Source organism: Cervus canadensis, chromosome 2 (genome assembly GCF_019320065.1).
Source record: "Cervus canadensis isolate Bull #8, Minnesota chromosome 2, ASM1932006v1, whole genome shotgun sequence".
In the NCBI taxonomy this organism is placed as follows: domain Eukaryota; kingdom Metazoa; phylum Chordata; class Mammalia; order Artiodactyla; family Cervidae; genus Cervus; species Cervus canadensis.
The window spans coordinates 1,669,489-1,730,436 of NC_057387.1; the positions used below are offsets into that span (position 1 = coordinate 1,669,489).

Sequence of the window (60,948 nt, forward strand, 5' to 3'; positions counted from 1 at the left end):
TGTGCAACGGGTGCGCCTTCTCAGGTGTGCTGTGTGTCTCTTCTGGGGAGCTGATCTCTGGCTGCGACCCTCCCGGCGGATGTCAACCATCCAGAATCCCAAGAACTCTTGATTAGCAATGGAGCCTGCTTGCAGTTTGGTGGATGATGCCTCTCTGGGGCCATGATTGCCCCCTTCCGGCTCTGTCTGCCCTCCTCTGCCTGTCTCCAGCAGGGGATGGGCCAGTCCGCAGCAGCCGGCTAGCTCTGCTCAGTCCTTTGTTCTGTGAGCGGGCCTGGCAGTGCCTGAGGTTAGGGCTTTTCACAGGTTATTTCTCTTTTTTTCTTTCTTTCTCTGGCTATCCCACAGTTTGGCTTGCTATCTCATGTTAATTCCCTCAGATTGCCCTCAAGGCATTCAGGCCAGGTCCTTACCCTAAGCAATGCAGCCGGCGCCTCCCTGTTCAGCCCCCGCTTGCTGGTGATGGCTGCAAGTGCTGGGAGTTACCCTTAGGCACGTAATCTGTGGGTTTTAATTATTTATTTATTTACTTTTCCTCCCGGTTATGTTGCCCTCTGAGATTCCAAGATTCCCCACAGACCTGCCAGTGAGAGGGTTTCCTGGTGTTTGGAAACTTCTCTTTTAAGCTCCCTTCCCAGGATGGATCTCTGTCCCTCCCTCTTTTGTCTTTTTATCTTTTATGTTTTTTCCTACCTCCTTTCGAAGACAATGGGCTGCCGTTCTGGGTGCCTGATGTCCTCTACCAGCATTCAGAAGTTGTTTTGTGGAACTTTCTCAGTGTTCAAATGTTCTTTCAATGAATTTGTGGGGGAGAAAGTGATCTCCCTCCACCATCTTATTCCTATTCCTCTGCCATTTTAGGGCCGCCCCCCCCCTTTTCATATTTTAAATCTTAGACCAAATGGAATTGCTTTTTATGAATAAAGTGGGGAAGGGGTCTAAATTCAACTTTTTCCCTTTATGCATTTATCAATGAATTATTCATGGACAATTTTCTAAATAGTCCCATTGGTCTGAAATATTACCTTGGTCAGTTTCATAAATGAATGGAAAAAATAATGAGTGGGTCTTCTGATTTTGTGCCATTTGTTAATTTGGCTATACTTACTTTAATATCTCACAATCTTAATTATCATTATAATATTTTTTATAATCAATTAAAGATCTGACAGGGCAAGTCCCATCCCTCTTATGACGTTATTCTGCTATAGGTGTGTCCAGGCTTTCTTCATCTCTGTCTTCCTAGAATTAGCTTGTGAAGTCCCACAAAAACAGGGTTGGAACTTTAATCGAAACTGCACTTATCTACGGACTGGTCCAGGAAGAATGAAAATCTGTACAGTTTTGAGTCTTTCTATAGACAGAAAAACTAGGTCTAAGTTTCTGGTCAGATTTATTCTTAGGTACCTCACAGTTTGGGGGTTCTGTTTTATTTTGTTGTTGTTTTGCTGTTGTAAATGTTGTCTTTTCCCCCTTCTTTTAAAAAATGTTTTTCAAACTATTTGTTGCTGTTGCATAGAAATGTATTTGATTATTTGATTTTTTTAATTGAACTTTTAGCCAGCTAAACTCTTCTATTTTTTTCTACTTTGTTTTTGGCTTGTTAGTTTCGGGTTTTTTTGGCTCTGCCACATGGTTTACGGGATTTTAGTTCCCTGATCAAGGATTGATCCCAGGCCCATGGCAGTGAAAACACAGTGGAAGTGCAGAGTCCTAACCATTGGACTGCCAGGGAATTCCTTATTTTTTCTACTTTTTGTCTGTAGATTCTTTTAAGCTATACGGACAGCCATATCTGTGAATAACGACAATTTTATTTATTCCTTTCCAAAACTTGTGCTTTTCTTTCTTATATTGTGTTTGCTAGAAACTCCAGTACAACGTTAAATAGAAGTAACATCAGACATTTTTTTTTCTTCTTGCTCCTGATTTTAAAGGAAAAGCTCTTAAATTTCTATTGAGAATAATACTTGTTATAAAATTTTTGTAGATGCTTTTCATCACGCTAAGGAAGTTCTAATTCTAGTTCGCTTGCAGTTTTTATTTTTTGAATCATAAGTGGATGTTCAATTCTGTCAAATGTTTCTCTTTCCATCCATTCTAATAACATGCTTTTTCTCCCTTGAACCTATAATGTGATGAACGACATTTATAGATTTTTCTAATGCTAAATCACTCTTGCTCTCCTGAATAAACCCAACTTGAACACAGATGATATATTTTTGTATATATTTGGAATGATATATTTCTTGAAAATTTAGTAGAATTTGCTGGTTAAACTATGTGACCCTGGCATTTTATTCTTAAGAATCTTTTAGCATTTCAATTTCTCCATTACAGGAAGTATAGACTTTCTATGTCTTCTAAACGCATTTCTAGTGAATTACATTTTTCTAGGAATTTGTTTCCAGTTCATGTAGGTTTTCAAATTTATTGGTATGAAATATTTCAGTATTTTTTCATGTCTTTAGCCTCTGCTGGTCTGGATTTATGCCTCCTTTTATATTCCTAATTATAGTATATGCCTTCTTTTTTGCTTGGTTCATCTCAGAGTTTTCATCTACTTTAATAATCTTTTCAAAGAGTCAGCTTGGGCTTTGTTGAAGTTCATTATCTTTGTTTTTTATTTCTCTTTATTTTCTCTTTTCTTCTACTTTTCATGGGTAAATTGTTATTTTTCTAATTTAAGTTGGTTATTTAGTTGCTAATTTTCAGTCCTTTTCTTCCAATATAAATATTTAAAGCTATATGTTTTCCTCTCTCTTCATGTAGTATGTAGTATTTAATAAAACTATTTTGCAGACTTTTACTATCAACTTAGTCATAAGTTTATGGATTTCATCATGATTTCCAAATGTATGAGATTAAAAAAAATTTTTTTTATATATACACATAATTGAGAAAAAATATGACTTGTCAATTCCTTGAAATTTATTGAGACATTTCTTCTTACAGTTTGGCCCATTACTATTGAAAAAAATTCCATGTGTATTTGAAATGAATGTAGTTAAATTGTCTATTTAAGCTTAACTAAAGTTTTCAACTATTCTATATTATTTACTGATTTTTAGTATGCTTATCAAAGACATGTTTAAATCTTACAGCCTGATGGTAGACTTGTCAGTTTCTCCTTATTCTCTATTACCTTTAACTTTACATTTTTGGAAACTAGTGAAAAAGGAAAAATTACTGAATTAATCAGGAAATATTTTTAAAATCTAACAATGATTTTTGCTAAACACTCTTTCATTTGATATTAATACCACAGATTTTTGAGGGGTTGGTATTTCCCTGGTACATGTGTATTTTTTTTTAACTTTTTTCATTTTTCCTGCCAAGTTGCTTCTAGTGCATATCTTGTACACAGCATATAACTGGATTTTATTTATTTATTTATTTTTATAATTAAAAAAAAATTCAATTTGGTAAACTTTTGACCAGTGAGTTTACATTTATTGTACTTATTGATATATTGCACTTGATTCTACCATTTTATTTTTACTATTTTTCTTTTCCCCAACTCTATGCATTTTCTTTCTTTTCTTCTCTCCTGCTTCCCCAGGGGGGTGAGTTTATTTTTGTTATTATATTTTTCTGTATTCTAATTGTTTTCTCTTTATAAATTTATAAATTATTCACTCTATTTCTGTTCTCTCAGTGGTTACCCTGGACATTTTACCGAACTTATTTGATAAGATCTAGTGGGATCAAAAATCCCATGGACGGAGGAGCCTGGTAGGCTGCAGTCCACTGGGTCGCTACCAGTCGGACATGGCTGAGCGACTTCACTTTCACTTTTCACTTTCACACATTGGAGAAAGAAATGGCAACCCACTCCAGTGTTCTTGCCTTGAGAATCCCAGGGACGGGGGAGCCTGGTGGGCTGCCGTCTCTGGGGTCGCACAGGGTCGGACACGACTGAGGTGACTTAGCAGCAGCAGCAGCAGTGTCACATAGGGCTTCCCTGGGGGCTCAGATGGTAAAGAATCCACCTGCAATGTGGCAGACCTGTGTTCGATCCCTGGATTGGGAAGAACCCCTGGAGGAGGGCATGGTAACCCACACCAGTATTCTTGCCTAGAGAATCCCCATGGACAGAGGAGCCTGGCAGGTCTCAAAGAGTCGGACATGACTGAGCAACAAAGAACAAACAGCACAGCACAGTATCAAATAATATATTAAGCTTTTAATGAACAATTCTATGATTTTAGAACACTAATTTCAGCAAACACCCTGTCTGCTTATGTTATTGCAGATCCAGCATTTTAGTGCTGTCCTTTTATAACCCCCTTGAATTAAACAATATAATACTCAGCTTTTTACATGAACAATATTGGCTTAGGTTTGGTGGCTCAGTCAGTAAAGAATCCACCTGCAATGCAGGAGACCAGGGTTTGATCTCTGGTTTGGGAAGATCCTCTGGAGAAGGAAATGGCAACCTACTCCAGTATTCTTGCCTGAGAAATTTAACCTAAGGATTCATGTTTTTCATCATTTTTGAAAATTTTCAGCCACCTCTTGTTTAGTCTTTCTTGCATGGAAATTCCAATTAGACAAATATTAGACTCACTTTTTCCTCCGAATCTATCATCTTTTTCTCATTTTAATTCTATTGTATCTCTATGATACATTCTACTCATTTCTTCAGTACTATCTTCCAGCTCGCTAATTTTCTTTTCAGCTGTGGTTAGTCTTCCAGTGAGTTTGTTTTTTTCACTTCAACAATTACATTTTTTTCATTTCTAGAACTTCTCTTTGTTTTTTTGTCCTTCAAATATGCCTCCTCATTGAAATAATTATTGCTTACTTTTCTGTGAGTCTTAAAACATTTCATGCATAGATATTCTGTATTCCATATTTAACAGTTCCAGTATCTGCAGTACCTGGATGAATAATTCCATTATTTGCTGTTTCTACTGTTAAAATGTTTTACCTTTCCCTAGGCTTCATGTGCTTAATGAGCTACTTCTTGATCTTGCTGCTGCTGTTGCTAAGTCACATCAGTTGTGTCCGACTCTGTGCAACCCCATAGACGGCAGCCCACCAGGCTCCGCCGTCCCTGGGATTCTCCAGGCAAGAACAGTGGAGTGGGTTGCCATTTCCTTTCCCAGTGCATGAAAGTGAAAAGTGAAAATGAAGTCGCTCAGTCGTATCCGACTCTGAGTGACCCCATGGACTGAAGCCTACCAGGCTCCTTCGTCCATGGGATTTTCCAGGCAAGAGTACTAGAGTGGGTTGCCAGTGCCTTCTCCACTTCTTGATCTTAATCTGAGGGAATTTTGGAGGACTAAATTGGACAAACATTTCTTACAAGGATCACCATCTGTTTCTGACAATGTCCAGGGGGTTTCACCAACACGGTACTATTTCAGACCTCTAAGAGGTAAAAGGCCAGGCTCAGATTCTCCATCGTGCTCCTGGTCCCAGCAAGTCAAATGACAGCAGTCATGCCACCTGCATTATGCTTTACGTCCATCTCCCATCCCCAGGCCTTCCACAACTTCAAATTCCTGCTGTGCATCATCAATAAGATAAGGTAGACATGTTTAGAGTGATTGCCCTTCCCTCAACAGAGGTCTAGCACGAGTCAGTGTCTGGGTCCAGAAATACACCTCCCATAGGTGCATGCTCACCCATCATGAGTGAAAAGTCACAGAAATTCACTCATCCTGATCTGCCAATAACGAGTCTCAGCATCAATATCTGCTTTGAATCTACCAGTTTTCTCATGCCCTTTCTAGCCCTGTTTATGTCAGTTATCACAAGAACCACGAGATTCCTAGGTCAACTCCCACACTCAGATCAAAGGGTCTATACATCCCTAATCCTGCCCCTTTTAGCACCTTTCTCCAATTCCTGAACCTATAATGCCCTCTAAAATTCATGGCTCATCAAAATTGCCTTTCAACCTTTTTTTCTCCTGGATGCCCTCATCAACTTCTTGCAACAACAGAAATGTGGATTGCCCCTGAAAGCAGTTTTTCCTGCAGTCTTCCCAAATGCTGTTTTTCCTCTCTCACAGCCTGTTGCCACTGGGCCTAAAGGTTTGGGTAGCATCTGCTTGTTCTTCAGTGCTTCTTTCAGATCTATCTCCCTTCTCTCCAAAATCTCTAGCTTTGATACTCATGTCATCAGAATAAGACCATTTATTTGGATGTCAATAAGATATGAAAAAGAAATGGAAGGTACAGACACCAGAAAGAGAAGAAACAAAATTATTTTTTTTCACAGATGACATAATAACCTATGCAGAAAACTCAAAAGAATTGACCAAAAAACTGCGAGTTTAATTATAAACTCATGATTATAACAAGGTTGCAGGAGACAAGATTAATATACAAAAAATCACTTTCCTATATTGCAGTAATGAAGAAGTAGAATTTGAAATTAAAAACACATTACCATTATAGCACAGAGAACTTTCAGGGTAGTGAAAATACTCTGTATCATAATGATGGGTATATATATGTCATTTTACACTTGTCCAAACTCGGGTTATACACTACTAAGACTGAAGCCTCAGGTAGACTATGGACTTTGGATGACTAGTTATATGTCAGTGTATTTTAGGTTCATTAATTGTAACCAGTGGATGTTGCTAATGAGGGGAAAGTTATACATGTATGGGGATACAAGGTATATGGGAAATCTCTGTAGCCTCCTCTAGATTGTGCTGTGAATCTAAAACTCCAGTAAAGATAGAGAAAACAAACTTATGGTTGCCAGGGAAAAGTGGGGTGGTAAACTGGGATTGACATTCGCACATAACTAACAAGGACCACTGTATAGTGCAGGGGACTCTACTCAGTACTCCGTAATGACCTGTATGGGGAAGGAATCAAAATAAAGAGTAGATGTAACTGATTCACTGTTGTACAGCAGAAACAAATACATTGTAAATCAACTATGCTTCAATAAAAATTTAAAATAACAAAATTCCTGTAAGAACTCTGTAACTATCAAAAAATTTATTTCATTAGTACCCCCTAAAATGAAATAGCTTAGATATATGTCTAGAAAAATGTGCATAAGATATGAAGAAAAATATAACATTCTGATGGAACTAAATTAATGTAGAGAGATTCCATGTTCACAGATAGGAACACTCAATATTGTCAAAAGGGCAGTTCTTACCAACATTGATCTACAGATTCTGGCCAATCCCTCTCAAACTCCCAGTAAGTTATTTTGTGAATATCAACAAACTGATTTTAAACTACATATTGAGAAGCAAAAGAACCAGCCAACTCAGTCAATACAGACCCAATACAACTACAAAGTTGGAAGACGCTCTATCCTACTTCAAGGTTTACTATAAAGCTAGAGTAATAAAAAGCATGTGCTATTGAAATAATAGACAATTAGATCAGTGGAATAGAACTACATAAACAGACCCAGATGAATACAGTCCACTGATCTTCAACAAAGATATTTTTTTTCAGCAACCCATTTACTGTCATTACACAATGGAAGTGACAAATAGATATAAGGGGTTCAGTTCAGTCTCAGTCATGTCCGACTCTTTGCGACCCCGTGAATTGCAGCACGCCAGGCCTCCCTGTCCATCACCAACTCCTGGAGTTTACCCAAACCATGTCCATTGAGTCGGTGATGCCATCCAACCATCTCATCCTCTGTAATCCCCTTCTCCTCCTGCCCTCGATCTTTCCCAGCATCAGCGTCTTTTCAAATGAGTCTGCTCTTCGCATCAGGTGGCCAAAGTATTGGAGTTTCAGCTTCAACATCAGTCCTTCCAATGAACACCCAGGACTGATCTCCTCTAGGATGGACTGGTTGGATCTCCTTGCAGTCCAAGGGACTCTCAAGAGTCTTCTCCAACACCACAGTTCAAAACCATCAATTTTTCGGTGCTCAGCTTTCTTCACAGTCCAACTCTCACATCCATACATGGCCACTGGAAAAACCATAGCCTTGACTAGACAGACCTTTGTTGGCAAAGTAATGTCTGTGTTTTTTAACATGCTGTCTAGGTTGGTCATAACTTTCCTTCCAAGAGGTAAGCGTCTTTTAATTTCATGGCTGCAATCACCATCTGCAGTGATTTTGAAGCCCAAAAATATAAAGTCTGACACTGTTTCCACTGTTTCCCCATCTATTTGCCACGAAGTGATGGGACCAGATACCGTGATCTTAGTTTTCTGAATGTTGAGCTTTAAGCCAACTTTTTCACTCTCCTCTTTCACTTTCATCAAGAGACTTTTCAGTTCATCTTCACTTTCTGTCATAAGGGTGGTGTCATCTGCATATATAAGGTTATTGATATTTCTCCCAGCAATCTTGATTCCAGCTTGTGCTTCTTCCAGCCCAGCGTTTCTCATGATGTACTCTGCATGTACGTTAAATAAGCAGGGTGACAATATACAGCCTTGACATACTCCTCTTCCTATTTGGAACCAGTCTGTTGTTCCATGTCCAGTTCTAACTGTGGCTTCCTAACCTGCATACAGGTTTCTCAAGAGGCAGGTCAGGTGGTCTGGTATTCCCATCTCTTTCAGAATTTTCCACAGTTTATTGTGATCCACACAGTGAAAGGCTTTGACATAGTCAATATAGCAGAAATAGATGTTTTTCTGGAATTCTCTTGCTTTTTGGATGATCCAGCAGATGTTGGCAATTTGATCTCTGGTTCCTCTGCCTTTTCTAAAACCAACTTGAACATCTGGAAGTTCATGGTTCACATATTGCTGAAGACTGGCTTCAAAATTTTGAGCATTACTTTACTAGCGTGTGAGATGAGTGCAATTATGCAGTAGTTTGAGCATTCTTTGGCATTGCCTTTCTTTGGGATTGGAATGAAAACTGACCCTTTCCAGTCCTGTGGCCACTGCTGAGTTTTCCAAATTTGCTGGCATAATGAGTGCAGCACTTTCACAGCATCATCTTTCACGATTTGAAATAGCTCAACTGGAATTCCATCACATCCACTAGCTTTGTTTGTAGTGATGCTTCCTAAGGCCCACTTGACTTCACATTCCAGGATGTCTGGCTCTAGGTGAGTGATCACACCATTGTGATTACTCAAGGAGTTAGATATGATAGATTTGAGTGCCTGAAAAACTATGGACAGACATTTGTAATAGTTACAGGAAGCAGTGGTCAAAACCACTCCCAAGAGAAAGAAGTGCAAGAAGCAAAATGCTTGTCTGAGGAGGCCTTACAAATAGCTGAGAAAAGAAGAGAAGTGAAAGGCAAAGGAGAAAAGCAAAGATATACCCATCTGAATGCAGAATTCCAAAGAATAGCAAAGAATGATAAGAAAGCCTTCCTAAAGTGAACAATGCAAAGAAGTAGAGGGAAACAACAGAATGGGAAAGACTAGAAATCTCTTTAAGAAAATTAGAGATACAAAGGGAACATGTCATACAAATATGGGCACAATAAAGGACAGAAATGGTATGGACCTAACAGAAGAGATTAAGAAGAGGTTGCAAGAAAACACAGAAGGCTATACAAAAAAGATCTTAATGACACAGACAAACACAATGGTGTGATCATTCACCTAGAGCAAGACATCCTGTAGTGTGAAGTCAAGTGGGCCTTAGCATCACTATGAACAAAAGCTAGTGGAAGTGATGGAATTCCAGCTGAGCTATTTCAAATCCTAAAAGATGATGCTGTTAAAGTGCTGCACTCAGTATCCCAGCAAATTTGGAAAACTCAGCAGTGGCCACAGGACTGGAAAAAGTCAGTTTTCATTTCAATCCCAAAGAAGGGCAATGCCAAAGTTTGTTCAAACTACAGCAAAATTGTACTCACTTCACATGCTGGCAAAGTAATGCTCAAAATCCTCCAAGCTAGGCTTCAATAGTACATGAACCCAGAACCTCCAGATATACAAGATGGATTTAGAAAAGTCAGAGGAATCAGAGATCAAATTGCCAACATCCTTCAGATTACAGAAAAAGCAAGATAATTCCAGAAAAACATCTACTTCTGCTTCATTGACTACGATAAAGCCTTTAACTGTGTGGATCACAACAAACTGTGGAAAATTCTTAAAGAGATGGGAATACCAGACCACCTTACCTGCCTCCTGAGAAATCTGTATGCAGGTCAAGAATTCAATAGCTAGAACCGGACATGGAACAATAGACCAATTACAAATTGCGAAACAAGTATGTCAAAGCTGTATACTGTCACCCTGCTTATTTAACTTATATGCAGAGTACATCATACGAAATCCCAGGCTGGATGAAGCACGAGCTGGAATCAAGATTGCCAGGAGAATTATCAATAACCTCAGATATGCAGATGACACCACCTTTATGGCAGAAAGCAAAGGAACTAAAGGGCCTCTTGAAGAAGGTGAAAGAAGAGAGAAAAAGCTGATTAAATTTAAAATCTCAACATTCAAAAAACGAAGATCATGGCATCTGGTCCCATCACTTCATGGCAAATGGCTGGGGAAACAATAGAAACTGACAGCTTTTATTTTCTGGGCTCCAAAATCATTGTGGGCTGTGACTGCAGCCATGAAATTAAAAGACGCTTGCTCCTTGAAAGCAAAGCTGTGACCAACTTAGACAAGATATTAAAAAGTAGAGACATTACTTTGCCAACAGAGGTCCACCTAGTCAAAGCTATGGTTTTTCCAGTAGTCATGTATGGATGTGAGAGTTGGACTATGAAGAAGTCTGAGCACTGAAGAACTGACACTTTTGAATTATGGGTTTTTAGAAGACTCGAGAGTCCTTTGAACTGCAAGGAGAGTAAACCAGTCAATCCTAAACGAAGTCAACCCTGAATATTCACTGGAAGCTGATGCTGAGGTTCCAATACTTTGACCACTTGATGAGAAGAGCCTATTCATTGGAAAAGACCCTGATGCTGGGGAGACTGAAGGCAGGAGGAGAAGGGAGGAGAGGACAGGGTGGTTGGATGGCATCACTGACTAATGGACGTGAATCTGGGCAAGCTCTGGGAGACTGAGAAAGACAGGGAGGCCTGGTGCGCTGCAGTCCAAGGGGTCGCAGAGGCAGACATGACTGAATGAACTCAATTACTGTCATGCTGATTTTGAAGAAAGATAAAATGGTCTCATAGCTTATAAAGATTTAAAAACCAATCTGCTAGTAGAAAATGCAATATATAAAGTTCCATTCCATAACTGTTCCTTGTTTAAAGATCTGATATCAGAGATAGATGAAAAGGAGGTAAAAGACAGTGCGGATATGAGTAACATGGTCTTTGGAGTCAGACATGGTTAACATTTCTTCCATAAAGTAGATGTACGACCTGAATCTCTGTGTGTGCGCTCTGTCAGTTGTGTCTGACTCTTTGAGACTCCATGGACTGTAGCCCACCAGGCTCCTTGGTCCATAGAATTTTCCAGGCAAGTATACTAGAGTGGGTTGCCATTTCCTTCTCCAGGGGATCTTCCCAACCCAGGGATCAAACCTGCATCTCTTGTGTTTCCTGCACTGGCAGGCAGATTCTTTACCACTGCGCCACCTGTGTGTGTAAAATGGAATGGAAGTATCACCTTCTTCAGAGTAGTTATTAAGAACTTAACAAGATGTGTGTGTGTATTTGTGTAACTCTGTGTGTGTGTGTGTGTGTATATATCTCCACAATGTAGGTACTCAGTAGTAAAGGAGAATACGGCTATTAAGAAAAACCAGAGTCCAAATGATTCTCCTGGGTTTTGAGTCAAACAGACCTAAATTAGAATGCTGTTTCTGCCACTGCCATCTATGATCTTACTATGGTTCCAAGATAAAAGGTTACTATATCTCTTCTCCTACTCCAAGGCTATATAATAGCCCAAGTAGAGAACATGAGCCAGTTTAAGTCAGTCACAAACAGGCCAAATTCTTGACTCAAAATACATCTGCTTGGAATATGCAGAAAGCTTTGTGGTCAAGTAAACCTGGAATCTGGTCACTGTCCAGCCATATGATTTGGGGAAAATTACATAATCTCCTTCTGGTTTCTCATTCTTCAAATGACTTTTGCTAAAGTCAGCATGTTTAAAAGACTTTAAGTAGAAAAAGTATTTTTGTTAAAGACTAATTTTCTTAGATATTTGCAATGAAAAGAGCTGGTCTCAAGGGTACCATTCCACATTTCATAATGGAAAGAAATACATAAGACTATTTTAAAATCTTTCATAACAGATATTCAATACCTTTATTGTGGAGGAAAAGATACAAAAATATAACATTCCCAAAAGCACAACTCTTAAAATGCTGGTTTTATTACAGGACTCAAAACTTTAATGGCATTCCCATAATACTGTCAGAAAGAACAAGCCCTAAAGAAAAATGCAAAAATGCCGAGATCTTCTCCAACCACAATTATTTTTAATCCATGAAACAGAATTTCCTTACAAATTAGGTAGTTTTGATAGTAATGACATTTATCATTGATGTCATCTGTTTAATATATGACTATAGTCAGAAGGGAAGTTGGGCCTGCTATTTTTCCAGAAATTGAAAAATGTACCATCATTAAGATAAGGAAGAGAAAGATTTGTATCCGTGTTTTGGGGATGTGTAAGGCGAGACTGAAGTCTCACAGTTGGAGAATTTATGGATATTGCTGGAGGAATTGGAGATGCTCTCTAGTAAGCGGGTAATCCCTCTTCCCCGAACACTGCTGTTTTGGCCAGAGATTTTCATCCCAGATGGGTAGTCACCTAGGATATTAAAAATACAAGAAAAGAAAGGCAGCAATTTTACAGTCTCATTATAAACAGCTTCCTCAATTGATTCATCCTACTGCATGCCTTTCACTTAACCATGATTGAACAGATCATCAAAAGGGGAGATAATTCTTAGAGTAAATGCCAAAAGGCTGAACAAGAATATTCTTTTTAAGTCCTGGAAATGTTAATTGAAGTTCTTCAGGGACCATTTGAAATTTCATGTCACTAGCTTTTTTAAACTTTCTCATTTCCCCAAAGACACCCTCACATCAAAACTATGAAACAGCAGCTGCTACAAGGGCTTTACTTTAAATGCCCTGAACAAAATTCTGTAGAGTAGGTTAAATTTTATCAAAGTGGTAAAAAGTCACACATATCCAAAAAAAGTGCATTTGACAAGTAAAACTCCCAATTCAAGATTCTTATGTCCTAAAGCCAATTTGGAACATCTGTTTAAGTACCATAGTCTGGAATCTTGGAAAGACCCTAACTTTTTAAGGTGCCTTATTAAACATAAGATACTTACCAGTGGGTGTGTTTGATCTTTGGTCTTGATTAGAAGAGCTGAAATGAGAGAGTCCTGGGCTCTCAACCCTTAGCTTCTGTAAGTAAAAAGCAACCGACAAACAAACAAACAAAAGTGGGAAACGTTTCTTTCTTATTATTGGATCATCTACTTCAAATTACTCCTTAAATACAAACTAACACCCACTTTCCAATGTCTGATCAACTTTTGAAGAGTACTGTTGTAAAGGAAAGCAGAAGGAAGTCTTCGAGGGGGAAATTACAGCATAAAAAAGGGTTTTTATTTTTAAATATGAGATCATACAATGTTTCCTAATAAGAATGACTCAGAACAGACAGAAACCCTAGTGATGAAGGATAAAGTATAAAGTCATTAGAGCCATGTCCTTAGGTAGGTAAGAGAATGAGATATATAGAAATAAAAGGATTGGCTTTAGATAGAAACATAGATAATTCATACATTGAAGCAGAGTATATGGTGAAGGTAATGGTAGGAATACATGGAAAACCTCTTGATTGCTTCTATTTTCTCAGAGAAGGAGGGGATAAGAGCGTCAGCTAGAACAAGGATGAAGGAAGAGGTGATGGAAGTTTGAAGTGAGAGAAGATGAAAAATAACTGCCTAGGAGAGAGGAAGATTAATCAAACCAGAGAAATGGACAACTGCCACGCACTGCTAAGGGCTCACTTGAAGCTGGAGGTGACAGAGATGAAATAATACCAGTCAGTATGGTAGCTTCTTTTCAAGTGTGTAAGAACAGAGTGGGTAAAAAGCTGATTTAATCAGGATTAGTGCTTATTAACCAAGTATGATGAAGAATGAAAGGCCACTGGAGTTGACAGTGCAAGTGAGTGGAAATAACAGAGCAAGGAGTCTAAAAAGGGAAGGGAGGAGGTGAAGGGCAAGGTGAGGAGAGAGAAAGACGCAAGGTGCAGCACCGCCCATGTGAATGGCGCCCCTAGAGTTGTGCAGTGCAGCGACCCTGTGAAGGAGAGCTTCAGAACAGTGGAGACGTAGAAGGTCTCAGTCAAGATAAAGGAACTGCTGGCACTGAGGTACCAGAGAAAGACAGTGGTAGTCGGAGAGCAAGATGCTTGAAATTGAGACTGCGCGAAGATGCCACTGGGACCTAGAATATGATCATGGGAGTGGATATTTGATGGATGGCAGGAGATAGCACCACTGGAGAAGGGGAAGTCAAGGAAATGAAATATCAGGCAGTTAGAAAGATCTATGGGGAAACTGTAATCAAAAATTCTGATGGCAATACTGTTTTATCTTCTGCCTCAATGTTGCTCTAAGAATGAAGACGTCCAACTCAGGGGCCTAGGGACTCCAAAAAGGGGTTATCAGGTGCTACAGCCTGAATGACATGAGATTCAAAGCCTAGCGATTTTAGAGAGAAGTTAGGAAGTCTGGAGGCCACAAAGTTAAATAAGGACAACTACCTCAAATCTAGGCCCACAATAAATGAGGGGGAAAAAATGTCTCCATTTTAAAGAGCTAACAGGGAAACAGTGTCTTTAGAGGACAGTCACATTTTAGTTAGAATCAAGGAGGAAAACAGGCCTTCCCCAGAGGAGGCTGACGATACAAGATTTTATTGATAACTGAGGTTGAGAAGACACACAGTTGGGGAGGGCTGAACACAGAACTGGCCTAGTAAGATGAGTCTGGGAAATGAGCGAGGATCTAGGTATCCTGAGCTTGCATAGTGATTGATGCTAACAATGAAAGGGGGGATAACGTGACTAAACCTGGTAGTCTCAACACAGACAGCGATGATGGGGCTAAGGCAGGGTTTCTCATCCTGGACACTACTGACATTTTTAGGCTAAGTAATATTTTGTTTAGAAGGTTGTCCTGTCCCTTGTGGCTCAGCCGGCAAAGAATCTTTGCCTGCAACGCAGGAGACCTGGGTTCAATCCCTGGGTTGGGAAGATCCCCTGGAGAAGGGAAAGGCTACCCACTCCAGTATTCTGGCCTGGAGAATCCCATGGACTGTGTAGTCCATGGGTCGCACAGAGTCGGACGTGATGGAGTGACGCTCACTCTCACTTTCTTCCACTGTGCATTATCAGGTGTTTAGCAGGCTTATTGGTACCTACTCACGAGAAGCCAGCGGCGCCCCATTCCCAGCTGTAACAACCAAACACGTCTCCAAGTGTTGCCAAGTGTCTCCTGCACGGCACAAAAACTGGCCCTCCTAAAGAATCACTGGGCTGGGGTTAATAATACAGAGAGAACAGTCCTGCCCAGGTTTTAAAACTGTCACATGAGTAAGACAGACTTTGGGGGGGGGGTTACATTTCTGAGTTTTAACAAAGAGATCTGTGAAACCACCACTGCAGTTAGGAGACAGAACCATCTTATCACCTCAAAAACCTCCCTCACACTATCCCTTCACAGACACACCTCCCCGACTCCCTGGGAACCACTGACATGTCCATCATTATCATTTGTATTTTCAAGAATGTCACATAAATGGAATCATACAGTATATAACTTTTGAGACTGCTGCTTTTGCTATGCATAAGTATTGCCTTTGAGATCGATACTAACAGTTATTTGTGTCAATTATTGATTCCATTTTGGAGTTCCCCTTTCACTATTTTATTATTTTAAAATAATATTTATTATATACTATATTCTATGGCAGAATTCTTAGTACTTTCATATGCTGCTACATTTAACCCTACAACTACTAGCCCTTATTATTATTATTGTTCTACAGATAAGAAATCAGCACAGATAGTTCAAATAACTTGCAGTCACCCAGCCTACATGCAGCAGAACCTGAAGTGAAATTCAGGAATTCAACTAGAGAGCCCATACTCTTAACTGCTATGTTCTCAGTAGTATAGCAAGGTCTACGAGTAAGTAAATAGAGCAAGGAGGAAAGAGAGGTGGTACGGAAATTATATTAGCCTCTAATCAAATCCGGAATCAGGTCTTGTATTTAAAATATCTACTTCAAAAATGTGTATCATATAATTTTTTGAATAAATGTTTGAATGTGTTTTGTATAAAGACTAATGCCAAACGTTCCCCAGAAGGAAAAAATATACCAGGAAAGGAAAGGATCTTATGCAAAATCCAATTGGATTAAAAACTGACATTCCATGAAGGATTAAAAACACGTCTAGGAGAAGAGAGACCCAAGCAGGAACGCTCTTTGTCTGCTGCGGACCAGGACCGCGCTGAGCAGGGCACGAGAAACCCGCAGCAAGAGTCGGCTCCCCACCTGGTAACGCCCTGCATCCAGCACAACCATCTTGGGGGTCACACTGCTGCTGGCCTCGTAGTCCTGAAGCGGAACATGAGCCCCTGTGAGCTGGATTCCAAAGAGAGTGGCCAGAGAATTACTGATGCAGTACCTGTAAAAAGGAATTCAAAACGTTCATTATCAGCATCTTATCTAATTCATTTAAAAAGCAGTCACACTTTAAAAATTTCTAACAAAGTATGTGAGAGATACTGTAAATCTGGGGAAAAAGAAATTTAGAGATTTGAATAAAAATGGGAATTGGTAGCAGCACATATAAAACTGGATATCAGTGGTAAGCAATACTCTGATTAGCAAATATATCAGCCTCGTTATAAGAGAACAGGAATGAGGGTACAGATCACCAGAATTCTTATGTACTTAAGGCAGGGACAGACACCACGAGGAGGAGGGCTAAAACTTAAACACTTCTTCATTCTCAGACCAACGATCAGCAGCTGTATAAAGTGATCAACAGAGCACCTACAGATCTGAGGCTGCAGGAACTTTCCTGACAAAATGAGGAGAAAAGGGTCTATATTTTTTGAGCACCTTCACGAGGAAGTGCTGTTCTTAACGACAGTAGGGGATTTTGCTTTCCTATAGGAACCCTAGAAGGAAAAATTCAGCTTAAGTGCTTCTGAAGGGTCAGTCAAATTGCTCAGGTGGTAACTACATCCAACAAGGAGTGACAGGGGCAGAATAAGAAAAGTAACATGATTTTAAAAAGTGTCTAAAAGGGAACTGTGGAAACAGAGGTGAAGTGATGCATCCTATGTGTCAAAGCAACAAGGAAAGTTGCAAAGAATTCAGTGCAGATTAGAGTATTATGAAGACACTCCTAACTTACGCAATTTTCTTGCAAACAGCTAAAGCACAGAAGAGAGTATCATTTTCTTCATGCCACTTGCACCTGTACAAAAAAAGACTTTAATATCCTGATCTAATGAGTTTTCATGTGCCAAATTTCAAACTTACTTCAGTGTCACTTTTTCTTAAATGATTTCAATTATTACTCAAATACTAAAATTTCTAATTTAACATACAAAATAGATTTTTTTAAAAAACAAGTTTTTTACATTACTTCCTCAGATGTAAATTCATGATATATTGCAAACAACACACAACTATAAGAGAGAAATTTTACCTTGAAATAAAATGAGAGATCAGGAGACATATTAGTGACTATGGTTAGCATCCACTCATAAAACAAGCATTTACTGAATACAGACTACTTACCAGGCTTGTTCTAGGCATTCAGCATTGAATGAAACACACTTATGCACACAAAACCTACTTTCTAATGGGGAAGTCAGATTAAAGATATTTAGGCATAACATACAGTAAGTTAGATGATAAGTTCTAAGAAGGAAAAAAACAAAAAGGTGATATGAAATGCTACAGAAGGGTGACATTTTAGGTAAGTCAGGCAGGGAAGGTATGAATGAAAAACGGATGTTTAAGTGATGACTTCAGGCAGTGATGTTAAAATGACCAACAACAAACATACAAGAACCACTATAAACCTGCATATATATATATCTTTCCCCTGAGTGCCAAAGTCTATTAAGACTCAGAACAGCACTACCTGCATAATACTGGGTTGGCCAAAAAGATTGTTTGGGGCTTTCTGAAAGATGAACAAACTGTTTGGCCAATCCAATAGGAGGCTTGCCTGAACTTAGCAAGAATCTTCATTTAAAAATTATAAACATGGCAAACAGTAAGTACCGCATGTCTGTCTACTAACCACTAAAGATAAGAAGGAGAAGGAAACAATCCCATTTACCATTACATCAAAAAGAATAAAAAAAATACCTAAAAATAAACCTACCTAAGGAGGCAAAAGGACTGAAGTTCAAAAACTAGAAGATAACTGATTAAAAAATCTAAAGATGACATCAACAAACAGAAAGATAAACCATGTTATTGGACTGGAAGACTCAATCAAAATACTACTTCAGTTTGCTGACTCAACACAATCCCTGTCAAATTACCAATGGAAGATCAGGAACAAAAGACTTAAAATTTTATGGAAATCCAAAAGACCCCAAACAGCCAAAGCAATCCCGAAAGAAACACAGGGCTGGGGAAAAGACTTCAGACTATACTATAAAGCTACAGTCATCACGAACAGTATGAAAAGGCAAAAAGATGTCACACTGAAAGATGAACTCCCCAGCTCGGTAGGTGCCCTATAACTACTGCAGAAGGGTGGAGCAATAGCTCCAGAAGGAGTGAAGAGGCCAAGCCAAAGCGAAAACAATGCCCAGCTGTGGATGTGTCTGGTGGCAAAAGTAAAGTCTGATGCTATAAAGAACAATAATGCATAGGAACCTGAAATGTTAGGTCCATGAATCAAGATTAAATGAATGTGGTCAAACAGAAGATGGCAAAACTGAACTCTGACATTTTAGAAAGCAGTAAACTAAAATGGAAGGGAATGCGTGAATTTAATTCAGATGATCACTGTATCTAAAACTGTGGGCAAGAATCCCTTAAAGGAATGGAGTAGCCCTTTTAGTCAACAAAGGACAAAATGCAGTACTTGGGTGTAATTTCAAAAATGACAGAATGATCTCAGCTCATTTCCAAGGCAAACCATTCAATATCACAATAATCCAAGTCAATTACCCAATTAATAATGTTGAAGAAGCTAAAGTTGAACAGTTCAATGGTGACCTACAGAACCTACTGGAACTATCACCAAAGAAAGATGTCCTTTTCATCATAGGGGTCTTAGAATGCAAAAAAAGGAAGTCAAGAGATACCTCGAATTACAAGCAAGTTTGACCTTGGAGTACAAAATGAAGCAGGGTAAAGTCTAACAAAGTTTTACCAAGAGAACACATTGGTTATAGAAAATACTCTTATCCAGCAACACAAGAGGTGATTCCACACATGGACATCACCAGATGGTCAATACTGAAATCAGACTGATTATATTCTTTGTAACCAAAGATGGAGAAGCTCTATACAATCATAAAAACAAGACCTGGAGCTGACTATGGCTCAGCTCATAAGCTCCTTGTAGCAAAATTCAGGGTCAAGTTGCATAAAGTAGGGAAAACCACTAAGACATTCAGGTATGACATAAATCAAATCCCTTATGTTTATACAGTGGAGGTGATTAATAGACTCAGGGGACCAGATCTGGTAGAAGAGTGTCTGAAGAACTACGGATGGAGGTTCATGACATTGTGCAGGAGGTGGTGACCAAAACCATCCCCAAGAAAAAGAAATGCAAAAAAGGCAAAATGGTTGTCTGAGGAGGCCTTACAAATAGCTGAGAAAAGAAGAGAAAGGCAAAGGAGAAAGGGAAAGGTATACTTTTCTCTTTGGTATACCTATTCTCTGGAATTCAGAGTTCCAGAGAATAGTAAGGAGATATAAGAAAGCGTTCTTACGTGAACAATGCAAAGAAATAGAGGAAAATAACAGAATGGGAAAGACTAGAGATCTCTTTAAGCAAAATGGAGACATTTCATGCAAAGGGGAACATTTCATGCAAAGACGGACACAATAAAGGACAAAAACGGCAAGGACCTAACAGAAGCAGAAGAGATTAAGAAGAGGCGGCAAGACTACACAGATCTGTACAAAAAAAGCTCTTAATGACCCAGACAACTATGATGGTGTGATCACTCACCTAGAGCTAGATGTCCTGGACTGTGAAGTCAAGTGGGCCTTAGAAAGCATTACTATGAACAAAGCTAGTGGAGGTGATGCATTTCCAGCTGAGCTATTTCAAATCCTAAAGATGATGCTCTGAAAGTGCTGCACTCATTATGCCAGCAAATTTGGAAAACTCAGCAGTGGCCACGGGACTGGAAAAGGTCAGTTTTCATTCCAATCCCAAAGAAAGGCAATGCCAAAGCAATGTACAATTACTGTATAATTGTACTCATTTTCAAATTACTGTACAATTGTACTCATTTTACATCCCAGCTAGATTATGCTCAAAATCCTTCAAGCTAGACTTCAGGAGTATGTGAACTGAGAACTTCCAGATGTACAAGCTGGATCTGGAAAAGGAAGAGGAACCAGATTTCAAATTGCCAACATGCTCTGGATCATAGAATAAGCAAGGGAATTTCAAAAAAACACCTACTTCTGCTTCACTGACTATGCTAAAGCCTATGACTGTGTGAATCACACAAACTGGAATATTCTTAATGAGATGGGAATCTCAGACCACATTACATGCCTCCTGAGAAGCCTGTACACATGACAAGAAACAAGTTAGACCTGAACATGGAACAACGGACTGGTTCTAAATTAGAAAAGGGCTATGTCAAGACTATTTGTTGTCACCCTGCTGATTTAACTTACAAAGCAGAGTACATCCTGCAAAATGCTGGGCTGGATGAACCGCAACCTGGAATCAAGATTGCTGGGAGAAATATCAACAACCTCAGGTATGCAGATGATATCACTTTAACAGCAGAAAGTGAAGAGGAACTAAAGAGCCTCTTGACGAAGGTGAAAGAGGAGAGTGAAAAAGCTGGCTTAAAACTCAACATGCAAAAACAAAGATCATGGCATCCGGTCCCACCACTTCATGGCAAATAGATGGGGAAACAGTGAAAACAGTGACAGACTTTATTTTCTTGGGCTCCAAATCACTGCAGACAGCGACTGCAGCCACAAAATTAAAAGACGCTTGCTCCCAGGAAGAAGACCTACAACAAACCTAGACAGTGAATTAAAAAGCAGAGATATCACTTTGCTGACAAAGGTCCATATAGTCAAAGCTATGGTTTTTAAAGTGGTCATGTATGGATACGAGAGTTGGACCATAAGGAAGGCTGAGTGCTGAAGAATCGATGCTTTTGAACTGTGGTGCTGGAGAAGACTCTTGAGAGTCCTTTGGACATCAAGGAGATCAAACCAGTCAATCCTAAAGGAAATCAATATGAATATGCTAAAGCTCCAATACTTTGGGCACCTGATGCGAAGAGTCAACTCACTGGAAACACCCCAATGCTGGGGAAGATTGAGGGCAAGAGGAGAAACGGAAACAGAGGATGAGATGGTTGGATGGCATCACTGACTCAATGGACATGAGTCTGAGCAAACTCTGGGAGATGGTGAAGGACAGGGACACCTGGCTAGGATCAATTAATTTACAGCAAAGGAGGCAAAAGAGAACCCCATGAGCAGTATGCCTTGAGAGCCCCATGAACGGTATGAAAAGGCAAAAAGACAGGACACTGAAAGATGAACTCCCAAGCTCAACAGGTACCCAATATGCTACTGGAGATCAGTGGAGAAATAACTCCAGAAAGAATGAAGAGATGGAGCCAAAGCAAAAACACCACCCAGTTGTGGATGCGACTGGTGATGGATGTAAAGTTTGAAGCTGTAAAGAGCAATGTTACATAGGAACCTAGAATGTTAGGTCCATGAATCAAGACAAATTTGAAGTGGTCAAACAGGAGATGGCAAGAGTGAATATCTATATTTTTGGAATTAATGAATAAAAATGGACTGGAATGGATGAATTTAACTTAGATGACCATTGTATCTACTGCAGTGGGCAAGAATCCCTTAGAAGAAATGGAGTAGCCATCACAGTCAACAAAAGAGTCTGAAATGCAGTACTTGGATGCAATCTCAAAAACGACAGAATGATCTCTGTTCGTTTCCAAGGCAAACCACTCAGTATCACAGTAATCCAAGTCTATGCCCCAACCAGTAATGCTGAAGAAGCTGAAGTTGAATGGTTCTATGAAGACCTACAAGACTCTCTAGAACTAACACCCGAAAAAGGTATCCTTTTCATTATAGGGGACTGGAATGCAAAAATAGGAAGTAAAGAAACACCTGGAGTAACAGGCAAATTTGGATTTGGAGTACAGAATGAAGTAGAGCAAAGGCTAATAGAGTTCTGCCAGGAAAACGCACTGGTCATAGCAAACACCCTCTTCCAACAAAACAGGAGAAGACTCCACACATGGACATCACCAGATGGTCAATACCAAAATCAGATTGATCATATTCTTTGCAGCCAAAGATGGAAACACTCTATTTGGTCAGCAAAAACAACAGCGGGAGCTGATGTGGCTCAGATCATGAACTTGTTACTGCCAAATTCAGACTTAAATTAAAGAAAGTAGGGAAACCCACTAGACCATTCAGGTATGACCTACATCAAATCCCTTACAATTATACAGTGGAAGTGACAAACAGATTCAAGGGATTAGATATGATAGAGTACCAGATAAACTATGGATGGAGGTTTGTAACACTGTACAGGAGACAGGGATCAAGACCATCCCCAAGAAATAGAAATGCAAAAAGGCAAAATGGCTGTCTGAGGAGGCCTTACAAATAGCTGTGAAAAGAAGAGAAGCGAAAGGCAAAAGAGAAAAGGAAAGATATTCCCATTTGAATGCAGATTTCCAAAGAACAGCAAGGAGAGATAAGAAGCCTTCCTCAGCCATCAGTGCAAAGAAATATAGGAAAACAAGAGAATGGGAAACACTAGAGATCTCATCAAGAAAATCAGACACACCAAGGGAACATTTCATGCAAAGATGGGCACAATAAAGGAAAGAAATGGTATGGACCTAACAGAAGCAGAAGATATTAAGAAGAGGTGGTAAGTATACACAGAACTATACAAAAAAGATCTTCACAACCCAGATAATCATGATGTTGTGATCACTCACCTAGAGCCAGACATCCTGGAATGTGAAGTCAAGTGGGCTTTAGGAAGCATCACTATGAACAAAGCTAGTGGAGTGATGGAATTTCAGTTGAGCTATTTCAAATCCTGAAAGATGATGCTGTGAAAGTGCTGCACTCAATATGCCAGCAAATTTGGAAAACTCAGCAGTGGCCACAGGACTGGAAGAGGTCAGTTTTCATTCCAATCCCAAAGAAAGGCAATGCCAAAGAATGCTCAAACTACTGCATAATTGCACTCATCTCACATGCCACTAACATAATGCTCAAAATTCTCCAGGCCAGGCTTCAACAGTATGTGAACTATGAAATTCCAGACATTCAAGCTGGATTTAGAAAAGAGGAACCAGAGATCAAATTGCCAACATCCGCTGGACCATTGAAAAAGAAAGGGAGTTCCAGAAAAACATCTATTTCTGCTTTACTGACTAGGCCAAAGCCTTTGACTGTGTGGATCAGGATAAACTGTGGAAAATTCTGAAAGAGATGGGAATACCAGACCACCTGACCTGCCTCCTGAGAAATCTGTATGCAGGTCAAGAAGGAACAGTTAGACCTGGACATGGAGCAGACTGGTTCCAAATTGGGAAAGGAGTACGTCAAGGCTGTATACTGTCACTCTGCTTATTTAACTTATATGCAGAGTACATCATGAGAAATGCTGGGCTGGAAGAAGCACAAGCTGGAATCAAGATTGCTGGGAGAAATATCAATAACCTCAGATATGCAGGTGACACCACCCTCATGGCAGAAAGTGAAGAAGAACTGAAGAGTCTCTTGATGAAAGTGAAAGAGGAGAATGAAAAAGTTGGCTTAAAACTCAACTTTCAGAAAACTAAGATCATGGCATCTGGTCCCATCACTTCACGGCAAATAGAAGGGAAAACAGTGGAAACAGTGAAAAGACTTTATTTTGGGGGGCTCCAAAATCACTGCAGATGGTGACTGCAGCCATGGAATTAAGAGACACTTGCTCCTTGGAAGAAAAGTTATGACCAACTTAGACAGCATATTAAAAAGCAGAGACATTATTTTGTCAGCAAAGATCTGTCTAGTCAACACTATGGTTTTTCCAGTAGTTACGTATGGATGTGAGAGTTGGACTATAAAGAAAGCTAAGCACCGAAGAACTGATGCTTTTGAACTGTGGTGATGGGAGAAGACTCTTGAGAGTCCCTTAGACTGCAAGGAGATCCAACCAGTCCATCCTAGAGGAGATCAGTCCTGGGTGTTCACTGGAGGGACTGATGCTGAAGCTGAAACTCCAATACTTTGACCACCTGATGCAAAGTGCTGACTCATTTGAAAAGACCCTGATGCTGAGAAAGACTGAGGGCAGGAGGAGAAGGGATGACAGAGGATGAGACGGTTGGATGGCATCACCAACTCAGTGTACATAGTTTGAGTAAACTCTGGGAATTGGTGATGGATAGGGAGGCCTAGCCTGCTGCAGTCCATGGGGTCTCAGAGTCGGACACGACTGAGTGACTGAACTGAACTGAATGAGGCAAAACTATATAATGGAGAAAAGATAGTCTCTTCATTGAGAGGTACTGGGAAAACTGGAATGCAGAGGAAATGAAATTAGAACATTCTCTAACATCATACATAAAAATAAACTAAAATGGATTAAAGACCTCAATGTAAGACCAACTATTATAAAACTTAGAGGAAAACACAGGTAGAACAATTCTGACATAAACATCACAGCACTCTGTCTTCTGACCCACCTCATAAAGAAAATAAAAACAAAAATAAACAGCTGGGACCTAATGAAACCTAAAAGTTTTTGTACAGCAAAGAAAGTCATAAACAAGACAAAAAGACAACACCTAGAATGTGAGAAAATATTTGTAAACAAAGCAACCAACAAGGGATTAATCTTCAAAACATACAAACAGCTCTTGCAAGTTCAGTATCAAAACCAAACAATCTAATCAAAAAAATGGGCAGAAGACCTAAACAGAAAGTTCTCCAAAGAAGATATAAAGATGGCCAACAAACACATTAAAAGATGCTCAATATCACTACCTATTGGAGAAATGCAAAGCAAAACTATAAAGAGGTTTCACCTCACACTGGTCAGAACAGCCATCGTCAAAAATTCTACAAACAATAAATGCTGGAGAGGGTGTGGAGAAAAGGGAACCTTCATACACCATTGGTGGGGAATGTAAGTTGGTATAACCACTTTGGAGAAGAGGATGGAGGTTCCTTAAAAACGCTAAAGAGAGACCTATCATATGATCCTACAATCCTGCTCCTGGGCATATTTACAGAGAAAATGATATTTCAGAAAGATACATGCACCCCAATGTCACCGCAGCACTATTTCCAACAGCAAAGATATGGAAGCAACCTAAATGTCCATTAACAGAGGAATGGACAAAGATGTGATACATATATACAATGAAATGTTACTCAGCCATAAAGAATGAAATGATGGCATTTGCAGTAACATGGATGGCCTAGATATTATCACATCAAGTGAAGTAAGCCAGACAAAGACAAATATTATATGACATTTGCCCATAAGCATATGTGGAATCTAAAAAATATATTAAAATATACTTATTTATAAAACAGAGACAGACTCACGGGGCTAGAAAATAAACTTGCAATCACCAAAGGGGAAAGGTGAGGGTGGAGGGATAAATTAGAAGGCTAGGATTAACACTGAAACACTATTATGTATCAGGGAGAGAATCAAGGAGGACCTACTGTATAGCACAGGAAATTCTACTCAATACTCTGTAATAATTTGTATGGGAAGCAGAATCTGAAGAAGGATGGATACATGCATCTGCACCACCATGCCATACGCCTGACACTAGCTCAGCGTTGTGAGTGAACTAGACCCCAGTGAGACGCGAACAAAAGAAAACTGAATCTAGTCCTCACAGGTCCACGCGAAACCAAGAAATTTTGCTCTTGTCCAGATCTTAATTCCCAAGAGCACCTACTTAATATACACATTTTCCATTGGAGATCATATTTTAAATGAAAACAATTAAAATATTACAATGTATCCCAGTATTAAAACAAACTACAGCAAAAACCCCAGAAAAATCTGACTCCAGGGAAAAATGTCTCCAAATCTCATCATACTGTTAAAAAGGACATTATTTTGATCTGGTTTTATTTATACTTACTGATCTTCCTCCAAATTATCCCAAAATGTGAATGTATTTTCTAGTAAAGGAAGATTCATTCTAAAAACTGTCAGTAATCAGAACTTTGTATACTGTTATGTTAAAATGCATTATGCAACCTCAAATCTAGCTTAAACTTTAATAATTTCCAATGTGCTTCCTTTATGAAATTCCACTCTAAAATAATAACATAAGATCATAAGTGAGTATGTCTGTTAAGTCTGCAACTCACTCCCGAAGTTTCAAAACGATCTTATCCATTAAAATAATGTGCAGCATAAAGGACTTTTACACTCTTCTCTTGATACCCAAAGGTCTCAATGAACTCTTTTCCTCTTATTTCAGGGTCAAGTTTCCTCCTTTTCAAGGACAGCCCTGCCTTTCCCTTTTCTCAGGAACCACTGTCATCTGACAGTTTCTGATGCTCTCCACTCTAGTCAAACTGACTCACTGTTTTTTCTCAATCAGACTCTCCATGTTTTCAATCCTGAATCACTGCTCAGGCCATGTTCTTCTTTTGGAAAGGTCCTCCCTTTAACCCAAATCTCTGCTCACAGAAATTCTATCCATCTTTCCAGAAGAAGCAAATAAAACATTTATTCTATAAAGTACTTCATATATTAAATACATGAAGCAATTTCTCCCTCATGTGATTTATCATAATCTTTTGAAACTCTCTAAGAATTTTCAGAAATTATCATATATAACTCATGCATAACGTGCTTTACTGCTCTTATCAGACAGGAGACTCTGACGGCAAGGGCAACCCTGTCACTCTTCCCCTTGCTTCCCATAGAACCTAGTCTCATGCCTTACATACAAAAGTTGTATTTGTTAAATATCAAAACCTCAAGTTGGACTAAGAAAAAGTTATTCTAAAGTGATGTCAAAATAGAAAACTGCACCTCTTAAAACTACAAATGCTCTGGTTCAAGATGCCTAAAATTTATCTCCTCTTGCCCTTAAGACCCTATCAAAATGAAAGTCAAACAATCATAGTAGGAGATGTCCACAACAGAGGAGAAAACAGGAAGAGGCCTCCAAGGAAGAGAACTGAACAAACCTGTGGGATACAGAAAGTAAACGAAGGAGTGAGAACTGATGGGACTAGACAAACGAAGTCTCAGCCTTCAGTGCTCACGGAATAGGCAGCACAGACGCTAACCTACTTATGTACCTCTGGAGAAGCTCTGAACTCATGGACATGTCTCTGGCCAGAAAGCAGAGGCAAGATATGAGACTGGACTTCTTCTGTACAGAGAACAGTTAACTTCCCTGACTCCATGCAAAGAAGTGACCTGTTCTTAGAGAACTAGGCAGCAAGAATGGATGCTGAAAACATAGGGCAAAACCCTCAGAATTCTGGAATTTATGATTCGACCTCCAGCTTTACAATTAGCTCCTTTGTCTGTTTTCCCTTAGCAAAGCTTGATCAGTTGACAGTCCCCACTGGACAACACAGAGCACTTATGCATCTTTACAGCCTCATTCTAAAATGTGAACAGAGCCAAGGACAATCAGACATTCAAGGAAAGCCTGCAACACAAGAAAGGTCCACATAGGAAGATCACAGGGAGACGGAGAAGGAGAGGGAAGCCTGGACTGCTGCAATTCATGGGTTTGCAGAGACAGACACGACTAAGTGACTCAACAACGACAACAGGAGGATCACAACTCACAACCCAAAAGAATGAGATAATCCAGGGAACCAAAGCAAGCTATTTCTGCCTCACCAACAAGTACCCTAATGAGATTTGTGAAATTACTGCATCTATAATCCCAGGTTTTCTCTTCATCTCTTCAACCCTCATCAACACTGATGATTGGCTATGATGATTTATATGGATAGCAACTGTGGGCTGAAAGGTTCTAGAAGATGAAAAACTCAACCTCTCCCAGTGTGAAAACGTCAGAGTTTGTGAGGACCCTGTGCTGGGCCCTCTTCTCTCTGCACCCTCTGCCTAGATGATCTCATCCATACCCTGTAAGATCCATTTAGGCAGAGGATTTGGCTCCCTTCACTGCCATTTTCAGTATCCAGAACAGTGCCTGAAATATAGTGAAACGAACGCTGACATTATCCAAACTTCTGCACTGAGTTCTAGGCCAGAAGGACCAGCTGCTTACACACTATTTCTAGAACGTGCCTCCCCAGGGCCCCAACATATTCTAAACGCGCTGCTCCTTCACTTCCTCTTCTACTCTGAGGCCTGCACTAGAGACCTGGCACGGTCTTTAGGCCTTCCTCTTTTCATTCTCTCTTCCCGCACCCAGCCCACCAGCAAGGTCCACTGATTTTCACCAGCCTGACAGCTACTTATTCAGCTCTAACTTTACGTCATCATCCCTGTTCAAGCCATTTCTTACATGGACCAGAGAAATGACTAATAATTACAGGCTTAATACTTTCTTTCTTGACTGCTCCTAATACATCCATTAAATACTCAAGAAATTTTTAGAAATCTTGGCTAATCCTGTTGATTCCCTATTTGATAAAATCCCTTCCCTTAGCTAACAAGGCCCTATGTTTATGGTCCTTGCTTACTGCTTCAGTCTCATCTTATGAATTCTCCCCTTTGTTCACTAACTCTCCAGTGGGACGCACAGATTGTCTAACAGCTTCCAGTATACACCAAGTTCTCACCTCAAGGTCTTTGCAACCCTCTGCTCAGGATGCTGTTCCTTCTATTTTTAGCAAGGCTGCTTCTTTCCTCTTGCTTAAGATCTCAGCTTTAATGTTAAATTATCAAAAAAGTCTCCTTAACATTCTAGAAAGCAGTCTACCTTTCTGCAGAGTATTTCCTACTATAGTACCCTGCTGATTTCCTTATCACTGATCACAGTTAAAACCACTGTTTTTTTTAATTTACAGGATGCTTCTCTTTCCCACTTAACTGTGAGCTGCATGAAAGCAGAGACCATATTCATCTCATTCACCACTATATGCTTGGTAAGGGCCTAGGACACTTACTGGGACATGCTTAAGAAATATTTGTTGATTAAATAAAAGCTACCTTGTTTCAGTCAGCAGGTCACAGTGAATTAATCAAAGGACAATTATGACAGAAAGCAACAAGGAGAATGGAGGGAATCTATAAAAGTTATAAATACTCTAGCCTTCAAAATAACATGATTAACAGCCTGTTTAAGACTCTTGCTACTCTTTTTTATGTAACTGTATTAAATTTCACCAATATAAAACCCACCCATTTCTCCTGGAGGTAGAGACAATATTTATCAAAAATTTATTACAAATTTTAATAAACTTTAAGAGCAGTGTTTGAAATGAGTCATATCTAGCTTATATGAACTGAGTTCCTATCAGCTTATATTAACTAACAGATTCTAACAACAGTTTCTATTGTCCACTAAAACCAGAACTCCTTTGTAAAATACTAACTATTCGGAATCTTCTGAATATATGTATTCAGAATTATACGACATTATGAAGCTCAGGAAAAGGCAGATCCATCCTTTCCAAAGAAATCTATTATTAAAGTGCTTAGAGTACTATGTAATGGTTTTATCTTTAATAAGATCCCATGGCACAAACCCCCAAAAATGCCTTACACCAAAGTTACTCTATTCCTGTTGCGGCCCATATGTAATCTGAGACTCAACACTGTTTCTTCAATTCTAAAATGATTTTTTCACATTTTAACTGAAGGTGAAATGCAACATACAAAGTATTATACAATTGCTATTGGTCAGTCTAGAAATAGTTGAAATTGCCTAAACAAGTACAAATTTATTATTTTTCAAAGCAGTCATATGTAGTTATTTTCCTTTTCATTGCAGTACAGTTTTGATTTACAATATTGTGTGAGTTTCAGGTACACAGCATAGTGATTTGGTATTTTTGCAGATTATATTCCATTACAGGTTATTGTGAGATAATGGTATAGTAATTCCCTGTGCTATACAGTATATCTTTGTTGTGTGTCTATTATGTATACATTAGTTTTATCATCCCATGCTCCTGAATCTCTCCCTCCTTCACCCTCCTCCCTTTGGTAACCACTCTAGTCTGTCTTCTATATCTGTAATCTGATTCTGGTTTGCACATATATTTGCTTACCATTCTTGATAATCTAACAACTGTGATCTTTCAACAATTTAGTCAATAAACCATTGAGAAAATATTGATTTGTCTCTGAAATCTTCGATTGATATCAACTCACAAGATCAAGAAAGAACCAGCATCAAAATCTGCAGAAAAGGTGTCTATCAGTGGCTTGGTAGAAAATCCTGAGATAATAGTGCAGTTATCTTTTAAGAAATGCTGCATTACCACTCTGGATGGCACAGAGGCAATAAAGTATAAAAACACAGACAGTGAATGATTCTGGATATGAAATTTTAGGAATACTTTAGCGAGTGGCTGAGGCAATGGTACATAAGTCTAAATATCCATAAACTTAAAGCCTAACAAGAATAAACAAACAAAGTTCAGGCCTGCAGCATAACTCAGAGAACACTATAAGACTACAAGCGTCAATTACCTATAAATAGGGGGAAAAAAACACCTCTTAATTTCCAATGGATTCATTTCTCAAGTTCACACCCAAGCCTTTACATAGCTTCATACAGAGAGTGGAGCCCAGAAAACATCAGGGAAGAGAGAAGAGAAATGAAGAGCCCAAGATTAAATCATAATCATTCCCACAATGAGGAAGCCCATAAATATTCAGAATCCTGGTAAGATCAGAGCACTGACTACAGGAAAGGACTTCAAAGTGCCTGAAGCTCTAGAAGGCAGCCTGGAAGGCAATGTCTCTGGTCAGCAGAAGGCAAGAGGCAAAAGTCCTTCAGAGGCTGTGTGAGGGATAAAAAAGCAAAGAGGGGCAAATTTAATATTTTCCAGAACAAGGAAAGCAGAAGGAAAAAAAAGAAAAAAGTAAAGACCCATAACCACACCCCCACTGCCCTGAAAGCATTCAAAGAAACCATACTGTTACACTGACAGATGAGGGAGCACTTAAACTATAAATTTTAAACCACAGGAAATAACCACCTCTGTCCAAGAAATGCAAAGGAACAACATAAAGCCAGGCAAGAAAAAAACAGAAAAGGAGAATCACTGTCATTGAGGACTATCCCTACCCTTACTCCTGCCCCCACCAAAAGAAACATGAAGGAGAAGAAAACTGTAACATAACACCATAACACAACAAGGACTTCCCTGGTGGCTCAGCAGTAAAAAACAACAAAAAAAATCCACGGGCCAATGCAGGGGATGCATGTTTGATCCCTGGGTCAGGAAGATCCCCTGTAGAAAGGAATGGCAACCCACTCCAGTATCTTTGCTTGGGAAATCCCATGGACAGAGGAGCCTGGTGGGTTACAGTCCATGGGGCTGCAAAGAGTTGGACACTACTTAGCGACCACACACACATTCTACACTATTATTAATATACGAATTAAATATCCTCAAACAAAAATCCTGATGATATGAAAACATGGCCTAAATAAGAAACTTCAAAACTAAGAATAAAAATAAGACATAAGGGTTGACAAAACTCAGAAAAAAAATAAAAATTGTATGGGAAAATAACTGAATTTCAAATTACCTAAGGAAGAACAGATTCAAATGAGAAGTTAAGTAAAAAACTAAAGAAAACCGAAAACTAACATAAGAATAAGAGATTAATGAAAGATGAAACAGGGGTGAGAAAGAGTGACCATAATGAAAGACAGGTAAAATAGACCGAACATACATACATTGGACATCCTTAAGAAAAATGAAATGGAAAAAAATATTAAACTACAATCTAAGAAAAATATCCAGAAATAAGACCTGATTCTGCACACTAAAAGGGGCTGCCAGAGGCCTGGGAAAGCTGACCTGCAATGATGAGCTCAGAGAACTACCTCAGTGAGACTATTAGACTGGAGGACTTCCCTGGTGGTATGGCGGTAGGGAACCCACCTGCCAAAGAGGGCAACACAGGTTCAATCTCTGTCCAGGAAGAGCCTATATGTGGTGGGCAACTAAGCTCATGGGCCACAACGACTGAAGCCCACTCGCCCTAGAGCCCATGCTCCGCAACAAGAGAAGCCACCACGAGAAGCCTGTGCATCACAACTAGAGAGGAGCACCCCGACTCACCACAACTAGAGAAAACCCACGCACAGCAGTGAAGACCCAGCACATGAAGAAATGAATGAATCAATTTCTTTAAAATCTATTAAAGATGAAAAAAATCATTCTTAGGGTCTCCAGGCAAAAAAGATCAAAATTTTTAAAAAATCAAGAGAATTTAACAACCAAATTTCTAAAAAACAACATAAAGCAATACAATGCAGCTGTTATTTTTTTAAAACTAAAAGAAATAAAATGCAAACCAACAGAAAAAGTTTTAAGCACACAAGAACACAGTTACTGTCATTCCCAAGAGCCCCTGACCAATCAAGATTCAGCAAACTTTTCCTGTAAAGGCATCAAATAACACAGCAACCACTTATAACTATAGGAGATGTCCTAAGATACAGACATAAACAATAGTAATGAGGCCACATTTTCAATATAAAACAGATCAAGCAGACAAAAAACATAAGAAGATAATGCAGCTTAAATGACATAATAATGTAGAGCTTGTGGATACTTGTCAAAAGCTGCACCCTGACAAAATACATATTGTTCTCATATATCCACAAAACAGTCCAAATATTGATTATTTTAATTTGCAAAACACTGGTAACTTTCATAAGGTAGAAATGTTATAAACAATACTTTGAACAAAATGCAAAGACACTAGAATTTACTAACAAAAAACCAGAAAGACTTTCTTTCCACCTGGACATTTTAAAGCCTCATATTAACTCTTGGGTTAAAGAGAGTTGGAACTACAGAATTTTTTTTAAAAAAAAATGACAAAATGCTATGTCAACAACTTATGGGGTGCTCTGAAAGCCATGTCTGAGAAAATTCACTCTACTAAACACTTATCAATTAAAAAAATAATCAAAAAGTTAACTAAACACTGAGTCCACAAATCTAAACAAAGAGTCACAAAGTACCAAGAATACAAAAACAGAAATGAATGAGGAAGAGAACAAAAAATTAGTAGATCTAATAAACTGAAATCCTGCCGTTTAAAAAAAAAAATAGACAATGCACGAGGTGTGATTTAGGAGGGGAAAGCAGAAGCACAAATATATAAGAAACCAATGAAACAAGGAATTTTAAATTATAAGAGACTTAGTGTGCAGACTTAAATAAGTTTGGTAACCTATATAAAATGAATCATTTCTTAGGGAAGTACAGATTACCAAAACTGATGCAATTAAAGTCAGAAAGTCTAATCAAGTCAACTTTCATAGAATAAACAAAGAAAGTTATCATGGCACCACCCCACAAAAACTCAGCAATCTCAGATAGGCACAATCTATGTGAGAAAAATTTTAAAACAAATTTGAAAGACCCAAACCTAGATCTCAACAATGAAAAGACATCTCCTGTCCTGGCACAGAATTCATATGTAAAGATTTCAGTTCTCAAGTTAGTTTATAAATTTAATGCAATCCAAGGAACTTTACAGAACTTCCCTGGTGGCTCAGAAGGTAAAGAATCTGCCTGCAGTGCAGGAGACCCAGGTTTGATTCCTGGGTCAGGAAGATACCCTGGAGAAGGGAACGGCTACCCTCTCCAGCATTCTTGCCTAAAGAATCCCCAAGACAGAGGAGCCTGGTGGGCTGCAGTCCCCAGAGTCACAAGGAGTCAGACATTACTGAGTGACTAACACTTTCAAGAAATTTTATAGAACTAGACTGAACTGTTTTGTTTGAGCTGTAAATTTTAATACACATTTAATGCACATTTAAAATGTAATAGAACCAATAAATATGGGCAAAAACAAACTGGAATAAAGCAAGCAAATAAACTATTTCATATGAATAATTTAACCACAGTTAAGGAAAAAAAAAAAAAAAACAAATTCCAATAATTTTTGGGGGGGGGACCATATCCTGTAGCATGAGGGATCTTAGCTTCCTGACCAGAAATCAAACCCTGTGCCCCTTGTAGTGGAAGCATAAAGTCTTAACCACTGGACCACCAGTCCCTCACCAATAACTTTTTTACTAACCTCTGACTAACAAAACTGAAAAAAAGATTCTGAACTGTTAATATGCCTTTTTAAAATGGTGGTTTATCACTTAATTTTACAACAACCTAATACATTCTAGGACTGAACCAACAAAATTGTTGAGCACATGCAGAAAGGCAATACAAAAATAGAAAACTAGAAAACTCTATGGTTTTAAATGGCAGTTGCAGGTTTATGTATGAACTCATGATGAGATGAAGACAGAGAGGGAGGAGGAAAGGGAGGAAGGAGTGGGCAGGTGAGTCTAGCCACATAAAAATGTGTATGAAGGGTAGTACACACATACATATTTCCTAGTTCTCTCCACTAAGGGGAACTAGAGCCAAAGATGCTCTAGTAGGAATGAACACCTAGCACCCAGATTCTATCTCCTAAACACCCTCCTTCATTAAACAGAACTAGGGTTCCTTGGATAAATGGCTAATTTAAAGCCAGAGCAGGGAAGTACAAGAGGAACCTGGAACATTTGGAAAAGCAGAGAAACACTCCAAGAACCAGGCAGCACTGTAAGATCTAACAAAACCCAAACTCCAAGCAAACAACACAGAAACCACTGTCCATAAAGAAACAAATCTGAGCAAAAAATAAGTTAGTAAGACATTTCAGTTCACTGAATAAGATACTAGGAATATGTAAGTCCATAGTCATAAATGAAAAAAAAAAAGTCAGCAAAAAGGAAAAGCTCCTTACAGTAGAATGCTAACTAGTAAATGTAGAAACAACAATCAAATTAGACCATCACCATTTCACAAATATAGTCATAATTGACTCAGGCAAAAATCATCAATGGATGTTAAAGCAAGCAGATTAAAGATTGAAGAACAGATAATCTACCAAATTTCAAAGACTCTCCCAACAGAATATTAATTGTATGGTGAAAAAGAGTAACTTTTCAATGGAAAAATTTGGCAGACATTATCTTAAGCAAGTGATCAAAGTTATCAGTAATGAGATTAAAATCAGATGCCTCCAGATATGACACAACTGAGAAGACACATCACTTTTGAGGTACTCTTGCTAAAAACATACAACCTCATAATGATGACATTGTTTGCAGGGAAGCAATGAAGAAAGACAGAGAGAACAGACTTATGGACATGGAAGAAGGGGAGGAAGGTGCGAGTGGGATATATAAAGAGAGTAACATGGAAATACACGTCACCGTATATAAAATAGACAGCCGACGGGGGTTTGCTGTGTGGCTCAGGGAACGCAAACTGAGGCTCTGTCACAACCTAGGTGGGTAGGATGGGGAGGGAGGCGGGAGGGAGGCTCAAGAGGGAGGGGACATATAAATACATACATACATATATAGTTGGTTCATGTTGATGTTTGGCAGAAACCAACACAATACTGTAAAGCAATATTCCTTCAATTAATAAATAGATTACATACACACACACACACAACCTCAATCTAACCATGAGGAAATATAGGCAAATTCAAACTGAGAAAAATTTTACAAAGTAACTGGCCTGCACTCTTCAAAAAGATCAAGACCACCAAAGTCAAAGATTAGTGAATAATTCCAGGTTAAAAGGATCCTAAACCAGAGATCAAATTGCCAACATCCGCTGGATCATCAAAAAAGCAAGCGTTCTAGGAAAACATCTATTTCTGCTTCATTGACTACGCCAAAGCCTTTGACTGTGTGGATCACAATAAACTGTGGAAAATTCTGAAAGAGATGGGAATACCAGACCACCTGACCTGCCTCTTGAGAAACCTGTATGCAGGTCAGGAAGCCACAGTTAGAACTGGACACGGAACAACAGACTGGTTCCAAATAGGAAGAGGAGTAAGTCAAGGCTGTATATTGTCACCCTGCTTATTTAACTTATATGCAGAGTACATCATGAGAAAGTCTGGGCTGGAAGAAGCACAAGCTGAAATCAAGATTGCCGGGAGAAATATCAATAACCTCAGATATGCAGATGACACCACCCTTAGGGCAGAAAGTGAAGAGGAACTTAAGAGCCTCTTGATGAAAGTGAAAGAGGAGAGTGAAAAAGTTGGCTTAAAGCTCAACATTCAGAAAACTAAGATCATGGCATCTGGTCCCATCACTTCATGGCAAATAGATGGCGAAACAGTGGAAACAGCGGGTGACTTTATTTTTTGGGGCTCCAAAATCTCTGCAGACGGTGATTGCACCCATGAAATTTTTTAAAAGACGCTTACTCCTTGCAAGGAAAATTATGACCAACTTAGATAGCATATTAAAAAGCAGAGACATTACTTTGCAACAAAGGTGTGTCTAGTCAAGGCTATGGTTTTTCCAGTGGGCATGTATGGACGTGACAGTTGGACTGTGAAGAAAGCTGAGTGCCGAAAAATTGATGCTTTTGAACTGTGGTGTTGAAGAAGACTCTTGAGAGTCCCTTGGGCTACAAGGAGATCCAACCAGTCCACCCTAAAGGAGATCAGTCCTGGGTGTTCATTGGAAGGACTGATGCCGAAGCTGAAACTCCAGTACTTTGGCCACCTCATGTGAAGAGCTGACTCACTGGAAAAGACCCTGATGCTGGGAGGGATTGGGGGCAGGAGGAGAAGGGGACAACAGAGGATGAGATGGTTGGATGGCACCACCGACTCGATGGACATGAGTTTGAGTAAACTCCGGGAGTTGGTGATGTACAGGGAGGCCTGGCATGCTGCGATTCATGGGGTCGCAAAGAATCGGACACGACTGAGCGACTGAACTGAACTGAATTGAAAGAGACATAATTAAATATAACATGTCATTCTGGGTTGGACCCTAGGTGTTTATTTTTTGCTACAGAAGGCATTATTAGAACTAGCAAAATATGATTAGAACTAATATGATTAGACAGTAGTATTGTAGCAATGGAAATATACTGTTTTGATAACTGTACTGTGGCAATATACATGTTCCTGTTCTTACAACATTCCTGATATTCAGGGTGAAAAGACATCATGACAGCAACTTATTCTTAAGTGGTTAAGAAAAAGAAACAGTGTTTATTTTTATAAATATATTAAAATATTAACAATTAGAATCTGAGAATGGTATATACAATTTCCTTGTACTAGAGTCTTCCAAATTTTCTGTAAGCCTGAAATATCAAAAATAAAAAATACTTTTCATTTCATTTTTATATTTATTATAAGAGTTCTATGTAATAGAGTATTTATTTAAATGGATACCATATACTTTCATCAATACACTCTAAAATGATAAAACACTGTCATTTTATTTGGTAGTTTGTTTTTTGCTTTTAGTGATTAACAATGTATCTTATAATCAGTGAAAACTTATATTCAAGGAAATACAATGATTTCAAAGTTTCATAGGAAAATCTTGCTTTAAAAGGAACAAACTAATCCTACTGTATTTCTCAGTTCAGAAAAAAGTCAGTATCACTATCACAAAATCACCTAAGTACCTTGTGTTGCTAGAATAATCCCACATGGCCACCTCTAGGAGGCTCCGAACCCAGGTCTTAGAAGGCTCCTTCAGAAATTTTTGCTGGTAGATCCCTACTACAAGATCCTCTACAGTGAGAAGTTCTAGCTCTTGTCTGATTTCTTCCATTGGTAAATAAAAACAAACATAAAATTAGTGAATTCAAGTACACAGAACATGTACATCAAAATGGAAACACTGATACTAAACTCACCTGATGACTTTGCCATGTGCTTCAAACACCAGTTGACTCTGGCTCTATCATCAGACTAGAGGAGGGAAAAAATTGTACTTATATTTTCTTCTATCCTCTGTTACTTTCAATTAATAAGGCCCTTTCAAACTGTGGGGGGGGGGGAGGGGTAAGGGGAAGGGAAAGGCTGAAGAGTTCGTGAAAACTAAATGAGAACTGTTAAAAAAAAAAAAGAGCAACATATACTAGAAAATACTGCTAATAATAATCAGTTACGTTCATAAAGCATTGTTAATATACTTTATGAACAGCAAGTGAGACTTAGGGTAGGCAAATGAAACCAATGTTCAGAAAAAGATAAGGTGATTTGTGTTCGTGGTGAGAAATATTCTATTTTTACTGTTTTATTAATAAAACAGAAAGGTTAAAACCCAATTCTACTATACCGAGCCTGAAAGAATTTAGACAAAACAAAGAATAAAGATTACAAAAAGAAGATCAAGGAATTACTATAAAAACAGTTCTGAATAAACTTCGAGTACTCTTGCCTCGAAGTGATAGGTGTACAAACCAGAAACCCACCCTCCAGGGTAAACAGGCATTGACAGCATTTCACAGGAGGAGCCATAAACATGAAATCCACCAAAGGTGAAATACATTCAGTTACTGCAGTCTGCAAAACCCCTCCAATATTAGAGAAATGTAGAAGAAAAGGCACTATACGTACCTAATTACATTCAAAGCAACTAAAAATGAACATATTTTAACACACAGTTAATACACAGGCTAAAGTTCTTTCTTTGGGTATCTTTCATGGATCTTCTGTTTTCTAAGTAGATGACTTAAAAGAAATTCTTATGTTGAAATTACCTTGCAGTAGATAGGTGGCCAGTTCCCTGGGTTTGGATGAATGAATCTATAAAGATTTTGTAACACAGTTGCTTGGTCATGCCCAGATTCAAAGTGTGAAATAGGAATCTTGTGACTAGAATCACCTGAAGGAAGCAAAAAAGTAGGTAGGAGTTAAAATTTGACCAAGACAAATATTATGGATTAGGTATAGAAGGGTGAGTATAGGAAGCAGTAGTGGGTAACTTGTATTTAAGTACTTGTACCAAGCCTGGTAATGGTCAAGTACTTTACACATTTTATCCCATAATGTTATAAAATAGGTAATATACGTACATATTAGAGAAGAGAGAACGGAGAATCACAGAAGTTAACAATAAGTTAACAGCTGGTGAACAGTGGAGTCAGGACTCAATCCCAGGCTTGTTAAGTTAAAGTAGCAGTGTTTTCACCATTTCTATGTCGCCTTTCATGAACTGTTTTATTAAAAAGGCTGGAGACCTTGATAGTAATGATTGGTTTTTAGAAGGTTGTAAAATGATATTTCCACTTCCAGTAAAATACAGACCAAGTAACACAAACTTCCCACAAAAATTTAGGGTATCGAAAACAGCTATAGTAGCAAGGAATTATCAGGTCAAAAGCAAAAAAAGCCACAGAGGTAATCAAATGCAGAGAGAGGTGATCAAAATGCAAAGAAGTCAGAGAGGTCCGCCTAACTCTGGAGGCAGTTTTCACCCTGGCTGCTGCTGCCGCTGCTACTAAGTCGCTTCAGTCGTGTTGGACTCTGTGTGACCCCCGAGATGGCAGCCCAGCAGGGCTCTGCCTGGAGCTCTGTCCTGGAGTCATTTGCTAATTCCTTAAGAGGAAGTTTACTGGCTAAGAAGTGTGTTTCAGACAGCTTTGGGGGCCTGGTTTGTGAGAAAAAGCAATCATAAATCCTTTCTAGAAGAGAACCATCAACCTCAAATTACCTTAACTCATTTTTTTCCAGATAATCTATATGAATAAACCAGGTACACACACAGAAAAGAGTGAGAACCAAGACAAAGTTGAAAGACAAAATTGAGTCCAGAAGTTGAAGTTTCTGGACACAGATTTTAAATCATCATGCTTATTAGCTGATGAGATCAAATTACAAATTTCAACATAAAATTGGAAACTATTAAGAAAAAGAATGCTAGGAACTCTCTGGTGGTCTAGTGATGAGGACTCAGCATTTTCACTGCTGGGGCCCTGGGTTCAATCCTGCAAGCAGCACTGTGCAGCCAACTAAAAAAATAATACAGGAGGAGTTCAAGTTCTGATAATGACAGACTAAGGAAAATACGGAACACATCAAACACCTGCTTGAAAGCACTGCAGATATATAAATGAAAAGAGGAACTGTAAGTCCAGGATCTTAAAATGAAGAAACCCCAGAGAGCGGAATCTGGCATTTGGGTATGTTGGTCATTTGGGCATTTACCAATCCTAGAAGAGATGCAGAGGCTGAGAAACTGAGACTTCAACAGACCTATAGCTGGTAAGAATTTAAAATATTACTCCAGAATTACTTGTGTATATATAAAAATTTATAAATTAAAGAATGCCCAATTGTCTTCTGGCCTCCACTGTTCATGCTGTGAAGCTGACTGTAAACTTTACTGATGATTTCTCTGCATGTGTGCCAAGTCATACTGTTCAGTACTCAAAAATGACGAGACATATTAAGAGAGTTGAATACGTGATTGAACACCAAGATAAACAGACTACAAAAATACATCCAAAAAACAAGATCCCCATAACAGAGTTATCAAACATAAAACTTTAAAAAACAAGGTTTATTAGGTTCCAGGAAATAAAATTACTGATAACTTAAACAGAATCATAAAAAAGAATCAATGTAGACTCAAAAACTGAAAATACATTCTCCAAACCATTTTAGAATGGCAAAACAGCCTTGATGATAAGGTAAAGATTAACCTCAGGTTGAACATGAATGCGCAAATTCTAAAACAAAATATTGCGTTGTCCAAAAAGTTTGGTTTTTCTGTAAAATGGCCCATGCTTAGGTGTCTTTAACTTCATTCAAAACAATTTTGTTGGACTGTATTGTAACAGTTGTCATATAAGCATGCATTTTAAAAAGTTTACCAAAACTGCTGAATTTTTGTGCAACCATTTTAATATTGAAGATGGAAGGGAAAAAAGCCACATTTTCAGAATAATATACTTTATTATTTCAAGGTAAAAATGCATCTGAAGCACAAAGAAAGATTTGTGAAGTATATAGAAAAGGTATTGTGACTGATCAAACATGTCCAAAGTGGTCTGCACAGTTTCATGGGCAGACCAGTTGAAGGTGACAGCAATCAAATTGAGACATTGAGAACAATGAACCTTATTCCACACGGGAGATAAGTGACATACTCAAAATATCCAACTCAAGCACTGAAAATCAAAGCACTGCAGTAACTGCTTTTATTAAATATGTTTGGGTTACACATAAGGAAAAAAAAAACCAACCTTCTTGACCATATTTCTGAATGCAATTCTCTACTTAAAACATAACAAAAACATTTTGTTTTCTGAATAAATTGTGACAGGTGATAAAAAGATGATACAGTATAATAATGTAAGTGGAAGATATCATGGGACAAGCAAAATGAACCACCACCAACCACACCAAAGGCCGATCTTCATCCAGAGAAGGTGATGGTGTGTACATGGTGGGACTGGAAGGGATGAGCTTTTTCCGGAACACCAAATGATTCATTCCAACAATGACTACTCCCAATTAGATCAACTGAAAGCAGCACTCAATGAAAAGCACCCAGAAATCGCCAAAAGAAAACATATAAAGACTATATGTTATCCATCGGATAATGCAAGCTTGCATGTTTCTTTGATGACCAGGCAAAAGCTGTTAAAGCTTGGCTGGGAAGTTCTGATTCATCCACCATACTCACTAGACATTGCACCTTCAAATTTCCATTTATTTTGATCTTTACAAACTTCTTTTAAAGAAAAAATTTCAATTCCCTGGTGTAAAAAGGCACCTGGAACAATCCTTTGTTCCAAAAGGTAAAAAGTTTTAGGAAGATGGAATTATGAAGTTGCTGAAAAATGGTAGAAGTTAGTGGAACAAAATGGTGAATCACTGTTTCATAAAGGTCTTGGTGAAAATGAAAAATGTGTCCTTTATTTTTACATTTTAAAAACCAAAGGAACTTTCTGACCAATCCATATTAGCAAAACAAATCCAGCAATTTATTTAAGAGTTATATAGTGAAAATGTTGGATTTGTTCCTGGAATGTAAGGTTAGTTTTTAAGATTAGTAAATAACCATATAAACAAAAGACACAAATCATCTGATATCCAGAAAGAGTATTCATTAAAACATGCAACTGGTATCTCTAGTGAAACTGGGAACAGAAGGGAACTTCTTTATCCTGATAAAGAGTATATACCAAAACTAAAAAAGAGAGAGAGAGAAAAACTACAGCAAACAGAATACTCACCGGTGAAAGATTAGAAATGAGAGTTCAGAGCCAGCATAGTAAGACAAACAGGTTTTAAATGTTTTAAATAAAAGATACAGATTAGAAGAAGTCATTTCACAAATATAAGGAATTTTCTGAAAACTTCAGAGTTTAGCAAAGGTGGGTTAAAACCAAAACAAAAAATAAACAATTAGAAAATATAATTTTGATTCAATTTAAAAAATACTAAAGAGAATAATTTTTAAATAAAATTAATTTTCTGAGAAAAAAGAATATAATTGAGAGCTATTACATACAATTAGCAAGAAAAATGATAAGCTATAACTAATAAGATAAAGACTATAGAGAAAACTAAGACTTTATTATAAAGAGCTACACATTTAAAAAATAAGAGTAGTTCTATATTAAAACATTACTAAATGGGGAATTTTTGCAGAAACTAACACCAGTGGTGTTAACATGTCTCTGGTCAAAAATGTGTAAACACAAAGAATATCATGAAGCTGTCAAGTTCTTTCCAAAATGATTCAAAGATTTAAATATATTCAAAATACTGAGATTAGTTTCTCTGGACAGAGGACAAGAAGGCAAAGTAAAGGGACCTGAGTTCACCTCCTCTCATGAAACACTAAAAATCACAACTGCTGAAAAACTAGCAACAAAGAGGACTGGAATCTATCCCCCAAAATATTATACCTCCAAAAACAAAAAAACCCACCACAACAAGATGGTGGTGGGGGGGCACATTTGCAAAATAATGAAATCTCATACCTACCAGTTGGGTGAAGCAGGAACTGGAAAGTAATTATATCTCAAAGGTTCTCCCACAGGCATGACAGCTCTGAGCCTCCTGTCAGGCTTCTTAGTCCGGGGCCTGATGCTGGGAGGAGGGGCCACCAGAGCCCTCTGGCTTTGAGGGCTGGCAAGGCTTGCGGCAAGAGCGCCAGAGGGCCGGGGAGGCAGAGACCGCGCTCTTGGAGAGCACGCACAAGATCGCGTGTGTACCAGGGCCCGGGGGAGGAGCAGCAACTTCACAGGAGTCCGGGCCAAACTCACCTGCTGGCCCTAGAGGCTCTTCGTGCAGAGCGGGGGCTGCTGTGTCTCACTGTGGGGACAGGAGCACTGGCGGTAAAGGCTCTGGGGCATGCTCACTGGTGTGCGCTGTCCTGAAGGATACCCTTCTAATGCCAAGTCCCAGCCCCACCCAACAGCCTCAAGGTTCCCGTGCTGAGATGCCTCAAGCCAAAAAATAAACAGGGTGGGAACAGATCCCTACTCAGCAGACAAGCTGCTTAAAGTTTTCCTGAGCTCAGAGCTGCCTCTGAACACAATCTTTGCAACTGCCCTGCCCACCAGAGAAAAAGGACCCAGCTCCACCCACCAGGGAGCAGACACCAGAAGAAGAATGAGTTACAATCCTGTAGCCAATGGGACTACAAAGACAGAAAGTTTGACAAAGTGAGATGACAGAGGAATAGGTTCCAGATGAAGGAACAACAACAACAGAAAACTAAGTGGAGATAGACAATGTACCTGAAAAAGAATTGAGTGTAATGACAGTAAAGAGGACCCAAAATCTTGGAAAAAGAATATAGGAACTGACCAAGAAGATACAAGAAATGTTCAACCAAGAGCCAGATGATATAAAGAACAAACAGAGTGGAAAATACAGTAACTAAAAAAAACACTAGAAGGAATCAATAGCAAAATCAATGAGGCAGAAGAATGGATAAGTGAGCTGGAAGACAGAATGGTAGAAATCACTGCTATGGAACAGAAAAAGAAAAGAAAAAAGAATAAAAAGAAACGAAGACAGTTTAAGAGAACTCTGAGACAATATTAAATGCACTAGTATTCATGTTATACGGGTCCTAAAAGAAGATATAGAGAAAGGGCTTGACAAAATATTTGGAAGATATAATATCTGAAAACTTCCCTAATTATGGAAAAGTCACCCAAGTTGAGGAAGCACAGAGTCATGTACAGCAGAAACCCAAGGAGGAATGTGCCAGGACACATGTTAATCAAATTGATAAAAATAAAAGACAAAAAGAAAATATTAAAAGCAACAAGGGAAAAGCAACAAATAATATATAACAGAATCCCTGTAAGGTTATCAGCTGATTCTTCAGGAGAAACTCTACAGGGCAGAAGGAAATGGTTTGGCATATTTAAAATGATGAAGGGAAAAATTACAACCAAAAATACTCTACTCAGCAAGGCTCTCATTCATATTTGATGCAGAAATCAAAAGCTTTATAGACAAGAAAAAGTGGTGAGAATTCAGCACTACCAAGCCAGTTTCATAACAAATGCTACAGGAACTTCTCTAAATGGAAATGAAAAGGTGGCAACTAGAAACAAAATTACAAATAGGAAAGCTCACCAGTACACACAGTAAAGATAGGAAATCACTCACACAGAATGAGCAGAGTATAAATGCAGGATAATGGAAACACATTTGAAATTAAGAGACCAGCAACTTAATCTTGGATATATAGACTTCTATATCAAAACTTCATGGTAACCACAAACCAAAAATCTACAATGGACTCAACACATAAAATTAAAAAGGTATTCAATGCTTACACACAAGAGAAAAAGGAATCCAACCATAACATGAAGACAGTCATCAAATCACGAGAATAAAAGAGGAAGAAAAAAGACCTATAAAAATAAGTACAAAACTAACAAAATAGCAAAAAGTACATATGTATCAGTAATTAACTTAAATGTCAACAGATCAAGTGCTCCAACCAAAAGACATACAGTGGTTGAACGCACAAAAATAAAACCACATACATGCTGTTTACAAGAGAACCACTTCAGATCTAGGGACACATATAGACTGAAAGTGAGGAGATGGAAAACGATATTCCATGCAAAAGGAAATCAACGATGGAATAATACCCGTATCAGAAAAAATGAAGTTTAAAATAAAGACATAGAACATACAAAGACGGATACTACCTAATGATCAAGTTCAGTTCAGTCTCTCAGTCGTGCCCCACTCTTTGTGACCCCTTGGATTGCAGCACACCAGGCCTCCCTGTCCATCACCAACTCCCGGAGTTTACTCAAACTCATGCACACTGAGTCGGTGATGCCATCCAGCCATCTCATCCTCTGCCGTTCCCTTCTCCTCCTGTCTTCAATCCTTCCCAGCATCGGGGTCTTTTCAAATGAGTCAGTTCTTCCCATCAGGTGGCCAAAGTATTGCAGCTTCAGCTTCAGTCCTTCCAATGAACACCCAGGACTGATCTCCTTTAGGGTGGACTGGTTGGATCTCCTTGCAGTCTAAGGGACTCTCAAGACTCTTCTCCAACACCACAGTTCAAAAGTGTCAATTCTGCAGCGCTCAGCTTTCTTTATAGTCCAACTCTCACATCCATACATGACTACTGGAAAAACCAGAGCCTTGACTAGATGGAACTTTGTTGACAAAGTAATGTCTCTGCTTTTTAATATGCTGTCTAGCTTGGTCATAACTTCTCTTCCAAGGAGGAAGCGTCTTTAAATTTCATGGCTGCAATCACCATCTGCAGTGATTTTGGAGCCCAAGAAAATAAAGTCTGTCACTGTTTCCCCATCTATTTGCCATGAAGTGATTGGACCAGATGCCATGATCTTAGTTTTCTGAATGTTGAGCAAAAGTACAACTTCAAAAGTACTACAAAGGCATTGCCTTTCTTTGGGACTGGAATAAAAACTGACCTTTTCCAGTCCTGTGGCCACTGCTGAGTTTTCCAAATTTGCTGGCATAATGAGTGCAGCACTTTCAGAGCATCGTCTTTTAGGAGTTGAAATAGCTCAACTGGAATTCCATCACCTCCACTAGCTTTGTTCGTAGTGATGCTTTCTAAGGCCCACTTGACTTCACACTCCAGGATGTCTGGCTCTGGGTTAGTGATCACACCATCATGATTATCTGGGTTGTGAAGATCTTTTTTGCATAGTTCTTCTGTATATTCTTGCCATCTCTTCTTAATATCTTCTGCTTCTGTTAGGTCTATATCATTTCTGTCATTTATTGTGCCCATCTGTGCATGAAATGTTCCCTTGGTGTCTCTAATTTCCTTGACGAGATCTCTAGTCTTTCCCATTCTATTGTTTGCCTCTATTTCTTTGCATTGATCACAGAGAAAGGCTTTCTTACCTCTCCTTGCTATTCTTTGGAACTCTGCATTCAAATGGGAAATATCTCTCCTTTTCTCCTTTGCTTTCCGCTTCTCTTCTTTTCACAGATATTTGTAAGGCCTCCTCAGACAACCATTTTGCCATTTTGCATTTTTTTTCCTTGGGGATTGTCTTGATCCCTGCCTCCTGTACAATGTCACAAACCTCTGGCCATAGTTCTTCAGGCACTCTATCAGATCTAATCTCTTGAACCTATTTGTCACTTCCATTGTACAATGATCAAGAGATCAATCCAAAAAGAGGAATTAACAATTATACATGCAATCAACATAGGAGCACCTCAACGTATAATGCAAATGCTAGCAGTCATAGAGATTCAGGTTTCATCTCTGGGTTGGGAAGAAGAAGAAATGGGCCTCTGGGCCTGGAGGAGGAAATGGAAACCAATTCCAGGATTCTTGCTGGAAAAAATCGCATGGACAGAGGATCACAAGAGTCGGACACAGCTGAGCAACTGAGCAAGACACACACCCCAGCCGTGAAGGGAGAAATCGACAGTGACACAGGAGCGGGGACTTCAACATCACATCACATCACCAGACAGACCATCCGAACTGAAATCAGTGAGGAAACACAGGTCTTAAATACACATTAGCAGACAGACTTAACTGATACTTAGAGAACATTCTGAAAGCAGCAGAATACAAATTCTTCTCAAGTGCACAGGAAACATTCTCCAGGAGCGATCACAGGCTACGCCACAAAGCAAGCTTGGGTAAAACTGCAATTACATCAATCATCCTTTCCAACCACAACACTAGAAGATTTTTTAAAAATCAATAAAAAAAAAACTTAAAAACAGAACACTCAGAGGATAAATAATATGCTACTAAATAAACTAATGGATCATGGGGAAAAAAAAAGAGGAAAGCAAAAAATACTTAAGAGATAAATGCAAACAAAAGCACGATAATCCAAATTTATGGGATGCATCAAAAGCAGTTCTAAGAGGGAAGTTTATAAGCAATACAATCTTATCTCAGGAAACAAGAACAATCTGTCAAATAAAAAAAATCTAACATTACATCTAGAGCAATCAGAGGAAAAAACAAAAATTTAAAATTAGCAGAAGGAAAGAGAGCAGAAATAAATGAAATGGAGACAAAACAATGAATTAAATAGACACAAAAGAAATAATAGACAAGGTCTATGAAACCAAAAGCTGGTTTTTTGAGAAGATAAACAAAATTGATAAATCTGTAGCTAGACTCATCAAGGAAAAAAGGGAGAGGGCTGAACTCAAAACTAGATGTGAAATAACGGATACCACAGAAATACAAAGGATCATAGGAAGCTACTATGAGCAGCTATACATCAATAAAATGGACAATCTAGAAGAAACGGACAAATTATTAGAAAGGTGTGTACCTATCTGTGCTCAGTTGCTCAGCTGTGCTTGGTTCTGAGAGACCTTATGGACTGTAGCCCGCCAGGCTCATCTGTCCATGGGATTTTCCAGGCAAGAATACTGGAGTGGGTTGCCATTTCCTCCTCCAGGGGGTCTTCCCAACCCAGGAATGGAACCCATGTCTCCCATGTCTCCCGCACTGAGCCACCTGGGAAGCTTATTAGAAAAGAACAACCTTCCAAACCAGGAAGAAACAGAAAATACAAACAGAACAATCCCAAGTACTGAGACTGAAACTAATTAAGACACTCCCAACAAAGTTAAGTCCAGGACCAGATGGCATCACAGGCGAGTTCTATTAAACACTTAGAGCAGAGTTAACATCTATCCTTCTGAAACTATTCCAAAAAATGGCACAGGAAGGAACACTTCTACACTCATTCTATGAGGCCAAAATCAGGCAAAGAAAACACACAAAAATATTAGAGGCCAGTATCAATTAACAAAGATGCAAAAACCTCAACAAATACTAGCAAACTAAATTCAACAGTATATTAAAAGGATCATACATCATGATCAAATGGACTTATCCCAAAGATAGAAGTATTTTAAGTATCTCCAAGTCAGTGTGATGCACCTCATTTACAAATTAAAGAAAATCCATAGAAAAGTGGGCACAGATGGAACATACCTCAACATAATAAAGGCCACATATGACAAATTCAACACCATATTCAATGGTGAAAAGCTAAAAACATTCCCTCTAAGACCAGAAACAAGACAAGGATGTCTACTCTCACCACTTTTATTGAACATAGTTTGGGAGTCCTAGCCAGGGCAATCAGAGAAAACAAAAGGAATCCAAATTGGAAAAGTAGTAGTATAACCATCACTGTTTGCAGATGACATGATGCTTACATAGAAAATCCTAAAGATGTTACCAGAAAACTTACTACAGTTCATTAATTCAATAAAATTTTAGGAGACTAATACACAGAAATCTGTTGCGTTATCTATACACTAAGAACAAAAGAACAGAAAGAAAAAATAAGGAAACCATCTCACTTGCCATCACATCAAAAAGAATAAAATACCTAGGAATAAACTTAACCTAAGGAGGCAAAAGACCTGTACTCTGTAAACTAGAAGATGCAGAGGAAAGAAACTAAAGATGACACAGATATATATATACACACATATATATGTGTATATATATATATATATACACACATATATATGTATGTATATATATATACACACACCATGTTCTTGTATTTGAAGAATCAATATTGTCAAAATGATTATACTACCCAAGGTAGTGTACTGACTCAATGCAATCTCTATCAAATTACCAAAGGCACTGTTTTAGAGGACTAGAGCAAAAAAATCTTCAAATTTGTATGGAGACACATAAGACTCCCAAAGAGTCAAAGCAATCTTAAGATGAACAGAGCTGGAGGAATCAGGCTCCCTGACTTTAGATTATACTATAAAGCTACAGTCATCAAAACAGTATGGTACTCATAAGAACACAGAACAATGGAATAGGATAGAGAGCCCAGAAATGAACCCACTCACCTACGGTCAATAATCTACAGCAAAGAAGGCAAGAATTACAATGGAGAAAGGACAGTCTCTTCAGTAAGTGGTGCTGAGAAAAATGGACAGACACATGTGACAGAATGATACAATATTAAAACATCCTTTAAGAATGTACACAAAAATAAACTCCAAATGATTAAAAACCTAAATGTAAGACCAGATACTATAAAACTCTTAAGAGGAAAACAGAACACTCTCTGACATAAATCACAGCAGTATCTTCTTGGATCCACATCCTAATAACAATAAAAAGAATAATAAACAAATAGGACCTAACTAAAAGCTTTTACACAGGACTTCCCTAGTGGTCTAGCTGCTAAGACTCTAAGTTCCCAAAGCAGGAAGCCCTGGTTCAACCCCTGATCAGGGAGCTAGATCCCATATGTTGCAACAAAGTTTGAAGATCCCATGTGCTACAACTAAGACCTGGCTCAACAAAATAAATATGTAAATAAAAATAAATGAATATTTAAAAGCTTTTGCACAGCAAAGCAAACCATAAACAAAACCACAAGACAACCCACAGAATTAGAAAAAATATTTTCAAATGATGCAACCCACAAGGCATTATTCCCTAAATCTACAAATAGCTCATGCTGCTGAATATCAAAAAAAATAAAAATTAAAAAAATGGGTGGAAGATCTTAATAAACATTTTTCCAAAGATGTACAGATGACCAAAAAGCACATAAAAAGGTGCTCAATGTCAATAATTATCAAAATGTAAATCAAAATTATAATGCAAATAAAAATTATCACCTCAATAATTTTAATTTCCAAAATTTGCATTATAATTATATAAATTTTAAAATAAATTGTATATTTTTATAAATTTTATAAATATAAAAATTGTGTTAATTATAAAGTTTCCATTATAATTTACTGCAAATTATAATATTATAAATTGTTATAATTTATATTATAAATTACTATAAAATCTGCACAATTATTAAATGAATTTGCACTATAATTTTGATTATAATGCAAATCAAAATCTCACTTCAGAATGGCCATCATCAAAACATCTACAAACAGTAAATGTTGGAGAGGGTATGGAGAAAAGGCAAACTCCTACACTGTTGGTAAGAATGTAAATTGGTACAACCACTATGAAAGGAGTCTGGAGGTTCCTTAAAAAAACTAAAAAGAGAGTTTCCATATGATCTAAGAATCCTACTCTTAGGCATATATCCAGAGAAAACCATACTTTGAAAGAATACATGCACTCCAGTGTTCATTGCAGTACTATTTCCAATAGCCAAGAAATGGAAGCAACCTAAACGTCCATCAACAGATCAATGGATAAAGATGTGGTACATATATACAATGGAATAAAAAATAATAAAATAATGCCATTTGCAGGGATTTACCCAGCATCCAGTGGTTAAGACTCTGCACTTCCACTGCAGAGGGATGGGTTTAATCCCTGGTTGGGGAAGTAAAATACCACACTGTGTGCAGTGGAGGTGGGGGGCCCTCCCCACAAAAATGCCACTTGCAGCCAATATGGATAGACCAATAGACAATCTCTATAACCTATAGAGATTATCATACCAAGTGAAGTAAGTTGGACAAAGATACATATGGTATTGCTATATGTGGAATCTAAAAAAAGAAAAATGATACAAATGAACTTATTTATAAAACAGAAACAGATTCACAGATTTAGAAAACAAATTTATGGCTACCAAAGGGGAAAGTTAAGGGGAGGAGGAATGAATTAGGAGTTTGGGATTAACATACACACACTACTATATATAAAATTGATAATCAACAAGGACAGGGAACTCTACTCAATACTCTATAATGGCCTACACGGGAAAAGGATCTGGAAAACAGATACACACACATGTGTAACAATTAGTTTGCTGTTCGCCTGAAACTGACACAATGTTGTAAAAATCATGTGTGTGCTACGCATGCTAAGTTGCTTCAGTTGTGTCCAACTCTTGGCAACCCCCGGACTGTAGCCCATCATGCTCCTCTGTCCATGGGATTCATCAGGTAAGAATACTGGAGAGGGTGCTGTGCCCTCCTCTGGGAGACCTTCCCAACCCAGGGATCAAACCCATGTCTCTTACATCTCCTGCACTGGCACGTGGATTTTTTATACCACTCATGCCACCTGGGAAGCCCAAATCAACTATATTCAAATATAAAATAAAAATTTAAAAAGAAGCTGTGATATATACACGCATAGGACTACTACCCAGTCATTAAGAAAGAATAAAACATTGCTATTTGCTGTAATGGATGGACTTGGAGGACACTATACCAAGTGAAATAAATCAGACCAAGATCAGTACTATATGATATGGGTTATATGTGGATCTGAAAACTACAACAAATTAGTGAATATAAAAAAAGACTCATAAATATAGAGAACAAACCAGCGGCTTCCAGTGGGCAGAGGGGCAACATAGGGGTGGGGGAATGGGAGGTACTAAGTATGGGGTGTAATATACTCAAGCATGTATTGTATAACATGGAGAATATAACCAACATTTTGTAATAAGTGGAAATCAATCTTTAAAAAATGTATAAAAATTAAAATAAAAATGCACAAACACTCCCCTAAAAATCCCCCAAATCCTAAGATTAAGAATCCTGTGATTCTAAATCGGGAGATTCTTAATAGCCTTTTTGTGAAGTGCAATAAATTATACGTGGAAGAGCAAAGAGACAAGAACAGCCATAATATTCCAAAAGAACAAAGTTAAGTAAATATTATGAAAATATTGTGTTTTAACATATGGGCACTAAAAAACAAGAAGATTAAAGAACAGAAGATATCAAGAAGACTCACGCATAAACAGAAGTACAACGTGATACAGGTGGCACTACACACAGGGAACACACTGATTATTCAATAAATGAGAAGCTGATTATCCACATGGGAAAAAAAAAGAAAATCTCCACCTCACATCATACACAAGTCAATTCCAAGTGGAATAAGATCTTGGAACTATAAAATAAAGATATCTTCAAGGAGAAAGGAATTCTTTACCTGGGGTTAAGGATAAAATAAGTGTAACTCATCTGACCTTTTGGAAAAAAATTTTTTTCATATTATAGGCATATTTAATAGATGATTTGTAAAGGAGGAGTCCATTTCAATGTTTATCTACTCGGACTTTGGAAGTGTAGTATTAATACCATGTCTGAATAAGATGGTTCCCATTATAGATGAGCATCCACTGGAGTATGGGCGACTCCATGGGCTGTAGCGATCAACAGACTGCATTCCTAATGCTGATTTTGCCTGAGATTTGCATTGTCTTTCAATGTTATGTGAAACTAATTACATAATTCTCTTTGGAACTTAACCTCCCAACCCTTATTGTAACTACAAAGTGGTTTACAAGATATTTAATGAGGTGCTATGTTTGTGGAAAAATACCACATAATTCAAAAACACTACTGAATAGCAGATTACTCTGTGTAGTAGTTAAGTCCTTTAGGATAATTTTAGTTGTGATCATTTTCTGATTCTCATTGCTGGGAGTTATTAAATCTTAGCAAGCATCACCAATATTAAATGTTGAAAGTCCGTTTAAACTTTAAAGTTGGAGCAACTGTCTGTGTTTGAACAGATAAAATAAAGACAGCTTTGTGTGCCCAGAAAGGAACACTGTACCAACTGCTAGCCAGTCTTGTCTGAAGAGCCACATATTTTTTTCCTGTGTTAATAATCAAGATAATTAGTATGTGGCCATTTTGTTACCCTTAAGAGACTGCAGTTCTGAATTTTTGATTAAAGGTTTTGGCTGCTATAGAAGTTTTATTTTAAATATATTTTGAATTATAAGAACAAAAAATTTTGTATTTTTCCAGTTAATTGGAATGATTGCCAAATTTCTGCAAGTAAGGTAATTATAAGTTTAAAGCATTAAGCATTTATTGGTAAATAATGTATATATTCTTATTCTGAGAAATATAAGTAGGTCAAGTCAAAATAAATTCTTTAAAGTTTACTATAAAAAAAGTAAAAGGGAATTCTTAAATAAGACCCCAAGCACCCACAAACTATCAGGGAAGAAATTGAGACATTAAATAATCAATTAAAATAATTGATACTAAATTAACAATAAAAACTTCTATAAATTAAAATACCCATGAGAGAAAAATGAAAACAGGTATCTGCACATGATTAAAATAATCAATAAAAACAGATAGACATATTATAAACTTCCATACACCAATAAAGATGACAAACAATCCAACAGAGAAACGGGGAAAGACGTCATTTAAAAAATACACAGAAATATATAGAATATGTGGAGCTTCCCTGACGGCTCAGAGTAAAGAATCTGCGTGCAATGAAGGAGACCTGGGTTCAATCCCTGGGTTGGAAAGATGACCTGGAGAAGGGAATGGCTACCCACCCCAGTATTCTTTCTTTTTCTTAATAAAACATGTATTTATTTGGCTACTCCGATTCTAGTTTCGGCGTGTGGGATCTAGCTCCCCGACCAGGGACTGATCCAGGCCCGTGCACTGGGAGCGCAGAGGCTTATTCACTGCACCACAAGGGAAGCCCCACTCCAGTACTCCTGCCTGAAGAATCCCATGAACAGAGGAGCCTGGGGGGCGGCACATGGAGCTGCAGAGTCAGACACGACCGAGAGGTTCAAACGAGCAAAATAAAACACATTATTTCACTATGTACTTATCCTAAAACTATTCATAAAACAAAGGAGATAACACAAAATTCAGAACAGTGGTTCTCTTAAGGGGGGGGATGAAATCCAAGAGAAATACAGGGGTCTTCAGTGATAACGGCAAAGTGCTATTTCTTCAGCTGACTGGCGGGCGCACTGCTGTTCATTAATATTCTTTAAACTTCAAGTGAATGTTATAATCCTTTTATGTGTGTATGAAGTTTTCGTTTTAAAAGCTGACAGACCTTCCTTCCATATAGGAAGCTGAAAGCAGTTTCTAAGGCTTGGCTCATGTTAAAGCAGAACTTCTGTCTCATAATTAACTACAGAAAGGAAAAGAGGCAGAGTGCCTCTGGTGAAGTATGGGAGGAGGAGAGGGCCCGCATCTCCTACCTACCCCCGCACCCCCAACACAGACACGCAGAACCTGAACTCCCATTCAGAGGAACACTGTAGGGGTGGGCGGGACATGGGAGACCATCCAAATCTCTTCCAGTCTTAAAACTCTTCAATATAATGTGTTAAACCATAATGCCCATGAAGCCTTCACTTGGTTTCACATGTACTTCTTAAAGACCAGATACACAGGAGCATTGGGAAGATCTGAATGTACCATCCTTAGCTATTAATCATGTATATCTCTTTCAGAGTGTTACTGTGTGAAACATCAGCTGGATTACACTATCCTCGGTATTTTTAGTTACTCTGTTGACATCGCTGTCATTCTAATACAGTCATTTATCTTATTTAGTTGATACATTTCCTGGGGTTATCAAATTGGCAATTTAAGACATGCTTAAACTGGTAAGCTCCAAGTATTTTAGGTTTCCTGAATGAAAAACATTGTGCGTGGTTTCAAATAGTGTGAAAAATAACTTAAGAAAACATTCCTGGAGACCTTGATAGGTTTGTTTTCAAGAACCACACTTTCTGTTAATCCCTTAATTTTGAAAACATTGCAAAAATATGTTTTTTAAATGATTAAAAAAAAATTAATCAGAAACAAAATAAACAGTAATGGGCATTCTCACAAATGAGTGTCTGGCATATAGGGATTCCAATGCATTCATGAGATGAACAAACCATAAACAGAGCTTAAGCAAAAATGTGAAATTAATTCACCAGCTAAGTTTCTACTTCTACTTTTTTACTACTACCTATTTTGCCAAATAGCTTCAGACAATTTAACACTTGAGATGACCTAGGTTCACATCTCAAAGTTACAACAGCATTTTTATTCTATACATTTTTTTCACCCAAAGCTACATAAGGGAACTTACGAAAACACTGCCTTAAACTCCCTGTTCCAAAGCCTACAGCTCTGATTCAAAAAAACAAACAGACAAGGGACTAATACATATTTTTTACTAAAAAAAATACTGGGAAAAACTCAACAAATAAAAAATGAATCTAAAATATTCTCTTCATTTATAAAGAACAATATTATAAGTATTACAAAACAGCTGCTTGTTATAGCAGATTTGAAAAACTTATTTTTAATTTCAAACACTTCTACAGACTAGTTGTCTACATTTTTAAGAAAAAACTTTTAAACGCTGACATTTTGAATAAAAACTAAAAAACAAACCTATTATCCTGATTTTTATTTGAAAAGAAGAAACTGGTTAAAATATAGTTTCTAGAAAAGAGTACAAGAGGTCAGATTTATATAGTCACATCCTTCAGTTGCAGATGCTTTACATAGAAACCTGTTTTCCTCATCTGAAAAATCAATTCATAGCTGTTTCATCTGTTTAACACTACCGTTCTGTTACTTTTGAAGCATAAACTTTTCCCCCCTTACTTTTGAATGGACATTTCTGTGAATAGCCCTAAATCTAGATAACCTTATACCTATTAGAAGACCTACCTAAGCACCTGGCCAGTAAAAGCCACTGATCTTCAAGCCAAAGGATATAAGCAGAAAAAAAAAACAGAAATAAAAACACAATCTCCATAAAAGGAAAAGGACATTATTCTATCATTGCTTGTAATTTAAAAATTTTGAAGGCTTACATACACTATCTACCACTTTTAAGAAGATTTACTAACAATAATTTAAGATTATCTTCCCCCAATGTTTTATGTGTCTGTTTAAAGAGCATCTTACCCAGGTGTTTATATTCAATGCCTATATTCTATCCCACTCCTTTATACTTACTTGCAGCCTGACAATGAAAACGAAATCCTCGTGGAATTTCACCTGTAATTCAAAATATTTTATTGAGAGATGCAGAAATCCAGAAGCTCTCAGTTGTACTACAGTCATATTCCATAGGATGACCATATCATAACACAGGTAATTGCTATTGTTATGTGAAATTACAGAAGATTTAAACCTCAAAGGAGTTTTTTCCTAACCAAAGGTATGATGACTATCAAAGAATCTTGGTATATTATCCACACTACTTTAAAAAGTTAGTCCTCACAGAGAAAGAAATACTAGGTAAAGAAAATCTGTGCTAAAGGAGTCTTAGCCAGGAGTCCATAAAAAGGCCACAGTTCATGAGGCCCTCGATATGCCAAGATAACTGACATATTTCTCAGAGGAAAGTCTCCAAGTTCTGCCTTTTTAACGTTTTACACTTGTTCAAAAATTGTCCTAAGCAGCAACTCTCCTTAAGTAGGAAAATTTGTTTTCCTGTTATTTCAAAACAAGGAAAAGTGTTGGGCTCTCCTAATGAATTTTAAAGCAACTGACAAAACTAAAGATGAAATTATTCTTTCCCCAAACTCTTCTCCCTATATATTCCTCCCACTAATCTCTAAAAGGTACAGTACTCCCCTAACTACTATCTACCAACTTGAGAAATGAATGAAATCCTGTGTGTTCATTACTAACTGCTTTTGATGGGGTGGAACAGTAGTAGGAATAATATTATCTTAAAGTCTTTTAAATACTAGTCTATTTTCATACCTCCTCATGTATTCTTTAGAAAAGTTAAAGTGAAAGTCGCTCAGCCATGTCTGACTCTTTGCAGCCCCATGAACTACAGTCCATGGAATTCTCCAGGCCAAAATATTGGACTGGGTGGTCGTTCCCTTTTCCAGTGGATCTTCCCAATCCAGGAATCGAACCCAGGTCTCCCACATTAGAACAGCCCTCCAACAGGTATTACCCCTACTTTACAGATTAATTAATAGGTTCAGAAAGGATAAACATTTTGCTCAAGGTTACAAGTCAACACCAAGTTAAAAACTAGAAACTGTTGATGTGAAGGATGGGGAAAGAAAGTAAACAGCAAAGCTTTCAGCAGATTCTAAAACTACAGATAAGCAAACAGCAGGCTACAGATTTTTTCAGGCATTCTACCTGCTCAACTTTAACGCTTACTTGAGGTTAAAAGCCCAAACCAAAAACTCTGTCAACACTTCATTCTCAGTAGTTTTTCACCCAGTCTACATTTGAAGAACTCACCCATGCAACAGCTTTTAAGAAAAATACTATTATCAAATAAGATCAACATAAAAAAGTGACTTTTTAACATCTAGGATCTACTCTAATTGGCTACTTACCAGGATTTATAAAACTGTGGAAATCTGCAATAATACCTTCTTGGAGAGAATATTTAACACAGCCTATTTCACAAGGGAGGAAGCGCTGTTCACAGTGAGGAGGTAGCTCGCCATGGCTAAAAATATTCAAAAAATAAAAAATGCCTCCAAGGAGAGCTTCAAAAAAAAAAAAAAAAACACAAACAGATGAGCATCTCAAGATTTACTCCTTTGATAAAAACAAAAGTTTTAGAATCTTTCTCCTTCTGTTCCTATATTCCTAAATAAATTGGAAAAGAGAAAATAAATCAGGTGTATCAGATAAATAAATTTTTGTAACATTTACCAAGGATTAAAGCAGTAACCACTCTTTGCATGAAATAACAAAATTATTCAAACTTACAGCTAGCTCTACATAACTTAGCTATACATAAGCCTTAAATGTGAGTAATGACTTAAGAAAAGCTGTGACCCATATTCAAGAAATAGAAGGGTATGGAAAATAAAACCAAGCAGAATCAGTATAGAAAAATTCTAGTACAAACTATGGACAATTGAGTTCACTCTTTACCTTTTACCAATACACACAAGACCACTTATAAATTCTCTAAAGGAAGAAAGAAATGTGAAAATGTAAGAAAGGTATTATTTTCCAGGATTGGCCACACTTAAGGACTACTAAAGATTAGGAAGTTTTTAACAAAGTTAGAATACATTTAATTAAAAAAAAAAAAAAAAAAAACCAGCCAGAAGGAATAGCAAGGACTCTGATTAACTATATTCTTTGCTGCCCTAGGCTCAATTTATCTTTACTTTTGAAACAAACATATTTAAGTGTCTAGCTATAAACACTTGAATTCAAAAAATATGTCTAAAAACATATGACATGGTAGAAACCAGATTTTTGTTTAAAAAAAAAAAACAAAAACCCAGTGTTACTTCAACAAATGCGTTATTACCTGATCTTTTACAACTTTAGTGCCATCATGTTCGAACATCATAGTCAGTTACTTTGAAATGCAGAATCAAAATGAAGAGAAGACAAGTTTACTGATCAACATAACATAGAATTTTAAGTGCCCAAATTTATATAAGCAAAACACTGTAGGATTACTCTACCTTGATCACTTTTTAGAGACAAGCCTGACAGATCCGGGGGTGAAACATTCTGCTTTGGTACAAGCATGCCTGGCTTCCTCAATGGGGTGCAAATAGGTTTCTAAAGAGAAAGGTAATCATTGACCATATATTTAAACTCTTGCCCACTTTATATCATATACTTAAATTTAGCAAAATAACTGTGAAACAACCCATAGCATAGATTACTTTAGTAACCACTCCAAGCCAATAAATCCAATGAGTACATAAATAAATGTCTATAACACCAACACCCAAAGTCAGACATGGCAAAAATCTAAAAATATTTTGAATCAAGGGGCTGAGTGGTAAATAACCAGTCCAATTACTGTTGAAAGCCATTTCCCCACTACTGATAATCTAATCCTATGGAGTCATATAATACATGCTTGTCCAGTGGCCAAAAGAATATCATTTGCCAAAGTACTCTAACACTGTTTGTTCTTCACTCAAAGTAAAAGCCAGATTGTGCTGACTCCAAGTCTCAATGATGTATATGTAGAACATGACTTTTATTTTGAGGGGAAATATCTTAAGAAACTGTAGTGAAAAGAAGACACACAAAAAAAAATCAGGGCTCACAAGTATAATTAATTCGAATTCAACTGAGTAGAGCTTCTACTCAAACATAAATCCATAAGATAAAAATCTCTCCAACCTAAAACAAGCAAAACTATTGCATTTCAATCCAATGTTAGCAGTTATAATAAGAATAGAACTTTTGCTATGTCAGAATGGGAAGAATACAGAGGGAGGGGGTAAAATTCATATTTCTAGATATGAATCAGCAACAGATTTTATTCAGTGCTTTAACATTCTGCTACACAGACATAAATTCAAATAAACTTTATTCAACTCTTTCCTGTAAAGCGCACAAAACATTAATCAACATCCACAGATACTGATATTTCAATATTTTAAACACAGACTAGTGTCATTTAAAAAGAGAGAATGGACCAAACTACTGTTAAACATCTGAAAAGAGATTCTTCAATCATAAAAGAATTCAAAAGGACCCTTAGAAGCCATCTAGTACAAATCCTAAATATCAAGACTACCTTTTGCTAATCATGGTTTATTGGTTGCAGGTTTCCTAATGGGATTTTCCCTGGCCTTCACCATTGAACAAAACCAATGTGTGCCCTAGTTCAGGAGCCTGCCCGTTTTTCAGCAAGCATTCTGACACCAAGAAAAAAATGAAAAACTCTTTTTTGCACTCACCCAAATCACCCGGTCGTCTACTCTTGACATTAATCCATTCACTCATCCAGCATTTACTGAGCATGCCTACCTGTGAGGTAGGTGGCTGCTCTTCTCTGGTTAACTTTACCTGCTTCTCCGAAGGCCCGGAGTCCTTCCCCTGGGCAGCTCTCCACTCTCGAGCCATTTCTGCATACTTCTCTTTTTCCTCCTCCCTCAGGAGCTTAAGGAGATGGAAAGGGAAAACAACCAGCAGCAGTGAGGGCCTAATGCCCGAGGCCCCGCAAGAGATGCCTGGCCATTACTGGGAGGCAGTTCCGGCGTCGGTTTGCCCCTGACCGGGGACGGGGCGCTTCCTCCCCCTCCAGCAGGGCCCCGGGGTCACTGGTCTTCCCAAGGCCTCTCTCCCTCCCGCCTGGCCCTCCCACTTGCCAACTGCCTGGCCCCGGGCTCACGGGCCTCCAGCCTTACCGCCCAGTCAGCGGAGCAGTAGGGGATGGCATCAGCGACGCGAGCCACTGGCAGGCCTCTCCGCCGCAGTTCGGGGATCTTCTCCTGCACGAAGAAATAGTAGGCGTTGCGGCTGGCCCTGCGGTTCGGCATGGCGAGCGCAGTCAGGCCTTGAGGAGAGCCTCAGTCAACACCCGGCGCCCTCGCCGGGCTCCCGCCCTTAGTAACCGAGGCTGTGGTCTGCACGCGCAGGGCCTCAGCTCTCAGCCAATCAGGGCGCGGTGCGCAGGCGCATCGGCCTCTCCAGGAGAAAAACAGTCTGCGACCGGAAGATTCCGCCTCGTGCGACCGAGGAGGCGGGGTGGAGGGGGAGCGAGGGCACAGAGGCCAAGCATTCTGATTGGCGGAGATGAGTGGGTGGGGTTGTTGTCACGAGGATGGCTTGGAGAAATTTCTGTACATTATTGCGTAATATCCTCCAGAGTAGGTAAAGAG

General features: G+C 38.3%; 1 protein-coding gene across 1 annotated transcript; it reads right to left on the reverse strand.

Annotated features, from left to right (window-relative positions):
* Positions 1 to 12,122: 12,122 nt before the first annotated feature.
* On the reverse strand, positions 12,123 to 60,739 carry MAEL (maelstrom spermatogenic transposon silencer). Its single transcript, XM_043450260.1, has 12 exons — positions 60,475 to 60,739; positions 60,134 to 60,226; positions 58,786 to 58,885; positions 57,688 to 57,843; positions 56,333 to 56,374; positions 38,899 to 39,023; positions 38,050 to 38,104; positions 37,816 to 37,957; positions 17,309 to 17,371; positions 16,438 to 16,570; positions 13,194 to 13,269; positions 12,123 to 12,658 (listed from the first exon to the last, which is right to left on the reverse strand). Exons 1-12 carry the CDS (start codon positions 60,604 to 60,606, stop codon positions 12,471 to 12,473), a joined length of 1,305 nt encoding a protein of 434 aa, XP_043306195.1. The 5' UTR covers positions 60,607 to 60,739; the 3' UTR covers positions 12,123 to 12,470.
* Positions 60,740 to 60,948: the final 209 nt, after the last annotated feature.

What these genes read in the sequence shown, in the direction of transcription:
- MAEL (XM_043450260.1), bottom strand. Translation starts at nt 60,606, where the DNA reads ATGCCGAACCGCAGGGCCAGCCGCAACGCCTACTATTTCTTCGTGCAG. An exon ending in CCGGGCCTTCGGAGAAGCAG is followed by an intron (nt 58,886 to 60,133) that starts GTAAAGTTAACC and finishes CTTTCTCTTTAG; the next exon opens with AAACCTATTTGCACCCCATT. An exon ending in GCACATGGCAAAGTCATCAG is followed by an intron (nt 37,958 to 38,049) that starts GTGAGTTTAGTA and finishes TACCAATGGAAG; the next exon opens with AAATCAGACAAGAGCTAGAA.